Raw genomic sequence first — 72,089 nt, 5'->3', positions numbered from 1 at the left:
CATTTCATTCCATGGGGGAAAAAAATGTGAATATGTCTTTTAGGGGCATTTAAACACTGTTGTATATCTTATATGAATTGTGACCTCTTAACTAACTAATCGCCAAAGTGAAACCATTTGGAGCGATCACACATCCGTGTGTATAATCTAGATTCAGTCTGGTTCTGTGATGAGTTGTGTTTTCAGTGAAAGGTTTCCAGACCTTTTGCCCTTAGTCGTCAGTAGTTCATCCCTTGTAAAAGCATTGCTACTGCATCCTAAAGGATTTTTAAGCCTAATTCAGACACATTTTGGCTAAATTCATGTTCTGATAAAGTGCTTGCACTTTCTAAAACCCAATGAGAAAGATTTGTCCAAACCATGTTGAAACCTGTTTATGTGTACAGTAGTGTGAATACAGGCCTCAGTAGTAAGCTCCTAAATTTTGGTGCCAGTCTGGAGAGAAAGCTCTGCTGTCCGTCTGTCTACTCTGGGACGGGCGAGATGGACAACCAGCAAATTCACATGAAAAAACTTGCACAATGTGGCATAGGTGGAGGGAGGAGGGGTGTTCTGTCTTTAATGTGATTAATGTATTATATTATTCTATAAAAAATTAAAAACAAAGTTGATCTCCCTTTTTCGCTTGCTTTTTGTGCTGTTTGAATCGAGTTTCTCACGCATTTGTCTCTCGAATGATTGGATGATCACGGCAGTGACAGTTACATGGCCACCAACAATAAAATGCCCCCTGTCGCCATTTAAAGTCTTTCAGCTGTAATCCCTTGTGGACAACAAAAAGAGGCGTAAGCACTCTGTTTCTTTTTGTTTTTTTTTTACTGTCCACGCTTCTGTGTGGTATGTCTTGTGTAGGTCTGTACCTCTAGTGGTGTTTGCTTGCCATTTTAAGTATACCTTTCCAAAGTCACTTCAACAGTTGCCTCAATTGTAAAAACCTGGTACATACAGACCACTTTGACGACCACTAAAATTCCACCCAAAAAAATATTTCTCAAAAATCATTTTGCATGAAATATTCTGTAATTAATACTGGAGAGGATTTTTGGGTGCTTGCTCTTTCACTTAGAATAAGGTCTGGGTTTCTCTTTTCTTTTTTTTGCCTGATGATGTCCATAGGCAAACATTAGGGCTGTTATTCTGTCGTGATCTAACTAGTTCCAGAGTAATGGCCCGAAAAGTATCCTTTCTAGAATATACCCAGACTCCTAAGTCACTTATAATGTGAACCCCTTAAGCGCACTATTTTTTTCTTTATGAATAAAAAGCCAGAGCGAGATATTCCCTTGGTCGGGTTGCACACACTCAGTCATGCACACTTTGTGTTCGTATCGGGCACTTTTCCCACTCCCTGTGGGGGCAGCACTGGCGTATACAATTTGCAGTGTCTTTCCTTGTAAGTGAAACGGAGCACTGGGTTGGCCAAATTCTGAATGGACGCACATCGCCGTTAGGTTACCGTGTCTTTTTTTAACATGCTTAACAACCAGCCAGAGAGAACTAGTTAGAGCCATTTCTCTGTAGGTCTACGTTGGGGTTAAAGGTCCTTTTAAAAACCCAAAGGCAAGCTTGACACCATCGCTGCCGTTTTCTGTATTTTACGGTAATGGCCCGTCCAGAATGATGCGTGCAACCAGAGTTGCACCAAAATGGACGCGGACTGACTCAACTGGGGTATGTCTAAGAACCCATAATCGCCTGTTTGTGTATTTCCATGGGAGCAATGATCAATCATAAGGTTACATAAAGTCAACTATGGTTGAAAAGTGGAGTAGGTACAACAGCTATAACTGGACTCGTCTAAAGCTACAAGGGAACCTAGCAAATACTGGTCATATGGCGTCACATTCAATACTGATCATCGCTGACATTGGCAAGGGCATTTTTAGTTTCATGAAAAAATGGCAGTTTTTGGCATCACACAGACTATGAGCCGTACTGCTGAATGCGCTGGTAATAGAATTAATGTCCCCAATTTCCAACATGGGTGCCATGCATATTAAAGGCTGTATACCACTAGCACAAAATCTGTTGCTGATTTTTTTTCCATGAAAAAACTGCATGTACCATTGATATGTCCATAGTAACCTATAAACTCTCCTGTGGTCATTCCAGCTGGTTCAAACAATACCAGTGTGTTTTCTAACATCACGGCTAGTACACTTGATGTTCATGAAATCCAGGGGGAAGTGTTGGTAATTGGGTGTGTTTTCAGTCGCCACTGTAAGAAATGCCTTTTACATTTTTTGAAATAACAAGCATTTGCTAAACAAAAAAGGCATCTTAAGATACAAGTGGTGTCTCAGGCATGTGCGCTAAGTGACTATGGGAGGACTGCAAATTACTGGCCTCTGCACTGTTCCACTTCAGCCATTATGGACAGCCTCTCGGTCTGAAGAAGGTGCTGCTTTCTTCATCCCTGCATTTAGGTGCTTCTTTGTGTAAATGGACTGATTAAAGTGTATTTTCTTGCTTTAGATGACAAATCCCTGGATGCCTTGTTGACTGGCATTGTAAACCCTGCAGATTTTTTGAGAAAGTATCTAAAATATCCTCCATTGCACAGAACAACTGAGCCAATTGAAAACCTACACTAAAAGTACCTTTTTTTATTTCAAGAACTATCCCTTTAATCGGTTTTTACTATCGGTGTGAAAGTTATGCATTTCACCGTTAAAGAGTAAATACAAAGTTTAAGACATCTCTGGCATCGAAAGATGTTGGGCCCTTTGTTCATGTTTAAGTATGGCCTCAAATAATGAAAACGTCAGTCAGTCTTATAGTGAGCGTCTGCCTTGACTGTCTTTGTTTGTTGTTTGTGTCCGTCTGTTAGTGTGTTGTTGGGTCCATTTGACCACTGGCTGCATTTAACTGTGGCTTCAGTGTTGGTTTATCTCCGTATGTGTTTTACCCCATTAGCGGCGCATCCTGTTAGCCTCCTGTTAGCCTCCCTGTACTATATCTGAGTTGATAGGGGTGGGCTACCCCAGCCACTGAAATTGACATATTTCCCGCATAGCACATACCCCCTCGAGGTGTGCAGCAGTGGCTGGTAATAACCTGAGGGAAAGGTGCCACAGTACCTGCTGGGACTAAAAAAAAACTGCCTCACCTGCTCCATAGTGCCTCACAAGACAGCACTGCTGTTATCAAAATTCTGCCAAAAAAAAATGTACATATATAAAAATAATAAATCCTTTTGCACGGCACGTTGGGGGAAAGGCAGTGGTTTTAAAATTCATTTTCATTCCTCCTTCTCTCGGTAGAATTTGGACATAATGTTATTTTCTTTGTGTGTTGTGAGTCCTGCAGCGCGGTGCTGTTTTAGGAGGGAAACAAGCTTCCCACTGGAAGCATTAGCCAGGGAACTGACTGCTGTGGAAATGATTTAAATGATAGATTATGACGCTCTCTTCTCCATGAAACTACCGTTCTCATGTTGTGGCGATGGAGGGGAATTAGCCCTCTAGAACCAAAGCCTGGCCAACTCACTTTGGGGGGGGAAAAATGAAATTCTATCCTTTTTTTAAGTGTGTATTTCAGAATGTAAAAAAATAAATAAAAATGATAATATGCAACGAGAAGGTATTTTCTTAACTCGGTCCCAAAGCAGGCCAACTAGTAATGCAAACACACATGCAGACACCAAAGTGCCATCTCTCTCAAGGTCGATACTTAAGAATTTATTCTTTTTTTTTATTATTCTGTGTTTTTGCTCCATAAATCTGATACATCGCCAACCACAGCCTCTCTTGCCAATCGATGGCCATAATACACTGCGGGATGAAGTCCTTTTCTGTCGAAGAGAGAGGTGATAACCCGGTGGGAGTGTGGAAACTCGCTTCTAAATGCGCTCGGCACCACCTTTCCCTGGCAGTGAACTGTTGGGGGTCTGGGACCGCATCCGGAAGGTTCTAGGTTCGATTCAAGACGGGGCCTCCCTCGAGTAAAGTATGTATCCTGGATTTCTACAGCAAGGTTTCCATCGCTATGAACGGATACGATAACGTAAGCTATCCCAAGTTGCCCTGGTTCCAGGCTTAAGCTGAGAAAGTAGCACGTTAACAAAAACGTGTTCTGTATGTACACTTGGGGGCATCTCGCATGCAGGGCCATCTATATGTGCTATTTTCGTGTTTCAGACAGCAGCATTAACAACAGCCTTTGATTATATTAATGAATTATTATTGAATATGCGCTGTGAGGAAGGGCAGTGGAGTCCAGTCTCCCGATCTCAGAGGCTCAAACGGAAAGCTCTCGGCAAACATTTAATTGCTACTGACAACTATATGGCGGGTTTTGTAATTGGAGCCTTTCCCCCGTCTAATATCTGTCCTCACTTGTAGCCCAGAACTCTCCTGCCCTAATTGTAATCTTTGTATCAGAAAGCCACACAGCGGGGTGCCGGCTGCTCTTGATGATATCTCCAGGAGCCTTCATTTAAATTCAAATTTGGTGTGGAAACTTAATTAGCTGTATTAATAAACAATCGGCTGCGAGTTCCAGGGATCTGGAGATGTCCCATTTTGTACATGTGATATTGGGTTAATTTAGACTACGTGGATGGGGGTCCTTGGCTTCCAGGGCGAACCTCTCTCCCCGAACGAGTCTTATCTGATTGTTGTTCTATAAGATGCCCTCTTTTCAAGGACCGCTTACACAGGAAATTGAGACCCAGGCTGCTTCCTGTCCGTTGGATGTTAAATAAAGTTCCAATTTAAGCCGACCTTTCTTTTATTCCAATGAGCTTTCTGTAATAAGGAGATCTAACCGTAGAGCAAGTCAGTAAATAAGGATCAACTCATTTGCATATCCACCTATTTTCCATTATCTATTGTAAATCCGTTAAATTGGATCACACCACAATAGTAAAAAAAAGCAATTGCCTAGCCCTTTGAAACAGGCAGGCCCAAAGCTTAGTGGGCCAAACTAAAATCTCAGCAATGAACCAAAAATACTCAAATTCCCTGATTCAAAAGTAGAGGTTGATGTGCTCATCTTCTCTCTACGCCATGCAGGCCAGTACAGCATGGTGATGGGTTCAGGGGTTTGTTCTGTATGCATAGTTAAGTGTGTGCGTATTGATCAATGATTTAGTACACCAGGTGAAGCCTGACTTGGGCCATGGGGCCTAGGTTGCAAATTGCATAGCCGTAGGTCCAGGGCCGAGGGAGGATAGGTCTCTGCCCTCACTGAGTGGACGCCAAGGGGCCACAAGGTATCGGGCAAGACTAATTGCATATGGAGTTGGTGAACACAAATATATGTCATTCTGTAACAAAGAGATAGGCCCTCGCAGATGACATGGACATGTGCATACAGTTAAGGCCTCCGAGGGTATTTAAGGCAGGTCACACAGCCAGTGTGTTGATGGATGCTGTACTGCGAACGTGTGCTGTGTTTTGTGGTCTTCCCGCTGGCCGGTGTGACATTCAATAAATTTTAACTTTTCTCTACTAAAGTGTTTGTTGCAAGTGGTGAAATACTGCATTGTCCTGACTTTTACTCCACAGATAAAAGCTGGTTCCTACCAATGACCATGCGTTGGCCTATTATGTTTAGGGGAGCAGACAATATTACATTACACGTACATTACTTTGTTGTTGAAATAATACACGAATTGAAATTATGTATGTATAACACATTTCATAAAGTATCAAATGTTTTGAGTCAAAAAGAGCAATTGTGATGTTTTTTCCCCCATTTATGTCACATGTTTAATGTTTATAACCACCCTTTTTGTGGGCACATCCTATGGCTTTGGTGGATCAAATGTGGCCCACTGGCCATAGTTTTGGCATGCTTACTTTAAAGTCTTTTAAAAGCTTCCTTCCAACAATTACTAGGCACAAACGATCAAAATATTTGGAATAAAGCTGCTACAATCGACCATATACCATATGTAAAATCAGAGGAGATATATGGAAGGGGGTCTGTGGAGATTTGGAGAGGGCCTCTTTGTGCCACCTCTGGTACATATTGCTGTCAGATTTTTGCATTCGGGTATGAACAGCCCAGGGGCTTGGCCCAGATGGCACTGCAATCACAGATAATCAGTCCAGCGTGGAGCTCGCGTGACTTCACACGCTGGCCTGCACCAAGTGCTCAGCGTCTCAGGGGAGGACGGCCGGTGCCAGCTCCACTCCCCCCCCCACCCCCCCTTCCCCTCCCCTCACCTCCCCCCCCTCCCTATTTCTCTCTCCCTCCCACTCTTCTCTCACTTTCCATCCCTTCTATTTTCTCTCCCACCCCAAACACACAAATCTGCCCCCAAACTGCAAGTTAGCAGCGTGAGTGCCAGGATCGCAATTTATTCCTTCGTCTGCCCCCTCCTCAGTTAAATTTAAAATCCCCACCATCAATTCCGACGCCCAAGCGGAACTAAAAATAAGTTTGATTTGTGCAAAAGCCGAACACGGCGCGGCGTCGTTTGTGTTGCTTTTCCGTTCGGGCGCCGAAGGTTATTTAAACCGCCGCTCGACGTCGGTCAACATTTCCCTCTCCCTGCCTGGGGGCCAGCGTTGAAGTCTTGATCTTGACTGTGACTCGGAGCTTGTCAGCCACCGCGCCCCGCCCTTTAAACCATCCCCTGCTGGAAGGAGCCTGAGGAACATGACAACAAAAAAAAACAAAAAAAACCCAGGAACACTACACTCTACGCTCATGTCTGACATGACCGTCGGTAGTTTCCAAGATGCGGCTTCGGTTCGTGCTACCTGTCAGCTCTCGCTGCCAGACAAACCTTACACGCTTGCACAGAGCTCAGCGTTCAGCATTATTGCTGCATATTATCAAATACCAGGTTTCAAGATTTCCAAATGTTCATATTACATTTGATAGAATATTGGCATTTTGCATTAAAATATGTAAAGTTAATCTGTAATGTTTCCTCCCCGTAATGTTTAGCCACAGAGCATCTGCTTTGTGAAATGTGTGCACGCTGACATCGTGGTTCTGATAACCCTTCAGGTGTGAGGAGGGTGGTTGGCACTAAACAGGATCTCAGGGCTTCTGTCTGTTGAAGACCCAGTTCCTCCTAGAATGCAGTGCCTCTGGGACCACACACCAGAGGATTGAAGGCCTATGGACTTGCTGTGACTTCCTGTCACGTTTCCAAGGCAACAAGTGAATGGAAGCTGCTGTCCTCCAGAGGCTTCTTGGCCTGTTGGTCAGTAGGTCGAACACCAGGCCGCTTTGGTTGAGGTCCCACAGCTTCTGGCTCCCACGCCAGAACATTGTCAGGTCGTTATCTTTAGATTGAATTAAATTTTGTTTATGATGTAGTTTTGCATGAATATGATGCTCGTCATTAGATTAGGATTGATAAAGTCATCTGCTCTTGGTACTCAGTGTTGTATTTATTGCATTTCTTTGTAATGAGTTCTGGCTGATGCCGTACCTGCACCTTTACAATAATTTTTATAATTTTCTTAATTCTGTTCCAACTATTACTACTACAGTAATTACACTACAAATCAATGACAAAAATCGGGCTGTCCTATTTCTAATACACAAATATTTTTTTACTACTGCTACTACTACCAATAATAATAGTGATGATGATAATAGTAATAATAATAATGATAATAGTAAGCTATAGTGTGATCACACTAGCAAGGCATTAGAATAGCTTAAAAAGTAGACCCTAAGTGTAACAAAGAATTTAACCATTTAGGTTCCCATTTGGTGACAGCACAAGTCTCTGTGAGGTCAAAGCACGTTTGTATCAATGATGGGATTTTCAGTAATGGTAATGTGTCACGGTCTGTGCAACTATTTGAGGAGGGTTTGATACTGGAAGGGGGAAAGGCATGGTTGTCTCTGTTACTTCAAAACTTTAGCCGGACTTAAGAACCTAAAAGCATCTTCCTTCCCTTCACATGCGTGAGTCTTACCGCCACTGTGGCCCTGCCTGTGTGGCACAATGCCATCTGGTGCTCCTGTGCAGCTAGACTTTTAATTTAGGGGCAGCTCAGCTGCCTTTTGAAATGACTCAGCGTCACTGGCAGTAAAATGTCAGCATGGCAGCCAAACCCATATGTGACCTTTCTGAGGTCAAATTAAGTTGCCACTTGAAAGTCGCATTGAATTTACCTTGGAGCAGTAAAAACAATCACTTTCATTTCTGTTCAAAAACTGCCTCAAAGATCTGAGTTTCCAAATTGCTTTTTGTAGGAAAAGTGGAATCACCTGATTTGAGGCAGTCCATATAATGTGGTCAACTAAGACTTAGCCAGTGTCATCTTTATATTTATTTATTTATTTTGGTGGGGAAACTCGTAACTATTATAATTTTGTTTCTAATTAAAAATAATTTTCATAACTTTTTAAATAGTTTACGTACTAATTACATGTATTGCCCGCCCTTGCTTTGTTCTAAAGGTAGGGAGATCGACATTTACGTGCGTTTTTCTGTTTTTTTTCTTGGGATAACATTAAAGGCTTATGTATGCATGTATGTATAATAAATAATATACGCACAATAAATTGTAGGCTATGTATTTCAGAATCAACTGCGTATTTCATCGGACATACCTGGAATTAATTACGGTACTTTTTTGGTCTAAAACTATAAGCCCCTCCGAAAAGTCGCGTCTTCAATATTAACAACGATAGCAATGATATTAATAGTAGGATAACAATAGCAATCATAACAATTAAGCGTAGTAGTAGGCCTGACTGATATGGAAATCCATTTTTACGAATAAAGTGTAATCTAACATATATTCCCTACCCTGTGCTGGATATTCCATAATCAATAATGAAACAGAAGGATTTGAATTTGGTATATTTTTCAATTATCTCAAATACGCTATATTATGACCATCGGTTTTAAAAGCGCTTAACATACATTAATTATTCTTATTAGTATTCGATTGAACGGTTTATGTTATGCAAAGAGACAACATAGTGGAAGAAAGCTGATTCTGGTTCTTTGCAACCGTCAGCTCTGAAAGTGGTTTGCCAAAATTCTCCTCCAGATGGCAAGCGTATCATTCGTGACGACCGTCTCTACTGCTTTTGAAAGACAAAGAACGCGGAGGAATAACAGACCCCAGTCAAATGCAACGTTAAAATCCGAAATTCCAAAAAAGGAATCTAGAATAAATCACATCACTTTAATTGTGTTTATGATGAGGGACTTTGTGTCAGTTAAGAAAAAATAAATAAAGAACCTGAAATTCCCCCAGTAAGGCTTATAGTTTTGTGGCAACAGAAATGCTAAGAGCTTTGTGCAATGCGGTAGCCTAGTACAATACGTGATTCTAAAATATACATGGTAACGTCCTTAAATAAACGCGTTAATAAAACCGACGTTCGGTAGGCCTTTTAGGCAAAACCCCTGACGTTCTGTTCAATAGGCAGATTTTTAAATTTTATTTTATTTTTTGCCATGAGAGTTCGTAAATTGTATTACTTTTTTAAATCGAGGTTTAAACGTATTGTTTTTAAATGGCGTATTGGAATTAAAATGAACTTAACAATAGCAATACACTCGTTCGTCAATGGCTAAACAACTTTCTTAAAATGTTTACAATAATAATAATAATAATAATAATAATAATAGTAATAATAATAATCTGTTGTTTCATTTCTGTTTCTATATTTTTGTGTATTAGCCAATTGGGATTATTAATAATTTTTCTTTATCTTTTAATATGGTCATATTTGACGTAAACAGCACAGTCACGCGTGTCCCTATATATTAACACATTGCAGTAAAGATTTAATAAGATTGCCAAAACAGTTTAGTGACACATTGCTTATGGGAAGCAGTTTAGACACAGAAAACACAGGGACATAGATTGTGTTCTACAATATATTAACCCCTTTCAAACATTTGCGCAAAAGATTTATCAAAATTTATGTTCAGTCATTATCATTATCGTTGGCTAATAATTTAGCATTCGGGGAAGGGGCGGAAGACTTTCACATATCTGCTATTAATAAACATACTGTCTGTAGCCTAATCGATTTTCTTCACAAAATATGGCATTGCAAATGGAGCAAATGACGTATTGACCGGAGTGAAACATAGCCACTTCCTACTACGTATGCAGACGGTTTAATTTTCTATATGCGAGAAATTGTGACAGTACGATAACATTAATAGTTCATTTGAAACAAGAACTTGGTCGTTGCCCTGCTGGTTTAGCACGTTAAATTTATGCAAGATGTGCAGTGCAAGAAAACATTATCCTCCCTGCCAGACCATGCATTACTGCTTACAGAGCTAGCCTTGTTCAGTCAGCGGCATCCAAGCTGTAGGCTGAGAAACAATACCCCAACGCATGCCTTCAATGGACGTGCACATGCAGTTTGTACATCGGGTAACGATACAAGAATGGCTATGCATTGCAGGTTGCTGTTTCATATTGATCTATGCGTTCTCAATAACCGGCATAGATGTTACGTCGACCATTCAGTACGAGTTCATTAAAAATAAAGGCCCTGGTGCTACATGTTGACTTCAGGGTGTTTAGAAATAGCCTACTTCAATGTCCCCAAGCACAAAATTCATTCAGAAATAACGAGTCGCTTTGCTACTTCCCAGAAAGTAATTTATATATATTTAAATCATTTAACCTTTAACAAATCATTGAACATTTAACAAATTATTGTTTATTTCGTCTGTGTTGTAGGGTAGGATTTCTGCACAGTGGAAGAAAGCATAATTCGCTTATGTTGTTAAATGCTTTGTCTATAGGGTTCACCTAAGTATTTTGCAGTTATATTGCATTGTATTACTGTATCATTGCATAGTTAAAATTGGGATTTGTTTAGGCGGGGGTTCATCAACTGTCACTTGCTTTTACCTTCACTTTCATCTTGATCAGACAAGAGTTTCATCAGCAACACAAAAAGGAAACATCCGATTTCCTGAAAATTTAAACAACAGCCCTTTCAAAAATATCGAAAGATATTCAATTAATTCAATTTCAATTAATTAACGGCTGGCAAAGACAAAGAGCAACTCAGCAGTTAGCGACCATGGCATTAAAACCTGAATTTTCTCTAAAACTAAATTGATGTAAACCGCGGTAATGCTTTTAGGTGGGCAACAAGTGAATCCATCAATTGGCGCCACCTAATCTATTAGCGATAATGAAAGGTGTGCGTCACCATTAATTTAACCGGTTCACCATTAGCGTTGCACTCTATGCAAACTGTCACAGTTAAAGCTGTTTACAGATTAATGCACATTACTGTTATTAAGCAGTACATCCAAATTACTGATAAGAGAGACTGAAACAATGAATAAATATACACTTTTATTTATATCAAAATCATTCATAATTCTCTTAACGTGTTTTAATTCACACATTCGATCGATCAGAAGTGGGTACGGGAACTTGCTGACTATAGCCATTGGGAAGACTGTAAAATCCATATAGCATACTCACGGGCATTTTAGAGTGAACTTCCTGTGGGAAAAACAAACAAACAAACCAAAAAAAAAAACATTATATATATATATATATATATATATATATTCCGAAAATTTCGGTATTTAAGTGACTTGCATCATAGGTGAGTAATACAGTGTTTTAATAATTAGGCTATAATTGTATTGATATGTGTTCAGCTTTCCGAGCCGTCATGTCTATGAATCTCTCCGGAGTGTGATTTGGGCAAGGTAGATCACTTGTGACTGGCAGCTGACTGCTGGTTCTGGAGCACTGTCTTCATTGTGACAATGAGATAGTGCAAATCTACTTGACATGATACAGACACGTAGTCTGCTGCCATGTCACCGCTCCAAGTGCTGGTGTCTGCCCTCAGCGCGATCATATAGCAGGCTAAGTGAGAAACGAACCGCAGAATCTCTAATATTGTAACACACTAATGCAAAAAACCTTCCTGACCAAAATAATAACAGTAATAATAATGAGAATAATAATAATAAGAAGGAAAACAAACAAACCATAAATAAATAAATAATGCAGAAACAAAAACAATGAAGCATCTTGTCAGTTAAATTAAAGTAGAAGGCAAAATGAAGAAACGTCAAATGGCACATATTAAAACTTAAATGAAATCGCCCAGAGCGTGTGGGGTACGTGCAGATTAAAACTAAGAGGAAACAAAAACCCTTCTGCCAGAGGTGATGAGAGACGTTAATAATGAAACACCGCTCTCTCACCACCAGCGTATGCACTCTGAGGCCCGGCCCCACACTACGCACATCGCGTGGAGACCCAGAGCGTCTGGTAGCCTACTGGCTCCAAGTGCGAACTTCTCGAGCCGATTCGCTTTACTGTTGAAGATACAGCAATTCTGCCAAGATCACGAGCCGTTTCCCGATAGTATTCAAATAATGCGATAGACTCAAACGTGAATATGATTCTTTCTACTTCAACATGGAGGCTAATCTAACAGGTTTTACGCGTGAGATCTAAGTGTTTACAGCTGCATTTTACTATACTCGCTCAGCACCATTTTGCATAGAAGATGGACATTAATCATTGTGCATATTAGGGAGAGTGTTTGTAAGAATGCAAGTATCCATCCTGTTATGTTTCAGAGGGTGATGAGGGTGATGTTTAAGGTAGGCCTATTTATTTTTGTGAGTGAACTTATGGCACCAATATGTGCCCCTGCTGTGTTACCAAGGACCTGCTGCAAGGATTAAACATATAATTTAATTAGGCATCTAAAGTATGTAGTCCTCATAAATAACCTGTCACCATCTATCAGCTTCTGCTCTGACAGTGCAGATTCCTCATAGCTATGAATTGCATAATATGAAATACAAACTTAATTCCTGAAATCCTTATTGTGTAGCCCATTCATTAGGAATCCAAAGGTGTCATAACTAACAGCATTAATAAAAGAACAAAACACAACATTAAATTGTATTAAATAATCGGATCTCCTTTTATATTTTGAGGTTTAAGAAACGGTGTGCGGTTCACATTGTACAAAACAAATATGACATAATGGCTTTTTTGTTTGAATGCAAGAGAGAGAGAAAGAGGCATTCACAATTTACAACATGCAGTTCACCATGCATGATAGCACCTCTTCCTTATTATAGAACATTCCCTCTATATAAAACATTCATGGCAGAATTTGAATGTTGTATCTGTGTGACTCCTGTAACCCAGAGTAACACTGAAGTGTTACATGATGAATTGAAATTATTGCCATAAATGGAAATTCGGTGATGGAGATCAGAATCAGTAAAGAGGACTCGTGTTGTGGACTGACTAATCAGATTGCTTCGGGGCTAAACAAGAATTTCATGCCCCAGTGGTACAATGTGTACCACAACTTGCCGTATTTGTTTATTTCATAATGTGTATTTTATATATATATATATATATATATATATATGTATATATATATATAATATTATAATATATAATATATATATATGTTGTATTATTGTGTGTCTGTGTATATGTGCATACTACAGCCTTGGCTATATTTTCAGAAGATAAAATAAACAATTTGCAAAACACTTGAAAATAGATACTGTACCACATATTAAATATTGGCTTCCAAAAAAAAGAAGGTATTATGCCCTTTCCATGAGTAGAGAAAAACATCTTTGGACTATATGCAGTGGTTTATTAGGGTAACTCTTCCAGTAAGACCCCATAACAGGTAGTGTATAAGTCTGTGGTGAAAAAATTAACTGAAAGTAGCATTTACCCAAAAAAAAAAACTTTCATGAGACTTGATACATACAATAAATATTTTAAATCCTTCACGTGGCTTTGTTGTTTGTGTGTGCAAAAAACAGTACAGGTGTCAATTACCTCTGTTCGTCTGTGGCTAGCTTTGTTAAATTAGACTTATTTCATTAGATAACGACAGTTCAGTAATCAAAGCTAATCACCCGTGGGTAGGAGTGTGGGTGGCGACACCAGATTACACAACGGAAATCGAAATATAACAAGAGTGAGGAGCACTTCGCCATCAGATGTTAATGGCAACAATCAGCGAGCAATTACCCTTCTCACTTCAGCACCTTGACAAGAGCCGCAGAAATAATTTCTGATTTCTCTGTGTGCATTAGTAAGGCATTCACACAAACAGTAGTGGAAGACTGAATGGAAGCCGTGAAACCACAGCCTGTTTCTGTTCGCTCGTTTCCCTTGGCCCCTGTCATTAAGCAGCGAGGGTGCAGCCCCTTCCCCTCTCTCAAATGTACCTCAGTGCTGGAAGTGTGTGGGTGGGGAATGGGAAAGGGTGGGGGGGGGGGGGGGTGGCTTCAGGATTTCCAGACTGTAAGGTAAGATGACATCACCCAGCTTCACTACCTGAAGTGAAACAGAGACTGACTATGGTGTGCTCAAACCACCACCTGCAAATTAGTGGAGCTCCCAAGAAAATTCCTCCATTGGTACTGTAAGAAATATACAAAAAAAGAAAACTGGCTTGTTTGTATATTTCTTTTTTTTGAAAGAAATTAAGTTTCAAAAAGTAGCATAATCCCCCCATAAACAGTAAACACTCAAAGTATCCGTATTTTAGTTATCAAAAGTAAAAATAAAAGAACACCATTAAAAAAAACAAGGTTGAAAGGAACACTGTTTAGTGCCTCTGTCCCCTGAGCGCTCATCACAGAATGACGCTCAAACAGCAGAGGCTGGATGTGCGGCAGCCTCGTTCTAAATTAAGATGGTCTGGAGAGAACGGGCGATGCAGACGCCCGCTGTGTTGATTCGTGTCAGAGCTGATATCAGGGATCGGATTTAAACTGGGGCGCGGATACTGACCTAGGCCGTCCAATCAGAAGCGTGTGCTTAAACCCCCCACGTTGAGGAGATCTTCATATTGACGTGCTCGTGCGACCCTCCTAGGGCTATGGGGTACTCGTACAACAGGTGGGGGGCGGTCCAAGGCGTCTGCGCCGCTGGCCTCTGCCCACGAAACAGGCGGCGTTGGCTCGCCGGACCCTGAGAGGGCTGTCTGGCGAAGTGCCCGATCTGAAAGTGAGCTGTCCCGCCACTGACATTCAGCGACCCCAGGATGTCACGCCACGTCTTCATCTCGAAGGCTTCCGATTCACGTTTCTGCAAAAAAAATTTTTTTTTGAGAACTAGAGTCGTCGAGAAGATCCTCCGTGTCTTCAGATAAGCATCCCCTCGGGAAATATCAAGACGTGATATCGCAGCACGGGTATATTTTATGTCAGGCCGCGTGGCATTATCGCAACATTTTAAACGTTTAATACAGATCGGTTGCGAGGAATTGCTGCGCTGCTCAGGTTAAATACGTGTTGTCTCCCTTGACAGTTTCTCTTCACGTTGGTTATTGCGCCAGGCATTTTAAAGCTTAGGAGTGTGTGGCCCAGGTGCAGGGTTCAGTGAGTGGCCTGGCGCTACAGGGGTGCCACGTTGGGCCCCGGAGGTTGCCCCAGGGACGGCAGTCTGGCGCCAGGGTTGGGGCTGCGCAGGAGGGATCGGAGAAGGAAGGGAGCAGATGGGCCCGCTCTCCGCTGTGGGGAAAAGAGGACAGAAATCAGTCCTGCAGTCTGTGAAAGCTGGTGTACAGAGAGGAAGAGGAGGAGTAGGAGGAGGAGGAGGAAGGGAGAGCGGGAGGGAGGATTTAGAGCTGAGGTGCAGCGGAGGCTGAGAAAACGGTGACTAAAGAATTTGGAATTGGCCGTTTGGGGGGGGTGGTGACAGTGGGACACCTGTGTCCTGGATGATTCTGACCTCCGTGGTCCACGCCACCTCACGCACCACAGGGTCCACGGGGATGTTATTGCGATGAACCGTGTGTGTCAGGTGGGTCCAGCAGCCCTCCTGACCTTCAGCACAGGCGTTGACCTACTGAGAGAGCTGTTTGCTTGGCTGTGAAATGAGTTCCTTGTTTGTGAGGGCATAGACGAGCCCGTAACTAGAACGTTCCGTGTGACAGAACGGTTCCTTCTGCGGAAAGTCTGTAATAAATCCATCACAAGGGACCAGACGAATAGACAAGCTGGGAAGCAGCCGAAAGCCAGCTTGGAGTTTCAGCTTGATTTCCTTTACCTGGCCTCCAAGTGCCCTACTTTAAATCCTTTCCTTTCTTCCCTCTCTCTCACTCACTCTATCCCTGCCCTTTCTCCCTCATACTCCCTTTTACTTTTTCTCTCCCTCCCTCCCTCTCTTTTTTCTTCACTCTCTAATGCTCACTGTCCCTCCTTCCCACTTTCTCTCCTCTATCCCTTGCTCTGTTCCTTCTTCTGGTTTGCAAACACACACACACACACACACAAACACACACATCCATTCTGTGGCCCCGTGCTGTGCTGTTCAGTGAACCTTGGCTCTGTAAGGTCAGAAGCCGGGCTCCAGTCCTGTCAGTCCAGCAGCCTTAAAGCCAGGAGGACACAGATGCCCAGGGCTTCACCTGTCACCTTCACCCGGTCCACACATACAGGTGTACAACTGACCCCACCTACACTGTCAGGAAGGTCTGCAGCATGACTTTTATTTCCCAAAGCTGCCACCAATAGCATGTGCTGCCTATAACATCCACCCCCCCCCCAACCTCCACACCAATGGCTTTGCTGCAGAGCTCATGTTCCTTAGAAAAAAAGACAGTATTCCATGGTGCTTATGGGCCCTCACACCCAAGCTTTCATTGTGAGAAGTGACTTCATCCAACTGTTGAGGGAAAAGACACCATTTTGTCAAAGCAATTCAGAAATCTTTGTTACTGGCGACTTCATAGCAATCCAATAGGCACAGGACTTTCGGAAGGCTTATCTCGATGACAGCACAGGGGATTTGTGCATTCAGAACCATGGGTAAATTTTCTTTGACCAATTCATTTGTATTTCAAACACCATTACCTACAATTTGTAAATATTTGAAGCATCAAAATCCAGAGTGATAAAACTTGCCAAACAGATGTGACAGACATAGACGGTGCTAGGTGCTAACGTGGCAAACAAACTTTAGTGGTACTCCCTTAACATATGCTATATCTGCTCACTACAGATTCCATTCACTTATTACTTAAAGGTAAAAGTTTGAAAGCACATAATTGAGGATGCCAGCTGACAACTGGTACAATGTATCCATTAAATGCTAGTTCGAACGAACATTTGTTTTTCTTTACTCAGAGATATACACTAAAAAATGACTGAGCTATGCCAGCTAGCTTTCATTCAACAGTTCGCTAAAAAATGTGCAGAATGGGCACGTTGGCTGAACCAATGTCCTTGTTTGTTCATTTGTAATACAAAGTAACAGTGTAAATTTTACATCACAACAACACCAATGTAGGAGCCTTCATTTTGAAGTTAGTTTCTTTGCCAAGCATTAATGAGGTAAAGTTAGCTAACTCTCACACTGTGCTGGGTGTTCTCTTTCCATACTCAACTCAGAACTGAAAAACATATAAACTTGAGATTAGCACATATGTCTACATCTACGCTCTGTTGTGGGTGGTTAGAGATGGGCTAGCATATTTTGTGTTTGTTATGTATTTAGGGCAGGTTAATGAGCCCCGTAAATTGATCTATTTACTAGCCGATTGTAGGTTCTACTCAAAATATTAAATGAATACTTTCCCATTTAAAACTGAATTGAATGGCAATTGAATGTCAATATAGGCTACCTGAATGTACAGAATGCAGCATACATCTTTTACTGAGTTTTCTTTTTTCTTCAGTTTCTCTTTCTCTGCATGATCCTTGTACTTAAAGACCATATGTAAATTATTGTTTCAGTGCGACAATTATAGATACGTATCTACAATATTTAATTTGTAAGCTCAGTAGATAGGCTATGAGTAAGTCAGAACTAATAGTCGGCTAAGCTGTCTTTACTCCATTAGCACGAAAACTAGCACACTACCTAAATATCAGTACCCATCCCACCAGTACATGGTGTAACTACAGCTGTTGAGTTTTTAGTGTTGATGTGATGTCATTACAGGGCATCATGGGAAAATTCCATTATTTTCAGTGTCGTGCAGGGTCTTCTGTTAACTCAGGCTTTCTTTGTGCTATGTATGTTTGTGCCAATATCTGTGTATCTGAAGTTACTGCTGGAAATGAGAAGTTTCAGGTGGCATCCATGCTGCTGTGGTAAGTACGAATAGACTACCTTTGGCCACACCCCTTTTCATGATTGCACAGCCAATGAGAATGGTCTGCTCGGTAAATAGAATATACTGTCACAGCTCTCTTGTGAAGGGGGCAGACATTTTCTGCAATGGTGACCATACCCCTGAATCCTTGTCAGCCGCACTGTGTTTGCACCTCTCACCTGTAACAACGACGACCACGTCAATATTATATATGAATTGAGGATTTCAAGAATAAGAATGATAATAACAATACAACAACCCCCCCCCCTCCTCACCCCTGCTGTCAGATGACATTATGAAGCACGTGGGCTGGGAGTGATAAGAGTGGCAGAGGCTTTTAGGCTTTTCTCTCCAGATTGCAATATCCCCAATGCAACACAGTGCGGCCTCAACTGATAAATTGCAGATTAAATGACTGCCACACTCCACTTCACCCCCAACCCTTGCAAGCAAGCAAACAGACACACACACACACGCGCGCACACACACACACGCTCACACAAAACCTTGTTAATTTCACACGTTTCTGCTATTCCCTGCTTTCTTGGCCTGTCAATTCCGCCTAATCGGGAGAGGCACTAAAACACTTCGGCCCTGACAGAGTCAGATCAAGAGTGATGAGCATCCCTCAGCAGCACCGAACTCCGGCTCCTAACCCCCGCCGAACGGCTCGCGGCGCCTACGCGCGGCCCGGCGGAGTTTCCCCCGCGCGTACCGATCGCGCCCGCTGACGGGAGACGCGCGAGCCACGTACCGCGCGGCCGAGGCGGCTGTGACGAGTCAGAGCGAGCCGCCGTCTCCCGGTGGCGGCCAATCGCAGGCCACACACACCGGCTCTGCGTCCTGCGGTCCTCGGAGCGGGGCGTCGCCACGTTGACCGCACAGCCAATCGATGGAATCAGTTAGCCAGATCAATCAATCGAATTTGATTTCGCATCATACTTCACAGACACCATTGAATTTAAACAACGATGCAATTATAGCTAAAAGTAGTGATCTATAACGACTGTATGATGATCTATTTTCTCCAATGGTGAGGAAAAAGCCACTGAAAAAAGGCTCAAGTATTGGTCTACCCTCCATCCCCTTGTGGCAACCACAGATAAAACTATTAGAAGAAAAATACTTTATATATCTGAGTAAATAGCATAGGCACTTTGACTCATTATTGAATGCAAGTGCTGATGCTCAGAATTTATTTGTAAGTGAAACCTGGAAGGACAAATATTGATTGAATCCAGGCCAGAATTAAGCTAGCTTGAGAGGAAATTAGGTTGCAACAGACAGCATTCACACACACACAATCCCACAGTATTATCAGTTATCAACACCTGAACAAAGGATAGTAGTCACAGGACCCAGGGCAGAACAGGGCCTCCATGTGCAGAGGTTCTGTTGAGTTTCTGGTTACTAGCGTAAAGCTTGGGGGGGGGTTGTTTAGGGAGACCTTAAATCTGTTAATATATGTCAGCCATTCATTTCATCTGTAAACTGTCATGGTTTTGGCTGATGCCACCATTTCTTTTCCTTCCTGCGCCTTTTCTTCAGTTATTACGGCCATTGGTTTTTCATGCGCCTTTTCTTCAGTTATTACGGCCATTGAGTTGATTGAATTATACACGTGCAAATTTCCTTTTACAATTTGCACCTGTTGGTGTTCTATTTAAACCCTGAGCAAGCCGATAAGCTTTGCTTCAGTGTCACTTATGTTGCACGAGAGCCGGTATTCTGACAAGCGAGGTGTAAAGGTAAAGGTAAAGGTAAAGGTAAAGGTAAAGGTAAGTAAGGTAAAGGTAAAGGTAAAGGTAATAGGTAAAGGTAAAGGTAAAGGTAAAGGTAAAGGTAAAGGTAAAGGTAAAGGTAAAAGGTAAAGGTAAGGTAAAGGTAAAGGATATGAGCTGCGATATTGGATTGTTGTGGCTATAAAATTAGCACAACAGTCTTTAGCTTTTTTAGATTGTTGGCAACAAGTTAGTGCCACAATCTAAGCTCAGTATTCTTTCTTTAGGGTTTTACTTTTTCAGCCTCGGTTCGAGGTCTGTTTTCTTTGAGTTGCCCCGTTTTCTGCTCCGGCAGTTTTGTTTTATTTTCATACTCCTTAAGCCTTAGTTCTTTTTTACCCAGTACGTGGGTTGTGTAGAGCTTTTCTTTGGGATACTCTCCCTAAGGAGTATTGTTTTCCTTTCCCTTGTCTCTTGAGACTTTGTGGCTATTTTACCTCTGGTTAATAGCTTAAAGAACCCCCTGTTCAGTCGTGGTTGGTCTCCCAAAACTCCAACTCCCTCACATAAACAGCTCATTTTGACCAAAACTTTGATTTTCATTGCCTAATACAGGCTATATGGAATTCTACCTGCTTCATGATAAGAATTTCCTCAGTGTGCATGTTGAATATTTTACTAGCTGGTTTAAGAAACATGTGAACAACCTACCTGGCCTAGTTTGCTTCAAACATATCAATAAATACAGCTGTATATGTCACTAGATCTGTCTCGATATCTTCAAATCTAAAGATAAAACCACAAACTTAGCAGCACTGCAGGTTATCGATGCCACTTGACATTTGTAGATATTACACACCACCCAGACTTGTTTCCTGTCAGAACTCCACAAATAGTTTATAGGTACTCTATCTTCTGTGACCTGTCCATCTAGACCTTTTCATCTTCCACAAACATGCACCAATATGCCTTAATTTTAACAGAAATATAATGCACCAATGTGTCTTCATTTTCACAGCAATATAATTTCCCCCCAATGTTTTACTGAAAGATACACCTGACAACTTGAAAATAATATATATGTAGTTTTCTAATTTCCCTAGCACTCTAACTCTTCTCCTCCACCACACCCAATGTACACTTATTCTCTTACACACACCAAACCTTATTGCCAAAAAGGATGCTGTGTCAAAGCATACATTTGCATGCACACCCAAGCACGTATGCACATGTTGGTATGAAAACACATCTCCAACATGCAGCCAGCAGCAGTAGGCTGCTGCTCTATAAATAAGAAAATCACAGTAAAATGAAACCACATTTTCAGGACACCGCTGTCCTCCTGAGTTTTCTTATTTTGGGAAAAGTGTCCTAACCCATAGATTAATTCTGGTGCCTCCTTTTTTTTTTTTTTTTTTAGCTTCAAATGCATTTTAGACAGCCCCCCCCCCCCCCCATACCAAATATATAATTCTACACATTTCCTTCCTCCATAACGTGATGACAGAAATCCAATATAACCTTAAAGAGCTGGTAGGAAGAAGAAGAAAAAACACAGTCATTAAAAAAAACCCTAAACTGAATCCAGTCGGTGTCTTAGGTGGAGAGATTTGTAATGTATATTCTAATTCCTCTCCCTAAATTAGAGAAATAAGCATTTCCATGTAAATTTATTCAAGACCAAGGGAACGCGTGCGGGGGGTGCGCCGAGCTTTGCCAGATTATGCATAATTTTAGTGGCGCGGCCCTCATTTCTACATCAAGCTCCCGCCGTATTGCCTGGTCATTAAACGCTAAAATAATGGCGAGCTCACAGCTTCTCCATTCTAATTGCCCCGCCGCACATCGGCATTCTCCAGACAATAATGATGTAGCGGGAGCCCATAGCGTACCTCTGTCTGTTAATAAGGTGGTTTTTCTATCCGAGGAGGACAATTCCTTTGGAATTCAATTCCCTGTATATACAAAGAGGAGTGACTCTTCTTACTCTTCCCGTTTTCTTCTTTGTTCACGTGTTTGTTGTTTGATGCCTCCGAGCTGCTGGAAAAAAATAAATAAATAAAATAAAATAAACCGAGGAAGAGAAACTCTTCAAATATCCCAAGGAACCAGGGAGCTGTGCACGTCGCCAGCAATTTAAATATGCGGGCAAAATCAAAGGGAAAAACAACTCATTAATAAAAAGTTGTGTCTGCACATCTCCAGTATGCTTGGCAGTCAGGGGGGAGGGGCGGGGGTGGAATGAAAGCATTTATTATTTTAATGAAATGCAACTCCTTTTTTTTAATTGCGTGGTTTTAAGAAGAAGAGGGAGATGAAGAGCGCAGTGTGCATTTCAAAGAGAGATCAATACGTGGTGTGATTTTTTTTCTTTTCATCTGGGGTTAAGGAATTTTCTTTCTCTGAAATGTGATGAGATCCAAAAAAGAAAAAGAAGAAGAAAAATTGCACTTAAGAGACAGCTTTCCAGAAACGAACCCTCTCTTTTCATCCTGAAAACTTCTCTAGCAGGTTCCGTTGCTCCGATATACAGATTGAGGTTTATCTCCCCCAGCTCAGACAAATGAAAGCGTCGGTGTATGCCCCCATACAAACGATGAAGAAAAAAAAATCTCACTATAGATCAGGCACAAGTGATCATGCAAGCCTCATCTGCTAGTAAACTTATTTACTTGGTAAATTCTCTGTCATATTTCCGCCACGTTTAAAATTGAGCGACACATTCGCAGTTTTTTTTTTTTTTTGGAATGAGCAACTGGACCGCTGCCCCCCCCACATGGTTCCATCCAAAGAAGGCCTGCGTTGGTACAGCGGTCCCTAACAGCGCTGACAACGCTGGCAGTCACCAGTAGCCTTGCCTCCCGGAGGAGCCTCTCCTCAAAGAGGCGGCCTCGAGTGGGTTTGCCAGCTTAAAGCACCTTTAGCGTTCTCTCCCCGGCTCTCGCTCAAACGTTTAACCGCGCTCCGTCTCGAGAATCCTAAAAGCCGAAATTAATAACGAGCGCGCTGCCTCTCATTTATAATTGCTTCATTATGCCGTCGTGTCCTCCTGACAATAATAGTGTTTGCGGTGTATTTCTAATTATGTGGCATTTTTTAGCTCGTTATCGAGGGTTTCAGCTCTTCTTAATTGAGAAGAAAATAATGATTGCCGACCGGTGGAGGTGTGTCTCCCATGGATTGCATCACAACAAGGACGTGCGCCACCCCCCTCTGAAACTGCAAATCTAGAAGAGGAGGTTTGACCTTTCCTTTCGAATTAAAATAGTTTTGTTGTTTGGTCGTAGGTCCGTGCAGTACAAAAAATTAAATAAATTTAAATAATAAATAAATATTCAGTGTTTTATGGGAAGACTGAGGATTTTTTCAGGACAGAATGTTTTTCTTGGTTGGTTGTTTTCCAGACGATCAGCGTACATGGTGGCTGTTTGGAGGATTTCAATGACTCTGCAGGTCACCTAGCTACTTGCTGAACGTAGACCGTCTGTACTGGAGATACCCATCCAAATAACCTTGGGTTTCATTTTGTTGTAGGCCTGTAGTACAAAGCCAATTGTTTGAAGCTCCTCAAAACATGTATTTCATGTGTCATAAAGCAGTGCGGTGCTGTTGCAACATTGCAGGGACATCATATGCCGATATTTAAATCATCTGCTACTTGTCTCAATAGGTCTGGTTTAACTAATTGTTCAGATTGAATACAATCTACACTTGCCACTGGTGTCAAAGTCAAAAACTACAGCCGTTGTATTTTTTTAAACATTCTCCTACTCTCACTCAGATCTCTTGTCAGCATTGGATTTTTGTTTCATTATGTCGATTCCTGCCTCTCTGCATTGCGTTAATTTGCCTTTCTTTTGTGCAGTTGAGCTCATTTTTAGAGATTTCCATTCCAAAACTCCAAAAAGGGCAGCTGAAATGTATGCCAGTCAGTGTGCTGGTACTCTACAAAGCTGCTCACAGGCCTATTACAACCTTTAACGTCGACTGAAACATTAAGCTTGTAAAACAAACGCGAAACAAACAAAAAATGCATAAGCAGTAATCACTCTGCGGCATCAGTAATAATGGCAACCATTAAACAAACCGAGTCCGTGAAAGACAAGGGCTTCATTTGATGATACCGCCGCCTCGATATTCACTCACAGCGCTGATGATAGCATCACTAATAATGCCTTTTTAAAAATGTGATTTAATTCAGCATCGGGAAGATTAAAAACCTGCGCTTAATACCCAGTGGGCCCCGGTGTTTCTTTTTTTCATGCTACATTGCCAGATATGGATAATGACATTATAATAATTAAAGAATATTAAGAACAGAGTGAGCCTTGCTATTTGGAATTGCACATAATGGTGACCACCACTGTTATTTCTATTTGAAAAATCCATTCAAGTATGAAACAATAATAACCCCCCGGGAAAGGCAGTGTCATTTTTATTCTTCTATAAAAAAAAAAAAAAAAAAAAATTTGCTCTCACTCACACGAAACCTCCCCCCCCCTTCCCCCCTTCCCCCCCACCCCCTTTAATTCTGCTGTTGTAGCATGTACCGCTGCTGCCGCCTGAAACCTCAGAGGCGGACTTAATTAGTTGCTAAGAGAAAGCTGCCGGTAGCGGGGAGCTCGGAGAGCGCGGCGGATTTTAGTTTGCGCCGAACTTTGCTAATTACCAGGTAGTCTGTAATTTTCTCTTCTCCCAAGTGGCTTCTGACAAAAGCGCTCGAAGAAAGGAGAGGAACAATGACGCTGGTGGGGTGTGTGTGTGTGGGGTGGGGGTGTGTGTGTGTGTGGGGGGAGAGGGGAGCAGGGGGCGGGCAAGAATAAAGAAATAAAGAGATTGATAGATAGTCTTCCCCTTAATTCGTGTTGACGGGGTTAAATGTAAACACAAGGAGAAATACCCTCAGAACTGAATGAAAGGACGTCAGCATTAACACCCCCCCCCACCCCCACCCCAACCCCCAGGTTGAGGTGTGCAGCGTGTACAGGAGGTAGACATTTGCGTCAGTGATCTGATAAATCACAGGGGAGCTGTGACCATTTGAAACCGGCTGTGGCAGCTGAGGTAGCCGCCGCGTGTACATCAGCCGCTACCTAACCAGGACTCCGCCCCCTCTCCGACTCCCTCCTCCCTTACAGGCCTGGCTGCTGACGTCAGTCAGCTACCTCATCCACAGGCCTGTCACCCTGTGAGATTCAGCACCGACTTCCCATACTACCGATTGGAGGTTGAGATTAAATGAACCCCAAAATGGGAGGGACTACAGTGAGCTGATTGTTTGATTGTAGCGGCAGTGTAGCACAGTGGGTAAGGTACTGGGCTTGTGACCGAAAGGTCATAGGTTCGATTCCTGGGTAGGACACTGCCGTTGTACCCTTGAGCAAGGTACTTAACCTGCATTGCTTCAGTATATATCCAGCTGCATAAATGGATACAATGTAAAAAAATAAATAAATAAATAAATGCTATGTAAAAGTTGTGTAAGCCGCTCTGAATAAGAGCGTCTGCTAAATGCCTGTAATGTAATGTTTGAACCAAACACTTGTTTGAACCAATCAAAAGGTACTAACGCAAAATGTTATAATTGGTTCGGTAGATTGAGTGACTCCATCTTAAATGATGTGGTCTGCGGCTGGTCCAGCATTTTTTGGTGGTTTCCTGGTGTATATGCATTAGATCATGACTCCAAGCAGCCTCGGTCAAAACTGAGTGCAGTTCTGCTAGTGACTGGACCATGTGACGCCTACTCATAGAGATTCATACTGAATGTTGAAATACTACTGAATTCATCTAGCACCGCTGTACTGACATAGTCTTGACTGCAGTCAAATGGGCCCAAGTAAACTTTTGAAATTCCCCTTTCTACAAATTATGACAAGTCGTCTGCGTGATTATCAAATAGAATTTGTCTTTAAAGATATGCATATTTAGTGCACTTCACCTTTAATGCATCATTCTTCACTAATCAACGGAGATGCCATCTTCAAGTTAAGGAGGAAGACGCTGGAATAAATTGCCTCTGCCACCCAATGCGCTGCTAAAAATAAGAGGGACAGACAAAGGGTTTGAGCCGAAAATCAGGGGAGTGAAAGAAAACAGTGAGAGGCGTGTAATGTCGCCCCGTGTCTGTCTGGAGCCAGGCTTTGATTCGTAAATGACCTTTAAATTTCATCACGCTGAGAAGTGAAACGTCCATCATTCAGTCATCGTATCAGATTCCAAACGGACACCTCAGTCACAACGAGATGTTTATTAAAGAAATGTTGACGGGGGGGTTTGGGAGTGTAGCTTGTATGTTTATTTTAGGAGACGCTGCATCAGATGGCCCGCTCTTCCAACCATTGAATTACATTTTGACATCCATTTGCTAAAACAATGCTCCTCATCCTGAGCGACTTACACGACGGTACATTTCAAATGTGAATTTATACAGCTGGATAGTAACTGCATTTCAGTTTACGTACCTTGCTCTGGGCTACAATGGCAGTACCCCACCTGAAACTTGAACCTGCAACCTGGTAACAGTACAGCACTTTAACGACTACACATCTATTCAGTTTTGTCATTTCCTTGTCAAATTGTCTGTCATTCTGAAGATACAGAAGCCTGCACATATCTGCTAGTGAAGGTTCCCACTCTTCCTACCGTTATGTACAGTAACAACCTGTTATCCCCCAGCTTAGCAAATGGGCTCATCCTGGGCAGCTTCCATTTTAAATGACTTTTCTCCAACCCTCTTGGAAATGTAGGCCCGCGAGAAGGAAGAAAAAGTAACCGGCAGTTACAGGGCCATTTTGCTAAACGTGTACCTCACACTGCGGCTGTGAAAAGAGAGCGAGCGCCTCCATTTCAAACGAGCGAGGGGAAAGAGCGGTAAGTGCCCTGGAAGTAAACTTTTATGTTTCAGGACGGGGGAGATGGCTGGCTGCCCGTGCTCACTTCTGCATAGGGCCTGGCCTGGCCTGAGCTTCGAGGGAGAGCGGCGGCCGTAAAGTTTTTAACGCTCGGGGAGCGAACGGGGCAAAAGGGAGAGAAAAAAAAAGGGAATACTTCTGCTGTACTCCGTTTAATTGCCCCCCTGAGACGGAGCGGAATTGGAGTCTAAGTAGAATACCAGTGCTCTCCTCCACACTCTGGCTCCTGGTGGGGATGGTTGAGCAGGGGGGGGGGAGATTGAGGCTCGATCCGCCTCAGTCTTCATCTGATTGCAGCCGTCTCTCGGCCTTGCTCTTCCGCGGCGCGCTCCGGCGGCGGAGTGGCGGGGAGTGTTCGGCTTTATTAACCCCCCTAAGCAGGGAGTACCTAAGGGAGGTCAGACATTGGTCGTTAAAAATCTATTGTGACTCGTCGGAAAAATGAATAAATGAGCACATTATTCCCCCCCGTGCTGGGGCCCCGGCGCTCTGTTTGTCTAATCAAGTGCACGAGCAGGAGAAGCCAACCAGGGTTGACACGCACATTTTATTTAAGTTTTTGTCTGTCACAGGAGTTTAAATGCGTAATGAACAAAGGAGCGGTGATTTGAAATATAATCCCATTACACTGATGAAATTACAAAGGCTGCAAGAGTTCACAAATCATGCTCATTGTTTTCCATCATGAACAATGCCCCTGTTGAGATTTTACTGTTAGGAGGAAGTGCGCAGTCTCAATGAATACTGACAGGACTGTAACCGAATTTAAGACGTGTCTCCGCGCACCTTTCCCTGGGCCTAGCAAAGCGCCGGTCTGTCTTCCCTCCTCCTGGCTGCTCTGTCCTTCCACTGCAGACCTGGGAGAGTGGGGGTGCGGTGTGGGGGGGGTGGGGGGGAGGCTTAGAGGAGGGTAGTGATCACCACTCACATACGATTCATCTACAGGGGCACACGTAGAGGGAGAGAGTGAGTGAGAGAGAGTGAGAGAGACTGCCTCGCTGTTGCTGTGGTTGCCATCTGGGTGTTGCACTGAGCCAAGGGTATCACCTTTGTTTGTAGTACAAAACGGTCAACTGTAACGTCCAAAGGCCGGCATGCAATTAAGGGTGACTGACCGCCATACCGCGGGTCTCGAGAGCAGTGACGGCAAACGCTCATATTCTCATAACTGACATGGTACCGATGCTCATAGGGTTCCCACATTCGGAGTTCATAGTGTTTGTACTGGAAGAACCTTATTATCTGAGCAAAAAAGCCTTTAGCCCTGTTCATTCTCCGAGACAAAAAAAAAGTATTTAGGACTACTGATTCATTTGAGTCATATATATATATTTTTGTTTTGAAAAAAAAAAAATCTATCTCATGGTTTCAGTGGTTGGAATTTTTTTTTTTTTTTAAGAAAAAGACTGATGATGTTATTTTCTGTTTAATGGATGCTTACAGTGTAATCATATAATTCAATCTTGAGGAAGTTGGTGGTATTATATGTTTGAGTATATAAGCCATACAACTCTGCCGATGTCTCGGTGATAAGAATTGCTTCGAACAGGAACCGTTTCGGAGCTCGGGTAAAAAAAAAAAAACTAAAAGTAGTCTTATTTTTCAGAGAAACTGAAAAAGAAACTTTTCCGTTTTCTATATTTTTTCCCTTCAGTGCCTGCTTTAATTGGGAGCCTCATTTGCCCTTTAAACAACATTACATGAAGCTAATAAGACCTAAAAAGTACATTTGCCTTCAAAACGCTTACCATTTTTTAACGCTAATGAACTGGGGCGTGTGTTGTGGAGACTGCAGGACTGCGGGTTGGGTGTACAGTATATTTAGCCCAATTCCCCCGCTGCTTGAAAGATCACACGGCAGATCCGGAGACTGGAACTCGCATGCAGATATTTGTGTTTAATTGGAGGCGCCGAATGATGCAATCCAACCCCTTTAATGCGCTCCCCCGCTGCCCGTCAACAGGCCACGCCCACGCTGGGGCCCCGCCCCCGCCCCTTTAATCCCGTCCCACTGGCGCTCCACGTGGGTGCCGCGGACCCCCGCTTATCACCGACGCTCGCTTCGCTCTGTCCTGCCCCCCCGCAATTTCACCTGTTGAGCAAGAAGCTTTCACAGAAAGGGGGAGAGAGAGAGAGAGACAGACAGAGAGAGAGAGATAAAGAGACCTTTATTGAATGATACACACTAGGTTGTATAATTTGGGCCTTTGGTAAACCATCTGTTCATCTACTCAGCTGTATATGGCCATATTCATAAATTGCGCACGCACGCGCCGGCATGAATAAGTAATGTGCAAATGGGCACTTTATGGTTTTTAACATGCATAGACGCATGCCTGTTGCGCGCATGATATATGCACAGCACACCGGCTTCCCATCGTTTCTGTAGCACGTATGCTAAATATATACTAAATACCATAGTAAAAATGCTATGCTAAATATATGTATACCGCTAAGTAACTGAAGTGCTAAATGCAGCCTCGGTTGATGTATTTGTCCACCCAAGAGATGACAAAAAGGGTGGTACCAGATTGGGGAGTGGGGGGGTGAAAGAAGAGGAGAAGTAATACAAAAAAAAAATCCTGAGTTTGTCTGTTGTCAGCGCTCCCCCCTCCCTCCCTCCCCCCCCCCAAATAAAAAGCGTAGTGTCACGCGCCGTCCGCGCTCGTCTGCGCGGCCGGCTTGCCGCTCCGCCTTTATTGGATGTGACAGAGGCGGGCTGGGGACTCTTTCTCCCGCCGCCCCGGCGCGCGGCGGCTCGCTGGGGCCCGCGCGGCTCCGCAGCGCCACATTAATTCTAATAAAGCCGGGCTCTCTCCGCGCCGGGGCCCGGCGAGGGGGCCGGGGCGGCGCGGGTATAAATACCGGGCTTAATGAAGGGAGGCGGCGGGCGCAGGTGGCGTGGCAGTGCAGGTGCCACCTCTCAACCCCCGGGCTCCTTCGGAGGGGGCGGGAAGGGGGGGAGGACGGGGGGATGGAGGTGGGGGGGAGGGGGGGGGTGGTGCTGGGGTGGCGCGTGGAGCGGGGAGGCGGGGGCAGCGGCGGAGATTGCATTTTAATTACCAGGTACCCCTTGTCCTCTGGATGGGTCAAAGTCTGTGCATGCGTGTGTGTGTGTGTGTGTGTGTGTGTCTGTGTGTGTGCGTGCCCATGTGTGTGTGCGAGACTGTGTTTGCATATTATGTGTGTGTGTGTGTGTTTATGCGTGTGTGTCTGTCTGTGTGTGTGTCCACGTGTGCATGCATTTCATTCTCATTTACCATTTCTGTCTGCAGATTGTTGTAAGACTTGAACAGAAGCAGGGCTCAGGTCAAGAAGCGGATTGGGGCCGAAGTGCAGAACTGCTTTACTTCATTTCCAGGTTTTATCGTCACACTACTGCAGAATCAGACATATTTACTGCTGAGACTTTCCACCCACTGAATCATCCCTCCCTCCCAGGTCGTTTGCAGGTTTGGTAGGGGGAGGTGGGGCGGGTGGGGGTGGGGGGGGGAGCTGGTAGGTGCAGACATACAGCGTCCCGGCTCACGTGTAGAACCCGCACACGTCCTCCCCTAACCCCCGCCCTCGTGGGCCCCATTCATTAAACATCACTTACACTGACATGAAGGTCCACACCTGGTTGCCCCCCCCCCCCCCCACCCCTGTGCCCACCCCCGACACGCACAGGGAGCAGGGAATCTTCTTCTCTCCCGGTGCGAGTGCTAACGCTAACTCAAAAACCCTGACGTTTTTAACGTTTCTTTCCTGAGAGTTTTGTTTCAAGTCGGTGCCGTGACCTTGAAGGGAGGGGGTGGGGGTGAGGGGGAGGATGCTTTATGGGTTTGACCTGAATGTTCCCCCCCCCCATGTTAGGAGCCCCACTCTGTGAAATGGAGAGTGGGAGTGGGGGAGGAGAGTGGGGATGTAAGCATGCCTCTGTGTGTGTGTGTGTGTGTGTGTGTGCGTGCGTGCGTGTGTGTGTGTGTGCCTGTGTATGAGAGTGTGGGGGTGTGTGTGCGTGCGTGCGTGCGTGTGTGCGTGGTGCGTGTGTGCGTGCGTGCGTGTGTGTGGTGCGTGCGTGCGTGTGTGTGCGTCTCTTTGCATGTGCATGTGCGTGTGTGGAGAGGGGTTGTGTCTGAGAGCTCTGGGCAGGTGAGGATGCGGGCCGCCATTATACAACTCAGGGGACACCCGGCACAGATGTTGGCGCATTGTCTGGAGCTCCTTCGCCCAACAGGGAGAAAACACTCATTAGCTATTGTCTTCCTCGTTCTGCTGATCTCTCTGATAAATGCCTCCAGTCATTCCGACTTCGCATCTTAAAAACGGGCCCCCCCTTCCCCCCAGCCCACCCCATCATCACAGAGAACCCAACACTATGCAGTCGTGGGATGTGTGAAAATATAATAAACACCTCTCCCTTTTTAAGGCTGAACATGGAGATGTATTAGTTGTAATTTGGAGACTATGTAGGCCAGCCTTTTCTGACTCATATCCGCAAGGAAGAAGTTACCCCCCTCTTACCTCCGGCCCTTTTCGCTACGTTTGCCGATAAACGCGTTTAAAAAACGCGGAAAGCACCACCATCACCACAACAAAAACAGGGGAAAAAAATTAAGAATTAAAATACAACTAGCACGTAACACCAAAGAATAAAGCTATTCTGCTCTTCTACATTCATATTTGGCACACTGTCCTCATTAGCATGGAAAACTATTCTAAAGGACAACCACTTTAAACAATGTGCAAGTTTATGTATTAATGTACGATTAATTCTTGCTTTGAGCACAAATTTTTAGTTTTTTAGCTTGGCGCCAGCTTGGGTTGCAGGCGGGGGACCGGTGGAGGTGTTGTTGGGCTGTAGAATGAACGGGTTGTTAGTAGCGGAGTAGAGTAGCAGTCGCGGGGGTTGTTGTTGTCGGCGGTTCTGTAGAGTCGGAGAGAGTGAGGCCACGCGGCTGGCCTCGCGTCCTTCAGCGCTAATGGACTCTGACACGGTGATCACCAGAGAGAAGCCCCGCAGAGCCGCGCCTGCCAGGGGCGGTAGCAGGAGGAGGAGCCACGAGCCTCAAAGCCTCCTCCCGCCGACCTGCGGTACGTGAGCAGCAACATTGAGGGGGGGGTGGCAGGTTCTTCACAGTAGCGATCTTAAGCCGAACTGCAAAGTGATATATTTTGTATATAACGCGTATTATGTGTTGCAACTAAGATATTTGCTGAATAAAAATGTTTTTTATCTGCATACTTAATCTTAGCAATTGGTTTTGTTAATCAACTGTTATGAACTGTTGCTATGTTTGTGTTTCCTTTTATTTCAGGATTTCTAAGTCGACAATTTGAATATTTTTGCATAGTGATTTAATGAGGCAAATGCACGACTGTCAACCAATCAGAATTGCGTATTTATCGAAGCCATGGTATACATACATACATATCACATATATATAATGAGATATGCATGCTATGCGACCATTTTAATGCATATCTGCATATGAGCTTAGAGAACGTGACGGACACAAGTGAAGGTTAATGTTGACCACCTTCCTTCAGGCAAGGGAATGTGCCCTGCATTTCAGGAGCAGGTGCTTACCCCAGAACCTGAAGGCTTTTGGTAGCAACCTTAACCATGTGCACGTACAACATGGCACAGGGGGATAGCACATGAGCAAGATAGAGACAATGCATAAGGGAGACAGAAAGAGAGCGTGCAAGAAAGTGACCACCCAAAAAGAAGTGGGGCACAAAATGTCATTGTTATGATACGTCTTGTTCTTGCTCTTCTCCCTTAAATATACTTATTAACCAAATATTTTTATATGTTCATGTTATTAGGGGGCCAAGCACTGAATGTTATTCATATTTTTATTCAATGTGTTTTGATACTTGGGCAATATTTACTGGTTTGTGTTTCGTGCCAATTAAGCACTTTGAACCAAGGGAGGGAAAGAGAGAGAGTGTGAGATCACAGAGGAAGCGAAGAGACCCTGCCCCCTCTCGCTCTTCCTCGCCCTCGGAAAAGGCCGCAGCATTATTTATCATGCTCCCCCCCCCCGCCCCGCTCCCCCTCCCCCTCCCCCTCTTTCCCCACCTCCCCCACCACCCCCACCACCCTCACCCACCCTCCTGTTTCCCCAGCCAGGCCTGAACACATTGTGGAGCCCGAGGGCAGTGCTGTGGACAACCTGCGCTCCGTTCGGATGGCTGAGCAGGGAGCGGGCGGGCGAGACTGGCACTCCCCACCAAACAGGTGTATGATTGGGAGGCAGGAGCTGTGAAGGGTGAATTTCGTGCACCAGGCGATGCTGCTTCTGGAGGCGAACAGCGGGGCTTGGACCCGTCCCAGGAAACATTTACGACGCGTTCCGGTCTTCCTCTGTTCGCGGGACGGGCCGACGGGCCACCCAATCCCGCGAAGCCTCGGCATAAACAGGGACGGATTTCAGATGAATATGCGTTTCTGGTACTTCTCCCCTTTGCTGCCTTTGGTGTATTTTGCTTATTTTTTCACCTTTTAAAAAATGTACATTTTGATAGATGCTCTTCAATGGCTGAGACGTGTCACATCACCAACCACAGAATAATGATTGTGTGGTGATTTTAAAATAACGATTCTGAATGTGGGATAACGTTTAGAATGGCTCAATGAGAAACACAATCAGCGTCTGCTTGCAAATACCACGTCTCATCAGGAAAAATACGAGACATATTCACTTCATATACTCTGATGAGAAAGCATCTGATTGTGGCTTACCAATGTTTGCTAGGACTTCCTGGTCTTTGTTTGGTATTTTTGGAGAGGGCCCTGTTTCTCAGCCACGCGCTCGCCCAGACGGCCTTCGCGTATTACGGATGAGCGTCTCGCCGAGGTGAGAACTTATCGAAAAACGTGCCCCGCAACAGAAGAGGTGGCCTCTTTAATAATGCGGTGTAACAAGCGCCAAACTCTCCACACTTTGGAATAAAGAAATGACAGAGTCCCTCCGGAGCCACTAAGGCATCGGGCATAAATCTCCACCAAGCCGGTTCCTGAAGGCTGGACCTTGAGGTTAAGATAAGAGACCATGGTAGTGGTTATTAAGTGAAAGTTTCCAATCGATAGCCAGACAGGCGTAATCAGGGAGGCTTTAATTGCACTGGGGACGACATCTATTCAGGTTATTGCAGCAGCTGTCTACAAGGAGAGTTCATTTCCGTTCCTCTAGCCACCCTCCTCCCCCCCACCCCCACCCCACCCAATACTCCTGGCTGACGGTAGAATGGCAAAAAATGGACCGGGATGACTAGCGCCTTTGCCGCTGCATTGACGACCGCGCGCGGTTCTGATGGCGAGAATCCTTGCTCCCTCTTTCCCAGCAATTCCCCGACAGACGCGCCGCCGATCGGTTTTGAACGAGACCGCAAAACAGACCTGCAAACCTGCAAGAAGAAAAAAAACCCAATCAACGGTGTGCTTATCCTCCGTAAAGACATCCCCTTATAGCGTACTGTACTGAGCAGGTCTCTGCTGTGCTCTGTCACGCGTGTCATTTCCAGGTATGTTCTCGCTGTAAGCCTGTACCCACAGTTTAGCTGCAGGGTGGTGTGTGATGCCTGATTCCACCACTGTTTTAAATGCGCTTCAGTTATACAAACAGTAAGCTTGTACAAATAATGTATAGCACCAGCATTGTGTAGGCACATTGATTATTGAGATTATATTTTTTAAAAATCATCAAAAATCTATTATAAAAAGGCAGAAGACCAAACTAGGCCTGAATGAGAACAAGAATACCTGATACCCTCGTAGGCTCTGGAAATCTTTGATAATGCTTCCTTTCACTCCCGAGTTGTAGATATTTACAAGTTAAATACATGGTACAAAATGGCAGGTTATTGGGTAATTATGGCAGGTTAAAAAGGTAAATACAAATAATCTAAAACTGAAATACTCAGAAATGCCTCCTCTATTACCCATCGATTCAAGTGAGTACCTTGTACTTATCAAAAGTTTAGGTTCCATATGATCTTTATTTTAATTGTGTACTTGATAGGATATATAACAATACTTTCTTGGAATCACCTCCTCTATTACTCATGTGGCAGTGTACTGTAGGCTGCTATGGTACTTCCCATGATTTACCACATTTACAGATACAATTACAACATACTTCTCATATCCCTAATTAGTTAGTAATTAAGTAAGTCAACTGAAACAGGACTGCAAAAGGAAGCAACATTTCTTCCTGTGGTTTTACTGCTTTTAGTACAAATTTGTTTGGCAGTTTAACAGATTAAGTCACTTCTGCCTGGCCCCTAGAACACATAAGCATGCATACACACTCACATATGTACACATTCACTTACACAATCACACGTGCATGCACTCACATATACATGCATACACATTCACAATCACACATGCACACACACTCACATATACACACATCCACAATCATATGCACATGCACTCACATACACTTACATACACATGCACTATCACATGTGCACGCAATCACATATCTATGCATATACCTGCTCTATCACACATACACACCACACACACTCACACATAGATTCACAATCAGACACGCACACACAGTCACATATATGTATACATACACAATCGCGCATGCACACGCAGTACTCACATATGCATTCATACGCATACATAAATAATCAAACAGACATATATAAACATAAGCTCATGCACATATACACATAATAAGACTACACACATAATGCGACACACCGTAAGACATTCTAATGATTCCATCATATAATCATGTGAACTAAACTGAAAACCTTGTAAAAAAAAAATAAAAACCTGACTAGGTGGTCTAAACTTTGATTTGTTTTACAGTAGGTGTCACCATCCACAAATACGGTGATTACAAATTAGCACAGCAAAAAAGTACAGGAATAACCCTTCTCTGGTCATTAAGAAAGAGTATTCTTTTTTTCCCTTTTTCCATCCCTCTGTTCTCTTTCCCCTTGTCTATTGACCCCAAAAACAGCTCTGGTAAGAAGCCTTCTCCGTGTACGTCGTACATAATTCATGTGGAAGATTTGACTCTTCTCTCCCCAAGGACAAGTTTTTTTTTTTTTTAAATCATACCACATCTGCAAGTCTGCCTTTTATACCCTATTATACAGTTTTGGGGACTGAAGTACTGTGGACAAAGTAATACTGTTTGACCCTGAATATACTCTGACTACTGATAGACCTCAAATGGCTATTTACAAATAAAAATGAAATGATGTTTCTTTATAGGTCATTACACAACCTGTAATAGTTCATACCTTAACAGTTCATGTCCAAAGGAAGAGGAAGTGGAATTTTCTCTGTTTTTAAACCATCTGTTTGTGTCCAGAATGTTTCGGCGAAAGAACTGATCCATGGGCAGTTGATTTACAAGGTTTATCAATCAAAAAACAGAAAATACAGTGCAGTCTGTAAGTCTGTGGCACTGTACTCCAGCACATAGGATTTGATATGAAACAATGAGTATGAGGTTAAAGTGAAAACTGTCTGCTTTAATTTAAGGATATTTATATCCATATCTAGTGATCCATAAAGGAGTCACAGGCTTGTATACATAGTCCCCCATTTCAAAATTGAAAAACGAACATAATATTTAACAAAGATTAGTAGTCACTGACACATCCATGCCTGCCTCCTGAAAACTCTTGTTTTTTTATTTCTCAGTCTCAGAATGGCTTCCTTGACTTTCACTGGTACAGCTCTGATCCTCATGTTGACAAATGCCAATAACAGACTCCAAACACAATCAGAAGCCTAGAATCAAGACTATGGTGAATACTCTCTTATACCTGCACCAAGGAAGCCATTTAACACATCCGACTAATCAGAAACACCTGTGAAGTCATTTGTCCCAAGCATTATGGTGCCCTGAAATGGGGGACTATATAAGGTGCTGTATTTAAAATGTATATATATATATGTATATATATATATATATATATATATATATATATATATATATATATATATATATATATATATATATATATATATATATAAACTAATCCATCCCTTGAGTCCCATTTCTTTACTCCCATTTCTCCAGAATGTAAAGGATCTTCCTATATAGACAGCCAATCCCCATGGGAAAAACATCTATTTTATACAAGGCATGATGTACCAATTGAACACATACGAAGTATCTCACCATAGTAATGCATTAATGGGTATCTCTGAAGTGAAAGTAAAACATTCTGTGCCAGTGTGAAAAGGGGGCCATTACTGGAAATGGTTCATGGTGCGCTGCCAGCATGCCATTTCCCCCTGGGCCAAGCGAGCGTCACACCCTGGAATTATGGGTAATCCCGGCCCGTTCGCACACTCTCTCTCTGCGTGAGTCTGGAGGGAGCTCCCGCATCACAGAATCCCTTAATAAACTGCTGTGCGCTCACCCCCTCCTCCTCCAGGGACCCCGAACCGCTCAAAATTAGCCCAGAGTCTGGTGAGCTATCATTACGTCAAAATGCAATTTCCCGCTGCGCCCGTTCAAACTGTTCTCCGGGTTCCGTGTGCGGCGTCGGTTTGTCTGGCCGGTTCTGGACGTGATTCTGGGCCCCGGGTTGGTTGGCAAGGCCCGGACACCGTCCCTCAGTGACAAACGGTACGATGAGCTTGATATTATATGCTCCAAAAATGGACCGTTCACCAACAGACAAATCACCATTACTACTGTTACCTTTTTCATTAAATAATACTGACAAACAAATAGCATAAGAATACACTGACATGAAAATAAAAAATAAGATAAATAAACATCAGACATCAGCATTGTAATATAATAATAAATCAATATATTCTTATTTGCATGCTATACGATTAAATATTAGATAATATGTATATTATTAGCATACTAAATATACTTTTCAGTGGCCATTATAACTTTTTGCGAGTTTTTCAGTGACAGGATTGATTTGTGGAGAGGTAACTTGGAACTTCCTCGTACAACCCCAGTAACCCCCTCCCCCTCACACAAAACCCCCCAAACCCTTTGTTTCCTGCTCTCCACGCGCTTCCCTGATTACAAAAATCCGCGGGCACCTCACGGACCGGCAATTCAGTGCCGCGGGATGACGGTGATGTGAATGGATGTCTGGTGCCACGTCACATCCAGTAGATGTCACTAAATTGGAACATATGTTACTTAAACTATAACATCGCGGTAATTCCGCCTTTAAGACGGCTCATAAAGCCAGGATTTATTAGGCCCAAATCTGAGGTGATGATAACGCAGATAATTTTTAATGGAAGGTTAATGTGAGAATCCGAAGATAAAAGCGAGCCTTTTGGCCTTGAATCCACTGGGCCGGACGGGCGGCGACTGCGCTAAAACCGCCGCCGTTTTTATGCACCGCGGGGTGTTCCCTCTTTCATTACGCTTTATAGCTGAAGGCATAAAAATATACGGAATATTTTCATGGCTAATAAAACCTCGGAGCTTAAACAAAATGGTGGGGATGTGCAGCTGGAATGCAGGGAAGATTGCCTGGCTAGGCGCGGATCCCTCCGAAACTGAAGCCACGCTCCCTCTTCGTCTCCCTCTCTGATCTCTCTGCAGTCCTGCACGTGCTCAGAAAGGCCTTCTTAAGCACCGCCCCTGGAGACATCACTAAGATAGGCCGCATCATGGGAAAAAGCCTCTATTCATGCACGCTTATATTTCCCTTTTTTATTGCAAATTCAGCCTCCTGCTGAACTGCCAGATTTGGACAATGTGTCATATGGGTGTGTAATCTATACACAGAGAGTGTGTTTATAAAAAAAAAAATTGCAGACAAAATAAGATTCAAACCCCTATCAAACTAGTTGTGACCTCCTTAATCCTCCTTGTCATCGGCAGAGAACAGCAGTTAATCAAGTGGCTCTTTCTTTTGTTTACCGTATTGAATTTTGTTTGCAGTATGCAGTCTGGAAACCACAGGCTGGTTTGAGCATTTCTTGTAGGGTAGAGTGAGCAGTTCTGATTGGACGGGTTCTGAATTGAACTCAGTCGCAGTAAAGAGAACATGTGCGAAGACAAAATGCTCATACACAACAGTACTAGAAAATGTGATAAACAACTGTAGTAGAACACGTGTAAAAGTACTGATACATAGCAGTACCAGAACATGTGTAAATGCTGATATGCAACTTAATGGGCTAAGTCTACACTGAAACTTGGCCACCAAATTTGTTTGTTTTAATTAAAAATTTGTATTATTTTTCTATCTTTAATGAATTAAAATTAAAAAATGCTGATGCTTATTATTTAACTCTTTGCAAATGTTTATTTCAAAATGGCTGTAAAACATGCGCAAATGGCATGAAGATTGCTGCGAAGTAAAGAGAGCTTGTAACCAGAAGGATGTGAGTTTGTTTCCTATTTTGGCTTTGCAACTAACATGTAATTCTTTACTATTATTGACAGTTACATAAACCTGAACATCTTCATACACTGTACCTCACTGTCTTTGATGTCAGTGGCTAATTGATGTTTGCCACTCTCTCTGTCTTTCTCTGTCCATTCTGTGTCATGTTGTATCTGTTTGCCTTGCTGTTCCGTAATGCCCTCTGGAGAACTCGGTGACAGTTCTTTTGTTAAGACTGCAGTATCAAGTAAAAGCTAAGTGACTGGATAACATATATCAGGCATGAAAACTATTAATGCACTGAATGTGTGGCAAATGGCTGCCAGCGAATCATAACCCCGTCCGGGCCCGTCTTCTTCACTTCAGGCCACCTCTCACACACGGGGGGGACAGCAGTATACCCTTTTCACTCACCTTCAGCACGGTCACGTTGCCCGTCGAAATACAGAGGCTCACAGTCACACTTGCTGAAATACGTGATCTTGAACATTGCACAACCAAGGTAAAGGGGAAGGTATAAGGGAGAACACAGGGCCCAGGAAGAGGGCAACAGGGACCACGGAGCCCGCTGTGGGGAGGGTTCGGTAATGGCGCGTGGTAGGCCGGGGGCGGGGGCCGTGGGGCTGGGGGGGGGCGGTGCAGGTGGCCGAGGAGCCTGCACGCGGGGAGGGCCTGGCGCGGGGAGGGCCTGGCGAATCTCCTCCAGGTGGGGAAGCATCCCGGACCCCCGATCCCTTTTTAATAAAGTTCCAACTCCCCCGTTCGCGACCGGTGCTGGGAAACGCCGCGGAATCAATCATCGGGGTACTTAGCCTCTCGCGTGACACCCGTGGGGGCGAGGGCCGACCTGAAAATGACGAAGAAGAAGAAGAAGAAGATAAAAAAGAGAAGACTAGACGTTTTTTAATAGGTGAGCAGAAAGAAGAAAAAAATAAAGAAAAAAAAAACCTTGTGTTTAGGATGGCAAGAAGGAGCCGGGCTGGAGAGTCGCCTGTGAAGGTCGGTAAACGAGGTCGCGGTGCAGGAAGCGGCGTTGCCGCGGAGCCAACCTTCAGCCGGTCGTCGGCGCTTGCCTCCGGACTCGCCGTGGTGAGCGCGGAGTGAGCACGTGCTAATTAAGGTGGCGGGAAAGTGCGAGAGACGCCGCGGCGCAACACTCCCGAGACGGAGGGGAGTTAGCGCGCACCGCACCCTACCCCCCCCCCACCCGCACTCCTCACCTCACCCTCCCCAACAACGACACACAGGCACACAGGTACCGCCCGCACGTAGTTCTGGACTTCCAATCGCACGTTTCTCATTAAGCCCTTTCCCTTTCCCTTTTTCGAAAGAATCCCCCAGCCCCCCTTCCGTTTCTATGTGAAAACCTGGGGTATGTGAGGGTATGGACCCTCTCATAACAGTGCGGGGAAACGCTGAAGATCAGCATTTATCTCGGCTGTTCAATAAAGCTTTTCCGAAGTCCTTACTCAGATCGGCACCTCTAGGGACCCTCATTTTTAATGGTTGAAGTTGGGAGTGAAGCCAGGCTATTGATTAAGAAACAATCTCAGACCTCAACAAAAGGAAGTCTGGCTTTTGATAACAAGGCAAAGCGTGTATTTTCCTGCGGGCAAATTAATCACTGACTGTAGTTTCTTAGGGGTATGCTCTTCCCGACGTCACCTTAATATTCTGACTTCAGATGAATTAGTGGTCAGAACACAAGAAGCCTCAGCATTTTATCATAATACGTTAATTAAACATCATTACAATACACTAATCATTAACATAAATTCCCTATACAGAAATTGTCTAATAATTAAAAAACCTTTAAAGCGTTTGATAAATTAGCCTCTGGTGGTGCTAATGTCCAATCTATTTTAAAAAGACTCATTGAAAAAAGAGAAGGGGAAAAAAAAGGAGCAGTCAGTGAAATTCCTAATTGAAGGCTAATTAGTATGTTAATGTATTCATGCGGCGCGGTGGCTGATTGAGACGAGAACGCGGGGCTGATTTGGGACGTGATGTTAGGAACACGCTGACGAGCAGCGGTGTGTTTGGTTTATGTCTTGCGTGTTTTGTGCGGGTCCCTCTCCTGCACTGACAGCCCAGCCCCACACTTTCATCCGGCCGGCCACTCGAAAAACCAAACACTTTCAAATTCAGTCACCATCCCCGCTATCTCAATGTTGAATATATTAATGAATACTTATGTAAATCAACTGGGAGACTCAATAAGTCGGCGGAAGCTAACGTATGTAAATGTTTTCCATTCCCCGATGGACGCTGTTATATCCCGGAGTTTAGCAAGTTGGCTATAATCAATTACGCCCCTGAAGTGGTTACTCACACTTTTTATTTATTTATCTATTTATTTTTTTTAATCCCTTCTTTTAAAGAAGGGAACAGGTTCTGCAGCACTGAACCTAAGAAACATGCATCTTTGGAAATAAAAATTAATACGAAGACAATATGTCAAAAGGGGTGGGGGGGAAATGGCTTCCACTAATGGATTTTCAACAGAAAACAGCTTTTACGCAATCAATCTTTTCACAGAAAGCTCAATTATTAAAGTAATTGTTCATCACAAGCTCTACATGAATTTACCTATTAGACATAATAAAAGTAAACATCTTTTTCCTCCACCCTCCCCCCAGCCCTCGTGTAACGCTCTCTGTTAACACCTTCATGGCTGGACTGCTGCATACGCCCACACGCACACGCAACTGTAAATATGCACACATACACACACACACACACACACACACACACACACACACTGAATTTTTTAAATAAAGAATCTCCCTTCACACAATCTTGTATCATTACACAACCTCAGAGAAACAGCTTTTTGGCTTTTTTTGGCATCCTCAGCTGCCAAGGGAGCATTGCTGCATGCTTAAATAAAAACGATAGTTTCATTTGCAAAATGAACAGTCACAAAAGCAGTGATTTCAGTCAGTTCTGCACCTTTCCCATGAGCAGCTCTCAATTAGTATCACCTTAAACAAGAGGAGTGTGAAGAGGAAGAATAAATAAAAAAACAACAACAATGGAGTCAGAAGCTACTATGTCAGGAGCTAGTTAAGTCCCACATTAGACAGAGTCATATATGAGTGTTATTCATTTAATTATTTATTTTATTTGATCAATTCTTCTCATTCCAATCCTTCTTAAATGCCCTCTCACCCCCAAAGAAAGAGATGTAAATGAAGCAAGTACCTCCAACAAGCCTCTGTCTTCCTTCTACTGGTTGTTTTCATTTATAGATTTATAGATTTTATTTGCATATTGTAGTATTTTAGGTGCACACCAGTGTGTGTGTATCTCTTGTAAGGCTGCAGGATGACAGCAGTTCCAGAGGTAACCTTTCGTTTAACCGTGGGCGGAGCCGCTCTCGCCAGATGTTTCTCCTTGGAAGAAAAGGCAGAAACAGCTGTCTGATCAACACATGTCAGAACAGCTACGGCACACATATCCCCCTGCATCATTCTTGTTTATCCATGCAGAGTACATTTCAGTATAGATTATTAACCGTTTATGCATCGCGTCTATGGCACACGCCTCCGAACGTATTTAGCTTTGATTGATATTAACAAAAATGGCGCGGTCGCACTAAATAAAAATAGAGGGGTCTGCTTTTAAGGATGTGGGTCTGCGTTAAATGCAGCACCACCTGTATCCCACGTTCCCCCTCGCGGTGAGAGATCTCAGACCCTGTCCGCGGCGTTAGGCTAATAGCTGCTAGACTAATGCAGAGTAGCTCATCTTCTCAAGAGTTGGGTCAGTTTCTATAGCAACCCCTACAAATGGGGGTGGGGTGGGGGGATGAGATAAGGGCCAGAGCTGAGGCCTCAGGGGGGTTGTTAAGCATCTGTCTCTTCCACACACACACCCCCCCCACCCCCCACCACCCCACACGCACGTACACACACTTCTTCCTCATCTTGGGCGGCGCTGCCAAAGCAGCAACAGTTAAACAACAAAGGCTGCACCCCCGTGCCCCCGCCGCCCCCACCCCCCATCCCCCCCAACACCCCACCTCACGGGCCCAACCCTCTGCACACCTTTCTGACCCGCTAAACCAAACACTGCTCTCAGCCGCGCGCTGCTGGATACCGGGTTGCCGTTCCACTGCTTCCCTGCTTCACGGTCAGCATACATATTTTAACACGTTAGGATGCCTTTTTTTGGGTGAACGTTTTTATAGTGAATTTCTAGGATGCTCACCTGGCTGAAGAGACCCACGGCAGTCACACCTGGGGTTTAAATTATTACACGTGGGTTTGGCACGGTCCCAGGTGCCACATTAAAGATCCAAGTCAAGGAGGTGTGGCGGGGGCCTTCCCGCCTTCCAGACTGGAAGTGTCTCGATTAAATAAACAAAAGCAATCTCTGAGTCTGTGAATAACACGAGGCAAATGTAAGATTGCCAGTGGTGCGCCTCGCGTCTATAGCCATGGCCCTATCCAGCCACCAAGCTCCCCCCCAGCAACCAATCTTGCAGTAGTAGGCCCCTTTTGCCCTTTTTAGATTCATTATTTCTTACTATTTTCACATTATTTGTGGGAATCTGTCCCCAGTTTGTGAGTGTACTCCACACTGCTGACCACACGGTACTACAGGTGCGCTAACGCCAATTTCAGAAGAGTTGCCTATCCCAATGACAACAACCGTTAGCTTTCTGCTGCCTGGTACATTGTTGTGAGGGACTAATAATGCAACTGGAGCCAACATGGCAGACCTAATTCCACCATACCCCTGGCAGGTTGAAGTCACCTGTGTCTCACTGCTAGGTAGTCCCAGTCACAGTCTAATTGCATGGCCCAGGCTCAAACTTACAGTGTCCTGTAGCTTGTGTTTATGGGGAGCTTCTTTAGGGACCAAACTATTCAGGCGCTGTAACCCCCTTTTAGACGCTGATGGGTTTGGTTTTAAAAGCCTGGGTTTGGTACCAGTGCATGGGTACACGATACATCAGTGAGTATTTTTTTTTTATTGTTCAGCTCCCTAGGACACTTGATGTGAAGACCACAATATAAAAAAAAAAAATCAAATTAATTGACCAAATTGATTGATTGTGTGAGCTGACTGTACTCTCTCTCAGGCTAAGCCGAGGCTCACGTAGGGTTAGCTTTAACAGGAATTGGACAGGAACCCCCAGAGTGCGATATGAAGGGAAGAGATGGAGAGAGAGAGACAGAGAGAGAGAGAGAGAGAGAGAGAGAGCTGTCGGAGGCGAAGCTGATTAGGCGTCTGCAGGTAGCACATCGAGCGCATCACGGCTCACTGGGCCCCAATGCAGCCGCACTTTTCAATATGTTCCGATCAAGATGTTACCATTACCGCTACAGGAGAGAGCTCAAAAGGAGGGGAGATACCACCCCCCAGCCTCCCCTCTGCCGCGGAGCCGCAAGCTTATTCTAATAACGCAATGAGGTGCGACAAATGGATTATTGAAAATATAAAGAATATAAAGAATACGAGCAGGGGATGAAAAAAAAAAAATACACAATTTGAAATGATGGCGATAACCACTTCACACTTGCCATTCTCCGTCGGTGTCTTATAGACCTGCGGAGAGAGAAGTAGTCTTTCATTAACTCTGACAAGGGTTTTTATGTAGCTCCTCATTAGGGTAAGAATAGCTTCATTACAAAGAGAGTTTTTTTCTCCGTTACTGACAGAACGACCTCGTTAATGTCAATGGGGTGTTGCATCGAGTCCTCTTTAACAATTTCCCTCTCAATTCGCTTTATTTTTGAGCTCGTGAAATAGGCTTTTATAAAAGTTCAGTTGTCCTAGGGGTGATTTTATATTTTCTCGCATAAATGCCTTTCCCAAATTTGTATGTTTATGTTCCGTTTGGACTGATAGTACGACAGTAAATGTGAGACAATCAGCTTGCGCATAAAGTAAGCACACAGTTTAAATGCAGTGCGTATTTTCATTTCTGTGAATGAAAAATAAATTATACTATCGCTGTTTTTCTGGAGTTTCTCTGAGTGACTACTGAATCAATATCATACTTTGCAATTGCCCTATTCCAGAACACTATGTTTGCATGAATGATTCTGTAGCCTGCTTGATTGCAACTGTTATATCTAATTGAATTGGTTGTTCAGTACCTGTTCTCCGTTCAATTTATAGCACCTGAATTCTATCTACAAGGTGGGAAAGAAAAGCTGCAATACACTGATGAAGACCAAGCAAGTAAAATGCATGATTTGTCTTTACCTCAATATTAAATATATTAAGTAAAAACACTACATTTTGCAAACAAGCTTGTAAACTACTATAGTGTTTTTAAGTGCAGACTTCTTTTGCGATCCCCAAATGCAGTAGGCATACAATTCTAGTGTTCTTAAAACTATTTGGATCCTATCAAAATGTTTCTCATAAGCAGCATATATCTCAGATATTTTTAATATTATGACTGTTTTGCCCACAGTGGTGTTGGAAAAAAAATCTTTTGAGAGGGATGGGGCAAGGGTGGATGGAAACTTTGCATCTGACATTAATTGATAATCTCCTATTCAATCTCTCAAACTATTCACTGAATTCACCTGCTGTAGCCATTTTATATATTTCTCAGCAGCCATGACAGGTCAACAATAAGGTCCATGCCATCCAGCAAAAGTTAACCTGAACCCCAAGAGAGAGGAATAAGGGTGAAAAGAGTGGTCCGAAGAGCTACCACGAGTGGTCTAGCGTAGTAGTTAATGACATCATCCAACAAAGTTTAAAGTTACAACACGGTAATAAAGTTGGCAGCCTTCTCTTCCTTTTTTTCCAGAGAGAGCGAGCAAGAAAAATCACATTAATGAAGTTGCGATTGGCGGAGGGTCTTGGGAAATGGAGGCACTTATTGCTCTGATTCTATGACAGGAGGTCAGCTCTTTGTCTCTGCTGTGAAGGTTCGTTTTGTAGGGTAGGGACCAGGATGAGGGGGTACAGTGGGGAAATCATGTGGGACAAGGTAGCATACAGACCCAGAAGAAAAGAAAATGAAGTATTCTGATATATACACAAAAAGGACACACACACACATGTTGTGTATATACATATATACAGTTAAATGCAAAATTAGGCATTAGTCATCAAATGCAAAATATGAAATAAAAAAAAATATATATATATGTGTGTGTGTATGTGTGTGTCCTCTGTCTGTTTTTATTTCATATCTCTTAGCCTGGTAATGGCTTTCTTGACTTTCATTGGCACAACTCTGGTGTTTATGCAAATAAACGCCATTAACAGACACCAAAGGCAATCAAAAGCCAAAAATCAAGACTAGATGCTGAAAGCTTTTTTGTACTTACACTAAAGAAGAACTTGAACACACCTGACTAATCAGAAACACCTGTGAAGCCATTTTTCCCAAAAATGATGGTGCCCTGAAATGGGGCGCTATATATATATATATATAAAAAAGTGCTGGTATTTCTACATGGTGTAACTAAACTGTATTAAAATATCCTTTAACAGAAGCTGAGGATCTGCACTTTAACCACATATGAATTGTTTGATTACAGAGCCAAATCAAGAAAAAATATTCTAAACATTATATGTGCATACACCCACACACACAAATAAAACAGCTGTATCCAACAACAACAGAGCACAAAAGAAAATGATTAATTTGAGTTGCTGTACACAAAATTTCCTGATGACATATCCCCTTTAAGAAAACAAGGGGAGATTGAGCTACATTTTTTTAATGTAACAAAAGGGCTGTTGTCTACACTCTGGCTAGAATGCCATCATTACATTTAGTGGCAGGCTGCAAAGTCTGTGTTGTGTTACAAATGATTGCCACTATATCACATAGTTTTGCAGTCTGCATTAAAGAGTGATATAGGTCTCTAAAGGAACTTTTTACAAGTCACATCCCTGCACCAATAGGCAAAGTAGTAATAGTTTGACTTCAGTAAAACGATTCAAATGAGTGAAAATCTGATAGAAGCATGGCTCCACCCATTATGGGGTTTCAAAAATCTTCTCTGCAATCTCTTGAATTCAAAATGCCAGCATCAATACAGGTTCAGTCAACTGTGGGCAATAACCAGAACCTTTCCTTAGCAACCAGCTTTTCATCACAGGCTATTAGCTCTTCTTGGTCAGGGTAGTGGCGGGGTGGGGTGGGGGGGGTATAGAGCCTATCCCAGGATCCTGTGGATGAGCGGCAGGGATACATCCTGTACAGATCGTCAACCCGTTGCAGGGCCCACATACCATTCACTCAGGCACTCATACCTATGGGTAATTTAGAGTCTCCAATTAGCCTACTGCGTACCTCTGTGGGTCTGTGGGATGAAACTGGAATACCCGGTGAACACCCACACAGACATTGGGAGCACATGCAAACTCCACACAGAAAAGTTCTTGATTGGGATTTGTACCTTCTTACTGTGAGGTGACAGTTCACTGCACCACTGTGCCACCCTGAGAATTATCATATAAAACAATTATTTTATGTGCCAGTCTTGGTGGACAGGTGGTGTTTCAAAACTTTGATGGAGGTCTGTATATAGAGACCACCATCAAAGCTTTTTCATTGAACAAAATTGTCTGTGTTGAGTGCAAATGAGCTTTTTTTTAAAAAAAAAATTGCTGTATGATTTTAATTGAGGTAATTGAATGAATATTGCATAGCTAGCTGAACAACTAGCTAGGTAGTTCAGTTAGGTAGCCAGCAGGTTAGCCTGATCAGGAACATATTTATTCATTTTAAAATCCTGCTTTTTTCTCCTTTTGATTTTGGTCTATGGTTGGATTTTACTGGCCAATAAGATTACAGTGTGCCATTCCAAGAAAAAAGGCCTGTTTCTTGACATTGAGTCATATAATCTGAGGTCTGCAACAGAGACAGTTTACCTCCAATCTCTTTCCTCTTATTTTAAACCATGAAGTAATCACAGCTTTCATCTGTACGCTTCATGACAATTACTCAGTGTATTCCTACTACCCTATATTTTCCTTTGTAATACATAAGTCTTTCAAACGAAAAGCAAACTACTGCATTAAAATTGCCCATAGCCAATGAGTAACCAGCAATCAAAATGTCTGTCGCTGCTTATTATCAATGAAAATTGTAGGTGAGACCTGAGAACATTTTTCTTTTTTTTCTCTTAAGACATCTCCATCTGTAATTCAGATTTTCTTGGTTGATGGACAAAAGCACCGCAGGTCTGCCGTCCAACCAAAACACGCGCACCCCGCGGCTCGCAAGGTGAGCGGCCGGTGATAATTACACACACTGTAAAACCTGAAAGGGAGAAAGCGGTGGAGGGTCCACGCTGAGCCTGCTGACGATTACAGGAGAAGGCTGCCACGCTCCACTCCACATCCTCTGCATCAAAGGGTAATGCAGGCCTGTATGGTGTGTTTTAATACACCGACCCCCACCCCCAACCCCCACCTCCTCCCCCCGCTTCTATTTAAGCCCTTCCCTGTTGACTCCAAGGCTACGGCGCACCTCCTCGCCCCGCACCTCCCTGCAGCAGGAGGCCGGGGAGCAGGGCCGTCTTGTTTCAGACGCAGATGATAAATAAATCAAAGTGCACTAAGCACTGCTTCCACATGGCAATCGCCCCCTTCATAGCGTCTGCACCTCATCAATCACGCCATTGTCTGCTTGAAAGGCGAGCCTTGTAAATGTCATATCCACTCAAACCCAAGGAGAGGCGAATCAGAACAAGGCACGTGGAGGTTTTTTTTTTTTTTTAATTGGATAGTGTAATTAAAGTAAAAAACCCCGCTAGACTGCCTTTTGACAGGACGGATGAAGACCCCTTTTAATAGGGCTATGAAACGTATTTGTTAAAAGGATGAGGCAATAGGCGGTGTATGATTGGGCACCCTTATGAGTCACGTCTTTCGCTTGTGTTTAAACCCGCAAAAAAAACAGAAGAAAAAACACAGGAAAAGGAAGACAAGGAACAAAATTGCGGATGGCCGACCAGATTTAGTTCGCAAATTTACAGACAATAAGCAGAAATTTTACGGCCTGAAGGAAATTCTTACATCATCTGAAATTAATAATAATTACAAAATGGTCATTGTGATGATAAAGAAGTACTCTGTTGAAACCTATATGGCCGAGTCCAGCACAACTGTATGAACACGTGTGTTTTGCCCCCTCCTTCAAAACATCCATCTTGGGAGTAAACGATTAAGAGGGAGTATGCTTGTTGCTGATTAAAGTAACAGCCCGACGAGGTTGCGGTATAATATTGATTACGAACCTACGCGAGAGACGGCGGTTGCATTTCGTGACCACATGTGCATTCAATTTAATTTCAATAACGCCGTCCTCCCTCCCCCCCCCCCCCCCACAACCAACTGACTTCTGCTGCTGTGACAGCCAAACCCCGTTTGAGGGTCATGTTTCATTGTAATCGCTTATTCCGCTAGTGACCCCCCACCCCTACCCCCACCCACACCCCCTACCCCAAAACACCCTGTTTTCAGATCTGCATTTAAAAATGTTCCGTTTTTGGGTAACGTGCATCCGTGAATGCCTGGCCTGGGCGAGGGGGAGGGGTCATCCCGGGAGGCGATGGGAAGAGCCCTAAGTGCGGTCCGCGGGGGACGGGGGGATGCAGATAAATCACGGACCCGCACCGATGTCCGTCATAAAAGCACCGCAGTCCTGGCACTCAGGTTTATAGAGCCTGTGAGTGTTATTGCAATCTTTTGATAGCTCTGGTTAATTTATCTGATTATAGAGTGCCTGAGAGAAATGTTCTCAAATCAAAAATAACGTGTAAGGAGGTGGGGGGGGGGGGGGGGTGGATAAATAAGTAAATAAATTAATTAAATTAAATTTAAAAGGCACCTACTAACAAAGAATGCATGTGGACTCAAGAGCTAAGAATAGTTTACAGGTTTTTAGAGGTCTTAAATGTTTAATCTCTCCGTTTTTAAGACTCCCTGTAATCGTCCATGCAGGTGCATTCCCATGGAAACGGCCCGAGAGTCCCTCGGTTGAGCGCAGACCTCTCTCTTTTTTTTTGGCTTTGTTTTTTATCGAAACTTTTCCCACCGATGCGAAACGCGGAATAAAAAAAAAACAAAACGAGCAACGCGCCGGTCCGAAAAAGGGAGTTTCGGTCGACGGGGAAGCCTTCGCCGAGGCCGGAGGCGAGTGAATGAACAAAAACGTCAGCTAGCCCTTTTTTTCCGCTTTTTAAAATGAAACTGCGCGTAGGGCTCCCCCGGCCGCTCTCTCCCGCTCCCCGTCCGCAGGCGCCCCCCGAATCGCGCTGGAAATCTATTCCGGAGCGGCGGCCCTTCAATTCGACGGGAAGAGAGTGACTGCCGTAGCGGCATCAATCAAGCGCCGGGCCGCGGCGGCGGCGGCGGCGGCGGCAGCAGCTCTCCACACAGAAGTGGAGGACCAGGGGTTGCAGGTTAAAGCAGGCAATATAAAAAAAAAGCAAAAAAAAAAAAAAAAGAAAGAAAGAAAGAAAGGAAAGGCGAAGGAGTCAGGCGGTGTGGCTGAGCCGTGATATCTCCTCAGTGGAAGTGCTAGAAAGGTACCCCCTCCCGTATTAGGCCTGCCTTCATTAATCTTCATGCCATCTTCTTAAACTAGTCATGTAGAACCGCTCGATAGAAAACCGTATAATGGGGAAGGCCCACTGCCAATTACTAGGTTAACATAGTGTTCAGCCCCAGTGCAACAAAGGAATGAGATCTAGGAGGAGATCTGGGTTGCAGGGAGCAATGCATACTATTAAAAAAGAGGAGAGGGGGAGTGAGAGAACGAGAGAGGAGAGAGAGAGAGAGAGAAAGAGTGAGAAAGGGAGGGAGGGAGGGAGGGCGAGAAAAGGCAAAGTAACATGAATATGTTTTGATCTGTAAACCTAGATGAATCTGAACTCCTGGTTTCCTACATTTTTATCTGCTCGAAGCTCTTGCTCTTACCATCTCTAATTAAAAGCTGGGAAAAAAATGCTGTGATCACAGCATCAAATTATGTGGAACTGATCTTTAAAAAAAATCACCCTTACTGAAATACAAGCCCAAGTATAATATTCAAATTCTTCTGCAAAATTGAGGAAGCCACAGAATGAGGTTAAGAGCATCTCAAGCACACCGCACCCCATTTCCTCCTCCAAAGACCCCCATCCCCCTACCATAGGCATTTGTCTATCTACTCACCCTGAACAACTTCTACATCTTTTGACTCCTCCACCCTCTCTCCTACACAGACCATTTTCATATCCAGGGCCTACTTTCTCGGTATTAATATTTTTATTGTTTACTATAAACAACCTCCTCACTCCCTCAAAGGCAATGAACACAAATTTCCTCTCATGCTAAATGTGTGTGAAGTGAATGTGCTCCCTTGCCTTTCCCTTCCTGCATCGTCCTCATTCGCTCAAGTTCTGTGGTGGGGCTTCGTAAACCTAGAAAGAGGTGGAGCCATCTTGTGTTATTGTATTTGGCAAAGGAAAAAATGCTTTGTGAGTCCTTAGTATCGGTCCGTGACAGACAGCATGTAGTGGCTCAGTTTTTTTGTGTCACTTCCGTCTTTATTCACTAAACTGCCAGCCGATTGGGCAAAAAGGTAGCGTATAGTGGCGTGTCTGGGAAACACTGCTGATGTTGTGTCAAGGACGCCAGCGTGTGCTTGCAGTATCTGCTGTTTGAATTCTCACTGGTGTTTCTCGAACAAGCCCCAGCTGCCTTGATACTAGTCTTGTTGGTTTAGCTACATATAAATACACCCATTTTTCCCCCCCATTTTAAATGAACAAATCTCACAAGAATATAAGTGACTCGGGAAAAGACTTTTTAAGGATATTCCCATAGCTCTCTGGTTGCATGATTACATTATCTTTCTAACACATTCTTTGTGCTTTCGTAGTTCTTTCTTAGAAAAATTCCTTTACGATATAAAAATTTGAAAACAAACCTTCAAAAATAGGAAAAGCGCTGATTGCTACATCAGATGAAGCAAAGGGAAAAAACCGAGATAGGGCCAACCCTTTTAAAGCGATGCGATCAAGGGATAAAATGTAATAAAGAGCCCAAACCGTTCTGAAAAATGTTGTTTTGTTGCAGCGTAATGAATCTGGAATCATCTATATAGAGGCTAGTAGTTTTCTTGTCATTCTGGTGCTCTCTTTGTCCTCCAATTTGTGTCTTTTTTATTCTTCATTTGACTTGGGGGGGGGTGGGGTGGGGTGGGGGGGGGAACTTTGCTGTGCAATCCACTTGCCGTGCCTACTGTCAGAACCAGCGCAGTGGTAATGTGCAGTTATTTAATTCCATGTGATTAAAATAGGGCTGGCTCAGATTGGGGAGTGCCTGCGGGCTACGGTTTTATTTAGAGGACCGAGATTAAACTCAAGTGAAATGGAAATGTCACACCGTCACCGAGGACGCTCGGGGAGCCGGGCGAAGGATAATATTATTGTGATGCGAAGTGATGATTCCGCCCGTCCGCCCTCATTACCCGGCGCGCCGCCGTAATTCCAGGCCCGGGCCGCCGCGCGTTTGCCCGCCGAGCAACGCCCTCTGCCCCGCTCTCGCCGAGAATCTCCAGCGCACGGAATCATATTACAATCATAATAATAATAATAATAATAATACCCATATGAATTTCTAGAATTTATCAAATATATGTAATTATACCGGGCTAATATAATCACGGCAAACAGGAAAATACACATGCACACATTGGGAGAAAGCCTTGACATGTAGGCTTCTAATGCCAGCGAGTCCACCTGCCCGGAAGAGCAGGTGCTGCACTTGTGTAACTGTTCTTTGTGCGTTTTATCCCTGTTTGTGCGCATTTGTCCGTACACCGGACGCGCGCTAGCGATTTAGCGCTTTTGTTGTTATCCGTTTTGATCGACGCCACCGCGTTCAGGTCAAAATGACGTTCTCGGAACAGGCCTCAATAGACGGTGAAAATGCGCGGATTTCATTTTTAATTGATTAAAAAACGTTCCTACTAAACAAACAAACAAACAAACCAACAAATAAATAAAGAAAGGAAATGAAAGGAAGGTCTGAAGTCGTTCTGTGTTCGCGCCACGGCGAGCATGCCCAGATAAGGTAGACTTTTGTCTGCCGAGATAAGGTGCAGAAAGCAAACATATTACAGTGCTCCCAGAATTCCATATCTGCGGCTCCCATTCCAGAGCCCTAATATTTCATTCATTCATGCTCTCCGAACCCCCCCCCCCCCACCTCCCCCCCCCTCCAGAAACATCTGCTTCATACATACATCACTGCACTGATAAAAATCACACAGAGAATTGGTAATACAGCGTGAATAGGAGACTGTAACGCTGATTAAATAACTGGTGCGGCACGCTAAAATTGAGGCGACGTGAGGGGGGGGGTGGGGGTGGTGGGGGTCTTATCGGGGGGTTTACTGCGGATGGCGAGGAGGTGATTTTAGGTTAAAAGTGATTGGTGTGCAAACCCGGGTTGCTCTGAGTGGCCTGGGATGGGAAGCTCCATTCCTCCCTTCCCTCCCCCTCCCCCTACCTGTCTTTCTTGCACATGTATTCGCTTTTTTGCTTTGTGTAAAATACATATTGTCCAAAAAAAAAAAGGTAGACCCATTTCATTGATAAATAATATCCATTCCAGGCTTTTTGAAGTGATGAGCAGTTTTTTTTTTTTTTTTTTTCGATTTCAGTCCCTTAAAATGGAATGGGAAGCCATGAAACACCATGATCCGTGTGATAAGGGAAAGAACAAATAAATAGAAAAAAATGTAAACGATATATTTGGGTAGTTAACGCTGCTGAATTAACAGCTCGTTGCAGCAGAGCCCTCCCTTTAACCCCCCCCCCCCCCCTGCCCCCCAGGCCCGACTCCCCCCCCCCCACCCCCCGTCCTGTCCCGTCTACACACAGGACATAAATAAGGGAGATACTCACTCGGGCTCCTCTCCTCCACAAGGTCGCCGGCTCGGAGAAGGTCAGGATCGATTGAAATGGGTTTCTGTCGGATCCAGAATTTGGTGCTGGCCTTCTGATTAGTGGCCGGGTCTATAGCTACCTTCTCTCCTGAGATACCTGTGCAGGGCAGTGAATGCAGGGGAGATGTTGAGAGAGAGAGAGGGAGACAGAGAGACAGAGAGAAAAAGCGAGAGAGAGAGAGAGAGAGAGAGAGACCCAGGTGATTTTGGGGTGACCCATATGACATAATGCATTCCTCTATGATTGTGGAAAAAACACACATCACCCAAAATTTAAAAAGCCTTTTAAACCCTGTGTGCTGTTCACATTTTCCACTATAAAATCTTCTCACATATTCATCTCACAGTCAAAGGCAGGGGGGCTGGATTTAACGCTGGCGGTAGGAGGTGGGGGGGTGGGGGGGCGTGGGGGGTGGTGGGGGGAGGATTGGGGCCAGCCATTACCTTTAGTGGGATCACTTGTGATTAGCGAGAGATTTAAGCGTGCGTTGGGGTGTCAATGAATTACGAACGCCAGAACAGGGAGGGTTCAACATCTCGTGACAGGTCGCGCGGATGTATGGTGCCATCCATCTCTGATGAAATATGCAACGGGAGCGAAATTTATATGGGGCTGGGGCCACGCCTGGCCCGGGCCATTAGGAGAGAGCAGACATTTATAGCACGTCTCCCCGCCGGGCCCCCGGGCGACCGCCTAGGGGACTGGGGACGGTGACAGAAAGTTTAAAATCCTTTTTTCCGGGGGGGGGGGGGGGAGGCCGCGCCGGGCTCGGAGAGATGGAGCCGTGTCGGGTACCCGAAACGAGAGGTCAACGCGTGGCCTGTCCGTAATTACCCGAACGCGTGACAAAAGGAGCGTATAAATACCGCGGGATCCACGCGCGCGTCTCCTTCGCTCCGCGGAAGGCTTTATTTCTCTATCGCTTCGACGCGTACAACGGCTGCCTGATACAGCTCATAACAAGCAACTTCAATGATGTATATATTTTAATGATATATACAATGATATTCACAAGACACATTACATGCTTTATGCTTGCTATTGCAGTCCACCTCTTCCCTATAGACATAGTATTAAAAGCTAAAAAAGAGGAAATGTAATAATAGCTGTCCATACTGCCCATAACAAGCCAGTTTCAGTGATGTATATATTTTAATAATGCGCAGATAATTTTCAACGGACACTTCATATTTTCCCTGTTTCCCATCAGCCATCTCTCCATTTTAGACAGACTGCTAAAAGCAAAACATAACAATAATAGAAATAGCTGCCTAATTCTGCCCATAGCAAGCGGCTCCAATGATGTATACATTGTAATAATGCTGAAATCATTTTTAATAGATGCCATATATGCTCCCTTTCCGCTACTGACATACCACAAAAAGCAAAAAAAAAAATTAAAAAAAAGGGGGGAAGTTGTATTACGGTGAAGAAGCGGATAGAAAAGCAGATCAGGCTCCTTCAGAAATGGTTTTCACTCCATCTTGAGGGAGGGGGAGGCGGGGATGGGGGGGGGGGGGGGTCGGTTGTTTAAGTACTCTACTGTCAAACCCCAAACAGAGAAATGGAGCTCGTCGTGGAGATAAAGCAGAGAGCACTTGCTTGCTTCCATATCCACCCGCATCCTTCACCTTTAACCAAATTGAATGAATTAAAATAGGAAGCATGTATCAACGTGTAAAGCTAACCTTGTTTCCCCCGCCCTCATCCCCCCACCACCCCCCCCCCCCACCCTCTTCAGCGAGGCCCACTTAGGACAATGCGGGCTCTGACAATCTGCATTCCACCAAGTTTGAGAGCAGTCAAGGGGAGCCAGGCCCTTCAAACATTAGTCTTAGCTTAGGAATATTAAATTCTACTCAAGGAAGAGCGTCCAGACACTGCTGTACCTCTTATTAAATAACGGCAGATAATTCCAGAGAATGTCTGCAGACCGCCTTTAAAGAATTACAAGTACAAATGGATCACCTCCATCTCCCTCCCTCCTTCCCCCTTGCTGACAGTTTTATTCAAAAAAAGCATTATGTTTATACATTATGTATACAGCGCGCAATGCTATATGAGCACCATCATTTCTTGCAGTGCAGTGCGCATTGTGGAGAGACCGTGCAGGCGCACACACTGGAGCCGGGTCTTCTGCAGATCATCCGTGCGGATGTATGGCGGTGTGCCCTGTAGAGAAACCACACCGGTGTACAGCAGTGCTTTGTTTGCTTTGTAGAGAAAAAACTGGAGGGACAGAGGCAGAGCAGTGCACCCCGTCCTAAACCCACGCGGGTACGGAGTTACGTGCCCGTTAGACGAATGGCACGGCCGAACAGAGGTCTGCCCTGAAGGGGCGGCGTGATGCGTCGCGCTCTGCGGAGAGAAACCCCGCGGCTGTACGGCGGCGTGCCTTCGAAGAAAAACCGCGCGGGCGCGCATCGACGCCGCGTGACCGTAAAGAAACGCCACGGCCGTTGAGCGACGGGCTCTGCGGAGGAACCGCGTGAGCGCAGGGTTGTGAGACGCGTACGCAGAGTCCCCTCGCAGAAGACCGCCACAGAAATGGGTTGCTTAATCAATTTGGCATGGATCACAGTAATGACCCCGGCTTTATCATTAATGGAGATTTGTGGCCGTGATCCGTCATTAATTCAGCCTCGCTATGCGCGGCCCATTGTGGCATTTGGGAAGAGCTCTGATTGCGGCGGGTATGGGGTGCAGTTAGGAGCCAGCATCTGCACAGGCCTTCAGGGCTTATATAAAAAAAAAAGGAAAAGAGAAACACTTTCATTAGCCAGCATCTACTACCACAGAAGAAGAGTGGTCTCCTGTAACGACTGTCACGCATGTATCTGGGCATAGCCTTCTATCATGCGTACACATAAATGTGTATAAATAGCTATACGAAATGAGTATCGTACCTTACTGAACCGGTGTTTTGTAGTTGTCCAATGACCATTATATGCACTTTTGTACGTCGCTTTGGATAAAAGCGTCTGCTAAATAAATATAATGTAATAAATACACGTGTACACACACACACACACACACACATGCACACACATACAGTAGAGAAGAAATGTCTCCTAATTACTAATGTTGAATTACTAATTTATAATTGCAATTTTTTTAACAAGATGCAGCAAAAAATATAGCACTGTAACTTAGAAATTTGTTAGAAGTACAATATTTACAATGAATGCCTGTAGAAAAGAAATTCAAAGCTCTCATAACCCCCCAAAGATGCTGAAGCTCTTTTATCTGTCCTTACATAAATGAGAAGTGAGACTGCAGAGTGTCATGAGCAGGCCCAAGGCTGGATGTGTTCCTCACACTCTCTGTTCTTCGGTGTTTGGAGCTGCCATGACCGCAAGCTGAATCCAATCCTCGCTCGCACTGGACTGGAGGCGCTGTAACTTTACGGAGCTGAACTGTGAAATGTGACTTGAACAACAGGTACCCCCCCCCCCCTTTCCCCACCGAACCCCTATCCTCCACATCCTCCTTTTCTTCTCCTCCACACACCAGCTTTCTCCCCTCCTCTGTTCTCTCCTCTCAAGGCAACGCGCCTTTTTGGTTTTAGGATCGACCGTCCGCCGAAGCAACGTCGACGGTAACCTGAAAAGAAAGACCGAAGAAAGAATAAAAAAGATCACAACAACCACATCGGGCCTGCTCGACTGCAGGGGGTTGCCGTGGCGGTGGTGGTGGGGGTGGGGTTTGTCTTCTCAGGAATTTCATTCTCTGGTCGGGTGGATCGTAGAGGCCAGGGGAGTCGCTCAATACGGTTAATGCACCTTGTTAATTTGATGGGATTTGTCAGGTATCTCCGGCGGAAAATTATAGAAAACCGTTCCAGATGAACACATGATAGTGACATGAATTAAAGCGATAGAACAATAGTAGAATATAAACCAGAAATGACACCCAAAGTGGCTGTTGATTTATTGCCATGGCGAGTTTGGTACTGGGCTTCCATGTATATTAGTGCTACAAATCTGGGTCCATTTACCGAGGAGATGCTCATACATACATCACCGACTCCTGCTCCAAGCCAAGGTCAGTCCTCTTGGCATCAATCTTTCCAGCTGAGGCTACTCCACACAGGAGCACTTTTGTAACTGTCGCGGCTGTAATAGAATCTTTTTTTCCTCCGCTTCATCTTTCTCTTATCATGTGAAATATATATTCAACTTCTATTCTTTCCCTCATTCTACCCCATTCTTTTTTTTTTATCTTTAAAACATTCCTCGAACCTCATTCTTTTTCCACCTCCTGCGGACGCTCCCCTCCTTCGCTCCAAGGATCACGGCGTTTGGGTTTTTTTTATTTTATTTTTAACTCCTTCGTTTCTCTCTCCCTCTGTTGCTCAAGCCTGATCTTTCGTGGCAGATTAACAGTTAGCCGTTAATGCTTTGAGCATTCGCTAAGTAGGCTATCCCTGATTCTACACGCTTTCAAGTGCTAAACATTTCAAGTGCTACCGAAACGACTGGAATCAGAACTCAAAACGAACCGCTACCCGCATCTCGCTATGACGTCTATGGTGCCGGGAATCTGCATCCTGGATCTGTTCCCGCGCGCTGGTAGAGAAGGAGGGGCCCGGACTCGCCGCTCGCGAAGGCAGAACCCGAGTCTAAACACATCATTACCCAAAGTTTACGCTGTTCTGACTGAATTCCCGGAGGGCAGAGAGGGTGCGACAGAATTAAGCTTCCCCGTTTTCCCCGTGGCGGAACCGCATGCCGGATTCGCCGCGCGTTGCAGGGGGAGAAAGGGAACGCGCGCGTCTAATTAGAGCTTACAGCAGCCCCCAGAAGGGCGGAAACCCACCGCTGTACTCCGCGCCGCGTCGACGGAACCGGTTTCTTCAAATGGCCGCCGTCGACGCCGGGTAACCCGAGTAACGCGTTTTGATAATTTTATTGTGTTGAGTTTTTTTTTTAAAGCTCTGCCATCTGAAGCTGACGTTCTAAGGAGGCGTTTCAAGTCGTCTTCAGTACACAAACGCCAAGCTGAGAACATGCGACAAAAATGAAAATAAAGGAGTGAATAAATGCGAGCTATACATAAATGAGTAGCGCCCCACTGTACTGTTTGCGTTGATTTATTATTTATCAGCGCGCTGGTGCTGTGGCGGGTGCGTGGAGGAGCGCGTGAGGGCGCATTGGAAGCGATGACGGCAATGTCAGCCGCGGGCCAGAGGGGCCCCGGGCCCCAGTCCAGTTAAGTGTTCTGACGAGCAACACGGCTTCAGGGACCTCAGCTTTGGGTCCCTTTTTTTCTGTCTGTTTCTGATTTTTTTTTTCCTGTTGGGTTTATTTATTTTTTGTTCCTTTTTTCCTCGTGAGATTTCTCGAACAGACACCGTCCCTCGGAGGATAAGTCTCCAGGTCCACACGTTCAGCCCCTTCTTCTCTCATTCTTTTCCTTCTCTCTACTTCTCTAATCCTTTTTTCACTGTTTTCCTCTCCCCTTTCAGCTTCTACCCTTCTCTCTCCTCCTTAATCTTTGTCTCCTCCTCTCCTCTTTGTTTGGGTGTTTGCCGCCCTGTCATTACCCCTTTGTCCCATCCACTCTCAGGGGAGCCTTTCTGGAGGATTCAGGTGAATGGAACTTAATGAGAAATTTGAATAAAATTGACATGCAAATGTATATCAAATATATCAGATAAGTAAACTATTCTAAATTAAATGTAAAAAGCTGAAAATAATTCAAATCAGGGTCATGCGGTAGCAAACTACACCGCGTAAGGTTCATACTTTCACATGCATTTCAGTTATTTTCCACTCTGAAACCAGGGGGGAATAGCTAGCGGTGCAAATAAAGTACGTAACAGGGCTTGCAAATGGCAACAATAAACAGGAAATAATCCTCAAGCCTCGAACATTGAACACCGGCGTGTGAGGCTGGCACTGTGGTTTCATTACATTAAAAAAGCAGATCATGGCGGGACTGCAAGGCATTAAACGTCGCTCTACATTTCTGCTGTGTCAATATTAGCAAAACTGACTACTCATGCTAAATGTGACACAACGGTACTTTATGCTCAATAAATAATGAAATTAATCTGTTTGCCGAAGCAATTTTTCTCCACGGGACCTTTCGGGGAAGTGGGGGTGCACGGGGGAGGGTACCCAGAAATACTTTAATTGATGAACTTGACCTGCATTTTCCTGATAACAAATTTCATTTGTTCCATAAAAATTATGCTCAAACGACTTTATTTGACAGCATCTTTATCACCGGCAGAGTAAATAAGAGTAATTTATGCTGCTTAATTCTGAGCGTGCGCCATAAATCTGAGCTCAGTCTTATATTACAGAGCGGAAGCGGTGATGAGGTAGTGCTGGGCTAGCACTGCGGCAGGGGCAGTAAAGTAAGTATAGTCTGGGGCTAGCGACGCAGGCTCTGATTGTGCAGGGCTTTTTAACAACTGTGCAGATGGATACAAACCACTCGTGTTAATCATCAGGTGCAATTTTACTTCAGTGAATGCAACACTTTTAGAGGGATATTGGAGAGTAAGCTGAATGTTAGCGTGGACAGGAGGGGAAATGTGCTTTTTTTTTTTTTTTTTACTGCAGCAGGCTTGTTGAATGATTGGGCCCCCTCACCGACAGGCTGAGCGGCTCCCCAACGATGCTGCAGTACTCTGTGTTGCCACTAGATGGCCCCTAGTCATACCTCCCCCTGGACAGAGCCAGTTGCTCTTGCTGCACAGCCAAAGACAGCCAGCAAAATCCAACATAATCAGTTTCATTGTTCCATTTCACTACTTCCTTTACATTTTTTTTTGCGCTGTTGAAATCTCCAAAGTAATGCAAAGCACAAAAGGACTGGGGGTACTCTCAGGTACGCCATCGTACCAACCCTCCTTTGTAAGAGTGACTCCAGGAATGATGAGCGTCATTTGAAAATTTCCCCCAAGTAGTCCGAGGTTTGGCAAGTGGGGGGGGTTAGGGGCGGACCAGGAAGCACGGTGGAATTCGGAGGGAAATGGCGTTGCGCTCGCCCGGCGCGACTGACACAGTTCTGCGCTGTCAGACATGGCGGGCCGTCCCGGGAACGGGGGTCTCGGCTGGACGCGCCAGCCCCGGCTTTAAAGAATTCCTAAAGCTTGGGACTCGACACAGCCCCGTCAACATCATTCATGAACATTTATTCCTTTTTTTTTTTTTTTTGCAAATATGTGTTGCACTAACCCCTCAGAGAATAATACACAATGCCTCTCTGAGTTCTGAGTGAAATGTCTCTCGGACTGCGCGCTCACTAAATGCATAAGGAATGGTCGTGTTCAGGGCAGCGAATGAATTTAACATTTTGCCAACAGGGATGAATGGAACTGCACTGTGCGCTCGGTGAGCTGAGGCTATCGCCGGAAGCCCTCGCAGATCCCACAGCTACCTCACCCTAGCGCACCACGGGGCCAAATCTGCTTTTTATTTTTGACGATCCGGAACAATGAGCGATTGACTGAAAGAGAGACGGCGCTTGATTTGTTTCTCGCCGGCTACCTGTAAACGCCAGAGATGTTAGCTTTTTTTTTCTTAAGCGCCAATAAAACGGACACCTCTCCCGTTAACCCCGCGAATACTTTTTTTCAGCAAGTGCAGCGTTTATGTAGCACGCCGTAATAATAAGCAGCGAGACTTATGACCGGGCCTAAATCACGCTCCTCTTTTTTTTTTTTACAAAGTTCCTCGGTGCACAGTGTAACCCCTCTAACGGAGACGATAAAAATCAAGCTTATTTAATGTCCCAATTATGAAAGTTGGTTTACGGCCTACAAACAAAACAAAAAAAAAGATCACATCAATTAGAGGCTAACGTTTGTTAGCGCGCTTGATAAATAACCGGAAAAACAACACCGCAAATCAACGGTAAAAGCGCACGCTAAGTCATAAACGCCCGCTACTTTTTAACGTCTCTCCCGTATTTTCTGCGAGCGGTGACGTGAGCGAGTTTGTCAAAGTCGGCCCTCTTCCCTCTCATTAACCCTTCACAGCCAGGCAGCGGGCGCGCCTTAACGCGTCGGCCGCCGTGTTCGGTAATCCGAGGAGCGCACGTTTCGGCGTTTTGGCGGGGGTCGGCGGTGCGGGCGGCCGGCCCCGTATCGGAGCCCGGGGCGGCGGATTACGCGGCCCGCCGGCGGCCCTGACAGGGAAGCCCCTTCAGATGGAAGTCCGTCATGGAGACGGATATCGGGCCGGCGGGCGGCGGGCGTGACAGCTGTCAGTCAGGAGCGCAGGCACGGGGAGAGGGGAAGGGAACCCGCTCTCCCTCCCTGACGCGGCGCGCCTGCGTTCCACGCCGGGAGAACCGCCCGGAGGCGAGACGCGTGGAACCGCGCCATCACTCATGACCCAGACTCAAACCTGAGGGCACTCCCAGCAACACTCCTAACCGCCACCTCTTCGGTTCATGCAGAAACATATTTTTCAGTTTTCCATTGACATTTTTTGCGACAACGCACACACACATGCACACACACGCACACTCACAAACACACACTCACACACACATGCACACACACACCCACACGCACACTCACACACACACGCACACACACATTCACTCACAAATACCCACACACACACACACAAACAAAAAAAAAAAACACTTGTCAATGGACAAATTTACTAATTCGAAGTTAAGGTAAACCACATCTCATTTTGACAGAATTAATGCCTGTCCGTTTCAATCGCCACAATCCACATTGGTGTATTTTCAGCATGCTGGGTGACCTGCACCAGATATTTGATAACAGGTACACATGACTGTCACATGACTCAATAAACAGAAAGGCACAATGGACGCATTGCAGCGTTGCCTAAAGTGTGATCCAGCGCCGCCGTCACCTGAAGTGATGAGAGGGTAGAAACGGGCAGAAGCATTAGAAGGCTTCGCCAGGCAATGGCTTGCGTGACCTTAACTCCACTCCCTACCTCCCCTGTACTCCCAATAACGCACCGCCCGCGTTAACGATGATGGAGAAACGCTGCCTTTGCGTTGCCCGCCGTTGCCGTCGCCACCTGCAATCGGCTGCCGCAACAAATCTTAATGCGGGATAATGGCGCCACAAGTTCATATAACGCAGTGCGTTCGGGGAGGAGGAGAGCGCTCTGCGCTCGTGTCCCGGGGTTATTGGAATTAAGATAACATATGCCTTTCCTCCTCCGAGTGGACCCTACGATCGCCTTCGATTTCTGCCTTCAGAAGCCATTAGCCCTTTCCCCTCCGATAGGTGGAGGGCGGAAAAAAGCCGGGAGTGAAAGAGCTGTTCCCGCACTAACGAGGAATGACACGTTTCCAATAAGCATACTGATAATTCTGCCCATTCGTTTTCCAGAAACGCAGTTAACAGGCTTTATTAAACAGAAGGCATTGTATTAATCCCACCGCCATTCTTTATCATTTTCTCCAATTAGGGGCATTATGGAGCACGATGTCCGAATGGGAGGGCAGGGGGGTGGACGGAGGGCCGGGGGGGGTGGCAGGGGAGGAGCCCTGGCCTGGTTCTCCGTCCGGCTCTAAAGGAGGGTGCTGGGGGGCCTCGTCGGGGGCCCGGGTCGTAGGGATCGACCCCGGCCCTCTTCGCGGCGGAGGCCCGTCCTCATCCTCGCCCCCGAACAGCTGTCCTCGTGGTTCACCATTTATCTTCCCCGATCCGCCCTGACCTTTCCGAGCGCTCGCGTCTGACAGCTTTCAGACACGCCGAGTCAAACTTCACTGGGAGCCAGCTATCACACGCACCTCTGTCGGGGCGTGGGGCGGCGCGCTCACGCCCGCCGGCCCCGCCCTCCGCCCGCGGCACCGACGCATAAATCCTGCCGCCGCGAGCCGGCTCGCGAACCCACACCCACCCGCTGGCTCGCTCACTCCCCTCACTCCCCTCGCCAGGAGAAATGGCTGCTGTTACAGAAACGGGTGTCTTCAGCCAAATAGATTCAGACAGTTTCTCAACTTCTGTTCCTCTGGAACTGGAGTGTGCTCAGTTTCAGGGATTGGGGGGGTGGGGGGGTGGGGCACTCTGAAATAAAGGAGTCTGACAGGCGCTGCTCTTTGTCACTGCGCGTTTCCGAAGTGGCAGTTGGATCCCATGTCGTCGGTTGAGCGTTCAGCTTCGACGTCGGGCGGTGCGATAATTTCGCCTCAGAAGGCTTATCTCCTTTTTTTCAGTCTATTTTTCTTCGGCAGGGGGCGGGGGCTGTGGGGAGGGTGCTGGTTCAAAGCTTGGGAGACCCTGTTGTTTAGCCTGAGGCCCGCCAAAGAATAAAGAGAGTGGCGGTGAGGTAACTCATCTGAGGCGACGTCAGATGGCGGCTGGCGCGGGTCGGATTCGGGGAAGAGTGGGGTTCAGACGATGGCGCCCTCAGCGGGCAGCGAGGCGGGAGGCGCTCTGAGCTTTGGTCAGGGAAGCTCGTGACCGATGGGCCTTTTTTTGTTTTTTTGTCCCCTCTTCCCTTTTTCTCTTCCTTTCAGCTTTATCCCGTGCGACACGGCGAAGGTATCTTAGCATCTCTGCACTCCGGTGGGCATGCCTGGCCCAATCCCCTCGCCTGACCGCCTGACCGCTCGCTATCAAGGACGGGCGGCGGCCATTTCGGCTCCGCCCTTCAGACCTGCGGCGCGTGAGCTCTGCTGCTTTGCGCCGGGCCGCGGCGCGGTCCTGTCTGAGCCAGAGACCGCCGCGCGCGGAGGACTAGCGACCGGCTTCCCCTCGTCTGCGAGACGCGCTCCGTCCCGCTCGAGATCGCAGAGTTTGATTTAAACGTGCCGAGAGAACGCGTCGAAATTCCAGATAAAACTCCCTGTACCTCATGTACCCCCCTGTCCGCTATCCGCTATCCCACGCCATCTCACAGCTTCTGTGAGCTCACCGTTCAAATCAAACAAGATTTCCCACAATGCCTTTTTTAACCAACTCCCTACAAACCTTGATAGACTATTCTTTCACATATCAATTTAAAGTTAAAGGGTTATAATATTGAAAAGGGATATATTTGACCCAGGTCTACTAGAGACTTGAGTGGTGCGTAATAATAATCATAATAATAAACTAGAACATAAAAATAATTATGTGAAATCATACATAAAATGTAAATTCACACATATTAATGAACGTGCTTGTTAAATATAGTTAAATAAAACATAAAAAATGTCCGCTCCAAGTGAGGTGACTTCCTGTCTAGAGAATGACTGAGTGATAATTACTGGAAGATGATGGACGGCTGGTGGCTGTCCATCACTGAGCGCTGGGCTGCTGTTCTCAGGGCTTAGCGGCAGAGCTGAGGGCGCAGTCCTCCTCTTTCCCAGCCGCCCTCCTCTTCCTCGGGCTGATGAGGCCGGCTCGGCGCTGATTGCGCTCTCCCGGGGCTGAGAGGGGGGCTCGGCGCTTTGAGTGACAGGTCGCGGTAAACAGGAAGACAGGAGCGAACTTCCAGGAGCAACCTCGCGACCCAGACACTCCCCGCGTAACCCGGGGGTTTGGCTCTCGTCCTGTTTGTTTGTAAATCAGTCCGCCCCACGCCACTGGGAAACCCGAGCCTTGGCTAATGCCTGCCATGCTTATTGGAAACAGGACAGAAACAAGACCACTTCTGAGGAACTGAACTCACCAAGGGATTGCACATTTATCAATGGTAAATAACTCCCCTCAAGTTTTTTTTTTTTTTGGGGGGGGTGGGGGTGCGGGGTGGCAGGGGTCTGGGTTGGCGATAGGCCTTTGAGGAGCTGCAAGAATCTACAGTTATACAATTCAAATAAACATCTTAACAAATTCTTCTTCAGATTTCTTTTTCTGTTTGCAAATACATAGACCTTTACAAACAGCAAACAGCATGTTTGTCTTAAAACAGTTACACAAAAGATACTATGTTTGTATGCTGCTCTCCAAAAGTCATATTTCATTTTGGAAAACCAATGGTTACTTTCAAATTTACCATGGATGTAGCTCGAAGGCTTTGAAGGAGTACAACAGCACGCACGTTCCAACAATGCTGAGATTCAGACCAGCAGCAACATGGGCAATGTGGTTTAGTGGCTACAGAAGTAGTTCAGTTCCAAAGCAGGATTCTGCTGTTGCTGTAACCCTGAGAAACATTCATCTTTCAGTTTCCATGGGTAAATCAAATAATAAAAAAGTAAAAAGGGTCCTGTTTAATGCATAAATAAATGATCCTTTATTACTATTACTTGAATATAAAAATAAAAATAAAAATAAAAATAAAAATAAAAATAAAAATAAAAATAAAAATAAAAATAAAAATAAAAATAAAAATAAAAATAAAAATAAAAATAATCAATAAGACTGAGGAACCTCAGTCATAGGTAAGCCAAAGGTTTTCGGGGGTTGAATTTTGATTTCTCTCACCAGACAGGACCCTTTGGCTCTTCAGTGTGGAATACAGACCCGCCAGCGCCTTCAGTTCAGACAGTCTCTTCAAAGCAATACTGAACTTCTGAAAAGCACTCAGTGGACAGAGTTACACCCATACCCCATTTATGGGACACAGACAGGCTGAAGCAGCTCAAAGGGGAAGAGAAAAAAATACGATCAGTAAGTATACAAATACCAGCGGTCTCATGACCAGCGGCGCAAACATTTGCAAACATCCATCTCGAAAGTCAAACAGTTACAAGTATTCAGGCAAAAGCACTCCAAAAGGAAGAAATTAATATTATTCATGATTATTTGAGAAAATTATACATCTGCTAAATCACTTTCAAGCATGACATTAAATTAAATGCAAGTATTACCCTGATCTAGATATTCAGAGATAAAAATAAATGACTCACAAACTGCCCTTTTTTCCTTTGCACTAATGTCACCCCAGTACTAAATACATTCCATTCCAATGTGTAATGCTTACAATAACCCTTTTAGAGAAAGGGGGAAAAAAATCTAAGTAAATTTAATCATACAGACCAGCACGTTGTTAAGTGGAGTTAAGTTAACTTATAGGCCTGAAAACAGTCATTTAAAACAGGAAAGTCAGGATAAATAATGTTTTGAACTAAAAGAGAGGTTCTTGAGTTAATAACAAAATCTGATTAGTCATGATTGCAGGCACAATTATAAGTTTGATCGTTTTAATTTTCTGTCCAGTGTGTGTGTGCGTGTGCATGCATGTGTTTTTATATATAAATTGTGCGTGTGTGTATATATATATATATATATATCAGTCTCATTTACCTTTCACAAGACATTTTATCATACAAAAGTGTATTCTGTCCTCCCCCCAGGTATGGTATTGATACTCTAAACTGAGCCGATATGGCTGTCACAACAACACCTGTAAAAACCGCAAACGTCAAGCAATCCGAAGACATATCAAAGTTTGACTCCGAAATCACACGTTGGATACGTCTTCAGAGCTACAGGTAATCTCAGCTGACTGGTTCATGACCGCATGACAATTAATCTATCAAAAGGATGGACTCAGACATGCGACCATTAGAAAACGTGTAATATTTAAAAAATGTTGATTAGTGGACCCCGAGAAGCAGTTTATCAAAGTAATACATCACACACAATGTGACATTAATCACATGATGTGCCAGAAGCCTCCTGGTCCCTTCGACAGGGACATAATATATAGCGTCTTGATATGATAACACAATTCCAAAACCTCTTCCGAAATTAATTAAAAAGAGCAACAAACCTGGTGAGAAACAGAACTACTTCTTAATGAGGTCATAAAAATATGGATTGGCTGAAGGTGGTTGGTGGGGGTGGGGGTGAGGGGCGGGGGGGTGTGATAACTGTATAATGCATTCTGGTGTCGCATAATCAAAATGTGCCCTAGTTTATGTTTACGTTTATAAAGTTGGTCTTATAGGTTGAGCTCAGTGATTCCAGTAGGGACCATATGTACTCTGTAAGTCAATTTAGCACTGAGCATTTCACTGTGAACAATTCCACAGAACATCTGGGATTTTAAGGACAGTTGAATTGTTCCTATACCAGTAATTACACATTATGTGCAAATACTCCACGCATGGGTTCAGCAGTATTGTAAGGAACTCAAGAAATCAGCTTCTCTATTTGCTATGGTCACATTTTCTATTTGTTGGTTGTAATGATCCTGCTTGTATAAATGTAGACAGTTACACCAAAAAACAAAGGCTTTGTTTTTTTATAGAAGTACTGTAACAAAAAATAGCAAAACGAACAAAAAAGGTATTGAAATTTTCTAAATGAACAGGGGCACAGAGCAGATATCGAGCGATTTTGAACATCGATTAACGGTTACGCATTTCTTTCCTTTTTCTTTTTTTAAAACCCACTAATCATGTTAATTGATATTTTATTTTCCTTCGCTAACACAGCTCTGATTTAATTAGAGATAATGAGAATTTAATGTGGGGTCAAGAGCAGTGCTGGGTCGTACCTAGTCGGGACACATGAGGAGATGCAGTGTGTTCGCCTCCTGCTCGGCTGGCTTTCGAAGGCTGTGGAATCCCCCAGAGACGTAAGTGGTGCCCCCCCCCCCCATACACCCCCCCTCTCTCAGTGGACCTTCCAAATCCTCTAACAAAGTCATGGTTTCAGCAGGACGTGCTATTCTGTGCCTGAAAACAATCCTTCTTTCTGAATCGCACTTGTTTTTTAAGCACTTAGGTGGCCGTGCCCCCAGCCTCTCCTCAAACAGAAATGCTGTCCAAAACAAACTACTGTCAACCTTTTAGGTGAACACAGCTGAAAAAGCTCCTTTTTTCTTCCCCCCATCCTGTCCACCAGTGCACACAGTCAGGGCATTCAGAACGAAGCCAAAGCTAAAGTGCTATGGCCAGCAGCGTATTGAGACCAACAGGCAACAAAAGGATGGATCCACTGCAATTGCGCTCTTAGCCTTCTCATTCATTTCACCTAATGCCCATTTAGAGTGGAGGTTGCACGTTAAAGCGTCTCACCGCTAATTAGCGAGGAGTCTTTGGCAAGTATACCAATATAAACAATGGCGTATAGCTAAGCGCTGGTGCTTGTTGTGGAGGGTGAGAGAGACACACCAGAGAGACACGCTTTTGGGTTTGTGTCACGCGGTCTTCGGGACAAAGGGCGTGGGGAACACGGGCGCCCTCTCCCACCTGCTCAGCGCACCCTGCCCCGCTCCCTCCTCTCGTGGCACACAAAAAGGGCCCGCTCCAGCAGTCTGCGAACATTCCGGGGCTCCATCCATCTCCAGCTCCGGGTGGGCCAAGGTCACGCCGGCACGCCGTATTTAGGCCTCGGGAACCGGGAGCACCAATTAGATTCTCCGCCTTTTCTCTCGTGCCGAATGGCTTGAGAGAGAGCCCCGCGTCCAGGTGACCTCTCCGGCTCGGAAATACACAGATGTAATCATATCTCACAATGAAATTAAATAAAACTGTACAGTGCATGAGGGGGCAGGGGGAAGGAAAAAACGGAGGAAATTAGTTTAAGTTTCCTTCTCATTCTCTTTGAGATCGGAATGTTGTTCGCCCGTCAATGACGGCCGCACCGTTAGAATGAAATCCAGAGATTTTCCAAAGGTTGACTGAAGCTTCTGCTAGGAATGTATTGCACTTTTAAATGGAGTCTGATGGCTGGGAGGAACTGCTTTTATAACCTCAACCAAAGACATCAAAGTTGCCTTTCATGGGCCTCCCAGTAAACCATGGGTATAAAATTTAGGCCACTGATAATGTTCCTCTTGGTCCAGGAAAAAGAAATCTGTAAAAGCAATCTTTTTTTTTTTTGCAAAGCTGGTCTTGTAACCCAAATCACAGGTTAGATTCCCAGGTAGGGCACTGCCGTTGTACCCTTGAGCAAGGTGTATATCCAGCCGAATAAATAGATTCAATGTAAATGCTTTGTAAATTGTTGTGTAATATACTCTCCCTATTACAATCAGACCATTATCATGCTGTAATACAGTGACAAACAATAGCAAATAGCAGATAAAATAAATTCAAAGTTCTATGCAGCATGCTTCACCTGTAACCAGTCCTACTTTATAACACTGTTATAATACATCCTGAACTGTGGTACGCCATTTCTCCTTCTTCATAAAGTGCGCTGGACTTGTCCTTCCACTGCCTTACTGTAAAACATTAGAAATGTATTCTGTCTCCTACAATTTTATATATATTATTCTATATTACATCTACATTGTTTTCAATTGAAATGAGCAAACATAACAAAATGTAATCGATATAAATGAAATACAAATAAAAACATTATATATACATCAATAGCAGTGTTATCTATCAGCATATATTTTTTCCATGGACAAAATTAATTATTTTATGTTGTTTCAGAAATGTTTAGCTCTGCTCATAAGCAACAGAAAACAAATGAAACCTTTCCAGGGTAAGACCATCCCAAATTCTCATATGAGCTTTCAACATTGACCCTAAATTCAATACATGTACACAGTGAACATGTTTCATATGTTCCAGTTTTCTATTTTCATGGATCAGAGGAAATACAAATACACATTTTACAGAATTATCAGCGACTCCCAGACACAACTCACTGCAGAGATGTGGAGTCCTGGGCTAGACACAGAGGCCTGTTCTTAGATGCTTTGAATGACAGAGCAGACAGTGACCGCACAGAGGCACCAGGGGGGTCTCCGTGATGCTCACACCATGCCAGCACATTTCCCAACAAGCCGGACCTTCACTGAAATGAGTAAGATTGGCAACATTTGAGGATAAACCATTTTATGTGTTGGTTCCTTGAATAATAAGGAGAATGAATGCATGCTCTCTCTCTCTCTCTCTCTCTCTCTCTCTCTCGCTCACAAACACACACACACACGCACACACACACACACTCAAATATATAATAAAGTTGTCACTCTATGTAGGGCAAAGACTTTGGGCAATATTTACCCTTTTGGAAATATTTTCCAAAATGTCAGCAGAGTGTGGCCCTTTATAGGAGGGAAGGAAAATGCCTTTGACCCAAAGGGCACTTCCTATAGCGAGGATAACATGTTCTTAATCTGGGTAAAAGTCCAGAAAACCAACTGGGGAGCTGGGTGGGGAAAGCACTGATGCAGTCTAATTAAGAAACTCTGAGACGCAAGAATCCCTCTATATTTCCCTCTCTCTCTCTCTCTCTCTCTCTCTCTCTCTCTCCCTCTCTCTCTGTCTCAGTGACTCTGTCGTTTCTTTCCTGATGAAATGTGGAGCCAGTGAGCGAAAAGAGCGCGACTAACTCGCACACTCAAAAATGACCTTTAGGTTCTGGAGTTTGGGCCGTGCCGAGAAAATCTGTCCTCCCCCCTCCAAACTCCCTCTGGGGGGATTTCCTGTTCAAGATTGTGTGCCAGAAAGTCTGAGGTCAAATCTAGTGGTCACAATCACATTAAAGCACATGCTGAATACACATGCAATAAGCTTCAAACACCTATGGAGCAATCAGTCAGTCTTCTACAGTACCTACGTTTTTTGCTGGAGGACAGGAAGTGATGTCATTATGTCATGTTTGACTTCTTTGCAGTCGCTGTCTTTCAGCGCTATTCAAGAGAGCTTCCTACTGATTCACAATACCAATGAGCAACAATGACCCACAGCACTCAAATGCAGTCATATGTCACAGCATTTACCGCCTCAACTGAATATTAGATGTCAGCCATTTTTATTGATTGTTGAATGTCAGAATGCTATGAACCAGTGTTTAAAGTTACAATTACTGATGCCCGAATCTGAAACATAGACATATTCAGTGCTGTATTTTTCATACTATGACAGTTTTTTTCTACTTTTTCTTTTTTTCTGTTTTTAAAAAAATATAAGAATGACATGGTTGAAAATAATTTTTTTTAATGATTACCTAAAGTGACATTCAATTCTTACAATCTGTAAAAACAAGACCGACGATACTAAAACATATTCTATTGAGAAAATAAATAAACACAAAATTGGCAGTGACACCTAATGCCGGTATCAAATTATATTTACTCGTCTACTGATGGACAGCAAGGGAAGGGCAGCAGACACGGGCTGCAAAGGCTCATGGGTGCTCGGAGGGGTGGGCAGTCCCAGCTGTGTCTCCTTGATAAGTTTGCATTTCAAAAGACCTTGGTCCAATCCATTAGGGGAGCTAGGAAAACAAGATGTTCCCTTCCAGTTGGGCTAATTAGGGCCTTTTGAAGGAACAGTCCATATTCTTT

The 72,089-nt window shown here is 44.5% G+C and overlaps 1 long non-coding RNA gene across 2 annotated transcripts; it reads right to left on the bottom strand.

The window, feature by feature from the left end:
• Nucleotides 1-39,710: 39,710 nt before the first annotated feature.
• LOC135264531 (uncharacterized) lies at nt 39,711-66,609 on the bottom strand. Of its 2 annotated transcripts, XR_010332721.1 has the most exons (4): nt 66,314-66,609; nt 65,883-66,032; nt 53,911-54,048; nt 39,711-39,866 (listed from the first exon to the last, which is right to left on the bottom strand). It is a non-coding gene; the product is annotated as an uncharacterized LOC135264531 (long non-coding RNA). The 2 variants fall into 2 exon arrangements; XR_010332722.1 differs by lacking the exon at nt 65,883-66,032 and having other exon boundaries at nt 66,314-66,606.
• Nucleotides 66,610-72,089: the final 5,480 nt, after the last annotated feature.

The sequence above is a fragment of the Anguilla rostrata genome, chromosome 10 (genome assembly GCF_018555375.3).
Source record: "Anguilla rostrata isolate EN2019 chromosome 10, ASM1855537v3, whole genome shotgun sequence".
Lineage (NCBI taxonomy): Eukaryota > Metazoa > Chordata > Actinopteri > Anguilliformes > Anguillidae > Anguilla > Anguilla rostrata.
The sequence above is the reverse complement of the archived record's forward strand: the minus strand, read 5'-3'. Positions and strand labels throughout refer to the sequence as shown.